At 34.9% G+C, this 63,607-nt stretch overlaps 1 long non-coding RNA gene and 1 other non-coding gene across 2 annotated transcripts; both read left to right on the forward strand.

The window, feature by feature from the left end:
* Positions 1–38,817: 38,817 nt before the first annotated feature.
* LOC146920915 (small nucleolar RNA R71) lies at positions 38,818–38,924 on the forward strand. Its single transcript, XR_015013023.1, has one exon. It is a non-coding gene; the product is annotated as a small nucleolar RNA R71 (small nucleolar RNA).
* A 5,068-nt stretch (positions 38,925–43,992) lies between these two features.
* Positions 43,993–45,950, forward strand: LOC146920916 (uncharacterized). Its single transcript, XR_015010743.1, has 2 exons — positions 43,993–44,024; positions 45,684–45,950. It is a non-coding gene; the product is annotated as an uncharacterized LOC146920916 (long non-coding RNA).
* Positions 45,951–63,607: the final 17,657 nt, after the last annotated feature.

The raw sequence follows: 63,607 nt of genomic DNA on the forward strand, positions 1-63,607 counted from the left end.
TTTTAAGTTTAGTCCCTATGAAATTTGAATGGTAATTTTAATCCTCCAAATATTTTTGTTTGGAAAAATGGTCCCTATTTTGTAAACTTTTAAAAAAAACTGGATACTTTTAGTCCTCCAAAATAGTCCCTATAAAATGTAAATAGGGACTAAAAGTGAATAAAAAATTACAGGGACTAAACTTGAAAGCTTGTAATTTTATAGGGACTAAAAACATATTTAACCCATAATTTAATCTCGACAAATTTCCACTGAATTTATTATTAATTTGAAAAGGAACAAATTGGAACGATAAAAATAAATGTTGAGGTCTTTTATAAAAAATTTCTCAAATATGTTTTGTTCTATGATCATATGTTTTGTTCTATGATCATATTTGAAAATGAGTGAAGACCTATTCTGGTCCATATGCCAAGTCATCGACAAAAAAGAAAGATCAATTTTTGTTTTATTTGTTTCTATTTTTGTTTCAAAATATGGGTCAAATTTGTCCCTTAAAATATACACACACGTTTGCGTAGTAAAAAGAATTGTCAGACGGGCATGGTAGTGCCCTTCCTTCCGCTAGTTGGTTATAAAGAATGTGCTCCCATTTTACTCGGTAAATCGGGATTTTTTTTCATTTTCCAGAAAATTTGGTTCATCAAAGATTATTGCTTACGTGACTCATGACGTTTGTCCAAATAAATCATGGGAATGCTTGAGCCATGATAAATAAATTCATATGATATATTAATAACAGTCATTCATCATTTTATTAATACAAAATAAATAAACATGTTAACATGTGATTGGAATAGGCATTTAGATTGAATATCATTGGTTGGCAGGAAGTTAATATATTGGTCACATTCTATTATATTTATGAAACCAACTTGTGTTACTGTTACTCAATCTTACACAAGTTAAAATGTTATTGAATCTACCATTGCTTTTAATCAATTTTGAGTTTAATCATATAACTTACAGTTTAAGATTTCTCTTCTTACATTCAGTAATTTTTCATATAAGTTTTTGTAAAAACAGCTTATCGAGTGACACGTTAGTTTTGTCAGTTGCCACAATCAATCTTTTAGGTAGAATTTATCTCCAAGAAATTATATACAATTGTAGAACTTGATATATACACAAAAGTGAAAAGGAGATACAAACATTTAATTAATTATATATACATAGCTCTTTAGAATCCCTCTACATCTTATTCTTCTTCTTAAAGTCTTCTTCGTAACTAAGAAACTCTACAAGAACAATCAAAACGATTAATTTGTCAATTAAAACACCTATAATGAAAAACACTAGGAAAAGAATAGAGTGAGAGAACCATTTCAACTCCAAGCCCAAAACTGACGAGGCTTTTAATTAGTTTTTTCCAAAACTTTTTTTTCGTAACTAATCAAAAGCTTCGCGAGTTTTGGTGTTGGAGCTGGAATGGTTCTCTCTCACTCTATTTTTTCCTCCTGTTTTTCATCATAGGAGTTTAAATTCACAAATTAAATGTTTATTTTTCTTGCACACATACTTGCTTAAGAAGAAGAAGAAGAAGAAGAAGAAGAAGAAGAAGAAGAAGAATATAGATAGGGATTCTGAGAACTATGTATATAATTAGTTATATGTTGGTATCTCCCTTTCTAACATCTAACATCCTCAAGAATTGAGGAAGAATATCTTTTTAAGATCATTCTTATTATATTGAAAAGGGACTATGGTCTTAAAATATTATTTATTCCGGAGGGACATAAATTATCGAAGGGACTAGGATCTTAAGACCATTCTTAATTCCTAAGGGACATTATATCTATAAAGGTATATGGTCTTAAGAACACTCATCTCCGAAGGGACACAAAAAACGAGATGAAGGGGAGAAAAATTCTTCAACACAAGTCAAAAAGGGAGAGAGAAGAAAATGGTTAATTTCAGGGACCAAAAAAAAAGAGATGAAGGGAAGAATGACTCGTCAACACAAGTCAAAGAGGGAGAGAGAAGAAAAGGATTCTAAGTTTCAGAATACTTTTCTGTGTGTAGAATGCAATATATGTGAGCTCTCTATTTATAGAAAAAATTCACAACTAATATATGAGAACCATTGGGAACAAGTAATTCACATATTAGATCTAGTACAAAAATATCCTAAATTCAGTACCAAATATATCATATTGAGTACAAAATATATATTTTTAGTACAAAAATATTTTTTTTTTGAAGGAGAGTACAAAAATATATTATAGAGTGCCAAAATATATGTCTAATCACGTACAAAAATATATTCGATTGCATACCAAAATATATTAGGCTGTGTTCCAAAATATTGTAACAAAATTTGGCGACTATGAAAAAACTTTCTAATAATGATTAAATTATTTATTTCGTTTAAAATGTCCAAATAATAAAATATATATCAATATATATTTTTCGAATAATTTAAGGGTTAAATATGTTTTTAGTCCCCTACAAAATCATGAGTTTTTAAGTTTAGTCCCTATGAAATTTGAATGGTAATTTTAATCCTCCAAATATTTTTGTTTGGAAAAATGGTCCCTATTTTGTAAACTTTTAAAAAAAACTGGATACTTTTAGTCCTCCAAAATAGTCCCTATAAAATGTAAATAGGGACTAAAAGTGAATAAAAAATTACAGGGACTAAACTTGAAAGCTTGTAATTTTATAGGGACTAAAAACATATTTAACCCATAATTTAATCTCGACAAATTTCCACTGAATTTATTATTAATTCGAAAAGGAACAAATTGGAACGATAAAAATAAATGTTGAGGTCTTTTATAAAAAAATTCTCAAATATGTTTTGTTCTATGATCATATGTTTTGTTCTATGATCATATTTGAAAATGAGTGAAGACCTATTCTGGTCCATATGCCAAGTCATCGACAAAAAAGAAAGATCAATTTTTGTTTTATTTGTTTCTATTTTTGTTTCAAAATATGGGTCAAATTTGTCCCTTAAAATATACACACACGTTTGCGTAGTAAAAAGAATGGTCAGACGGGCATGGTAGTGCCCTTCCTTCCGCTAGTTGGTTATAAAGAATGTGCTCCCATTTTACTCGGTAAATCAGGATTTTTTTTCATTTTCCAGAAAATTTGGTTCATCAAAGATTATTGCTTACGTGACTCATGACGTTTGTCCAAATAAATCATGGGAATGCTTGAGCCATGATAAATAAATTCATATGATATATTAATAACAGTCATTCATCATTTTATTAATACAAAATAAATAAACATGTTAACATGTGATTGGAATAGGCATTTAGATTGAATATCATTGGTTGGCAGGAAGTTAATATATTGGTCACATTCTATTATATTTATGAAACCAACTTGTGTTACTATTACTCAATATTACACAAGTTAAAATGTTATTGAATCTACCATTGCTTTTAATCAATTTTGAGTTTAATCATATAACTTACAGTTTAAGATTTCTCTTCTTACATTCAGTAATTTTTCATATAAGTTTTTGTAAAAACAGCTTATCGAGTCACACGTTAGTTTTGTCAGTTGCCACAATCAATCTTTTAGGTAGAATTTATCTCCAAGAAATTATATACAATTGTAGAACTTGATATATACACAAAAGTGAAAAGGAGATACAAACATTTAATTAATTATATATACATAGCTCTTTAGAATCCCTCTACATCTTATTCTTCTTCTTAAAGTCTTCTTCTTAACTAAGAAACTCTACAAGAACAATCAAAACGATTAATTTGTCAATTAAAACACCTATAATGAAAAACACTAGGAAAAGAATAGAGTGAGAGAACCATTTCAACTCCAAGCCCAAAACTGACGAGGCTTTTAATTAGTTTTTTCCAAAACTTTTTTTTCGTAACTAATCAAAAGCTTCGCGAGTTTTGGTGTTGGAGATGGAATGGTTCTCTCTCACTCTATTTTTTCCTCCTGTTTTTCATCATAGGAGTTTAAATTCACAAATTAAATGTTTATTTTTCTTGCACACATACTTGCTTAAGAAGAAGAAGAAGAAGAAGAAGAAGAAGAAGAAGAAGAAGAAGAAGAAGAAGAAGAAGAAGAAGAAGAAGAAGAAGAAGAAGAAGAAGAAGAAGAAGAAGAAGAAGAAGAAGAAGAAGAAGAATATAGATAGGGATTCTGAGAACTATATATATAATTAGTTATATGTTGGTATCTCCCTTTCTAACATCTAACATCCTCAAGAATTGAGGAAGAATATCTTTTTAAGATCATTCTTATTATATTGAAAAGGGACTATGGTCTTAAAATATTATTTATTCCGGAGGGACATAAATTATCGAAGGGACTAGGATCTTAAGACCATTCTTAATTCCTAAGGGACATTATATCTATAAAGGTATATGGTCTTAAGAACACTCATCTCCGAAGGGACACAAAAAACGAGATGAAGGGGAGAAAAATTCTTCAACACAAGTCAAAAAGGGAGAGAGAAGAAAATGGTTAATTTCAGGGACCAAAAAAAAAGAGATGAAGGGAAGAATGACTCGTCAACACAAGTCAAAGAGGGAGAGAGAAGAAAAGGATTCTAAGTTTCAGAGTACTTTTCTGTGTGTAGAATGCAATATATGTGAGCTCTCTATTTATAGAAAAAATTCACAACTAATATATGAGAACCTTTGGGAACAAGTAATTCACATATTAGATCTAGTACAAAAATATCCTAAATTCAGTACCAAATATATCATATTGAGTACAAAATATATATTTTTAGTACAAAAATATATTTTTTTTGAAGGAGAGTACAAAAATATATTATTGAGTGCCAAAATATATGTCTAATCACGTACAAAAATATATTCGATTGCATACCAAAATATATTAGGCTGTGTTCCAAAATATTGTAACAAAATTTGGCGACTATGAAAAAACTTTCTAATAATGATTAAATTATTTATTTCGTTTAAAATGTCCAAATAATAAAATATATATCAATATATATTTTTCGAATAATTTAAGGGTTAAATATGTTTTTAGTCCCCTACAAAATCATGAGTTTTTAAGTTTAGTCCCTATGAAATTTGAATGGTAATTTTAATCCTCCAAATATTTTTGTTTGGAAAAATGGTCCCTATTTTGTAAACTTTTAAAAAAAACTGGATACTTTTAGTCCTCCAAAATAGTCCCTATAAAATGTAAATAGGGACTAAAAGTGAATAAAAAATTACAGGGACTAAACTTGAAAGCTTGTAATTTTATAGGGACTAAAAACATATTTAACCCATAATTTAATCTCGACAAATTTCCACTGAATTTATTATTAATTTGAAAAGGAACAAATTGGAACGATAAAAATAAATGTTGAGGTCTTTTATAAAAAATTTCTCAAATATGTTTTGTTCTATGATCATATGTTTTGTTCTATGATCATATTTGAAAATGAGTGAAGACCTATTCTGGTCCATATGCCAAGTCATCGACAAAAAAGAAAGATCAATTTTTGTTTTATTTGTTTCTATTTTTGTTTCAAAATATGGGTCAAATTTGTCCCTTAAAATATACACACACGTTTGCGTAGTAAAAAGAATTGTCAGACGGGCATGGTAGTGCCCTTCCTTCCGCTAGTTGGTTATAAAGAATGTGCTCCCATTTTACTCGGTAAATCGGGATTTTTTTTCATTTTCCAGAAAATTTGGTTCATCAAAGATTATTGCTTACGTGACTCATGACGTTTGTCCAAATAAATCATGGGAATGCTTGAGCCATGATAAATAAATTCATATGATATATTAATAACAGTCATTCATCATTTTATTAATACAAAATAAATAAACATGTTAACATGTGATTGGAATAGGCATTTAGATTGAATATCATTGGTTGGCAGGAAGTTAATATATTGGTCACATTCTATTATATTTATGAAACCAACTTGTGTTACTGTTACTCAATCTTACACAAGTTAAAATGTTATTGAATCTACCATTGCTTTTAATCAATTTTGAGTTTAATCATATAACTTACAGTTTAAGATTTCTCTTCTTACATTCAGTAATTTTTCATATAAGTTTTTGTAAAAACAGCTTATCGAGTGACACGTTAGTTTTGTCAGTTGCCACAATCAATCTTTTAGGTAGAATTTATCTCCAAGAAATTATATACAATTGTAGAACTTGATATATACACAAAAGTGAAAAGGAGATACAAACATTTAATTAATTATATATACATAGCTCTTTAGAATCCCTCTACATCTTATTCTTCTTCTTAAAGTCTTCTTCTTAACTAAGAAACTCTACAAGAACAATCAAAACGATTAATTTGTCAATTAAAACACCTATAATGAAAAACACTAGGAAAAGAATAGAGTGAGAGAACCATTTCAACTCCAAGCCCAAAACTAACGAGGCTTTTAATTAGTTTTTTCCAAAACTTTTTTTTCGTAACTAATCAAAAGCTTCGCGAGTTTTGGTGTTGGAGCTGGAATGGTTCTCTCTCACTCTATTTTTTCCTCCTGTTTTTCATCATAGGAGTTTAAATTCACAAATTAAATGTTTATTTTTCTTGCACACATACTTGCTTAAGAAGAAGAAGAAGAAGAAGAAGAAGAAGAAGAAGAAGAAGAAGAAGAAGAAGAAGAAGAAGAAGAAGAAGAAGAAGAAGAAGAAGAAGAAGAAGAAGAAGAAGAAGAAGAAGAAGAAGAAGAAGAAGAAGAAGAAGAAGAATATAGATAGGGATTCTGAGAACTATATATATAATTAGTTATATGTTGGTATCTCCCTTTCTAACATCTAACATCCTCAAGAATTGAGGAAGAATATCTTTTTAAGATCATTCTTATTATATTGAAAAGGGACTATGGTCTTAAAATATTATTTATTCCGGAGGGACATAAATTATCGAAGGGACTAGGATCTTAAGACCATTCTTAATTCCTAAGGGACATTATATCTATAAAGGTATATGGTCTTAAGAACACTCATCTCCGAAGGGACACAAAAAACGAGATGAAGGGGAGAAAAATTCTTCAACACAAGTCAAAAAGGGAGAGAGAAGAAAATGGTTAATTTCAGGGACCAAAAAAAAAGAGATGAAGGGAAGAATGACTCGTCAACACAAGTCAAAGAGGGAGAGAGAAGAAAAGGATTCTAAGTTTCAGAATACTTTTCTGTGTGTAGAATGCAATATATGTGAGCTCTCTATTTATAGAAAAAATTCACAACTAATATATGAGAACCTTTGGGAACAAGTAATTCACATATTAGATCTAGTACAAAAATATCCTAAATTCAGTACCAAATATATCATATTGAGTACAAAATATATATTTTTAGCACAAAAATATTTTTTTTTTGAAGGAGAGTACAAAAATATATTATAGAGTGCCAAAATATATGTCTAATCACGTACAAAAATATATTCGATTGCATACCAAAATATATTAGGCTGTGTTCCAAAATATTGTAACAAAATTTGGCGACTATGAAAAAACTTTCTAATAATGATTAAATTATTTATTTCGTTTAAAATGTCCAAATAATAAAATATATATCAATATATATTTTTCGAATAATTTAAGGGTTAAATATGTTTTTAGTCCCCTACAAAATCATGAGTTTTTAAGTTTAGTCCCTATGAAATTTGAATGGTAATTTTAATCCTCCAAATATTTTTGTTTGGAAAAATGGTCCCTATTTTGTAAACTTTTAAAAAAAACTGGATACTTTTAGTCCTCCAAAATAGTCCCTATAAAATGTAAATAGGGACTAAAAGTGAATAAAAAATTACAGGGACTAAACTTGAAAGCTTGTAATTTTATAGGGACTAAAAACATATTTAACCCATAATTTAATCTCGACAAATTTCCACTGAATTTATTATTAATTTGAAATGGAACAAATTGGAACGATAAAAATAAATGTTGAGGTCTTTTATAAAAAATTTCTCAAATATGTTTTGTTCTATGATCATATGTTTTGTTCTATGATCATATTTGAAAATGAGTGAAGACCTATTCTGGTCCATATGCCAAGTCATCGACAAAAAAGAAAGATCAATTTTTGTTTTATTTGTTTCTATTTTTGTTTCAAAATATGGGTCAAATTTGTCCCTTAAAATATACACACACGTTTGCGTAGTAAAAAGAATTGTCAGACGGGCATGGTAGTGCCCTTCCTTCCGCTAGTTGGTTATAAAGAATGTGCTCCCATTTTACTCGGTAAATCGGGATTTTTTTTCATTTTCCAGAAAATTTGGTTCATCAAAGATTATTGCTTACGTGACTCATGACGTTTGTCCAAATAAATCATGGGAATGCTTGAGCCATGATAAATAAATTCATATGATATATTAATAACAGTCATTCATCATTTTATTAATACAAAATAAATAAACATGTTAACATGTGATTGGAATAGGCATTTAGATTGAATATCATTGGTTGGCAGGAAGTTAATATATTGGTCACATTCTATTATATTTATGAAACCAACTTGTGTTACTGTTACTCAATCTTACACAAGTTAAAATGTTATTGAATCTACCATTGCTTTTAATCAATTTTGAGTTTAATCATATAACTTACAGTTTAAGATTTCTCTTCTTACATTCTGTAATTTTTCATATAAGTTTTTGTAAAAACAGCTTATCGAGTCACACGTTAGTTTTGTCAGTTGCCACAATCAATCTTTTAGGTAGAATTTATCTCCAAGAAATTATATACAATTGTAGAACTTGATATATACACAAAAGTGAAAAGGAGATACAAACATTTAATTAATTATATATACATAGCTCTTTAGAATCCCTCTACATCTTATTCTTCTTCTTAAAGTCTTCTTCGTAACTAAGAAACTCTACAAGAACAATCAAAACGATTAATTTGTCAATTAAAACACCTATAATGAAAAACACTAGGAAAAGAATAGAGTGAGAGAACCATTTCAACTCCAAGCCCAAAACTGACGAGGCTTTTAATTAGTTTTTTCCAAAACTTTTTTTTCGTAACTAATCAAAAGCTTCGCGAGTTTTGGTGTTGGAGCTGGAATGGTTCTCTCTCACTCTATTTTTTCCTCCTGTTTTTCATCATAGGAGTTTAAATTCACAAATTAAATGTTTATTTTTCTTGCACACATACTTGCTTAAGAAGAAGAAGAAGAAGAAGAAGAAGAAGAAGAAGAAGAAGAAGAAGAAGAAGAAGAAGAAGAAGAAGAAGAAGAAGAAGAAGAAGAAGAAGAAGAAGAAGAAGAAGAAGAAGAAGAAGAAGAAGAAGAATATAGATAGGGATTCTGAGAACTATGTATATAATTAGTTATATGTTGGTATCTCCCTTTCTAACATCTAACATCCTCAAGAATTGAGGAAGAATATCTTTTTAAGATCATTCTTATTATATTGAAAAGGGACTATGGTCTTAAAATATTATTTATTCCGGAGGGACATAAATTATCGAAGGGACTAGGATCTTAAGACCATTCGTAATTCCTAAGGGACATTATATCTATAAAGGTATATGGTCTTAAGAACACTCATCTCCGAAGGGACACAAAAAACGAGATGAAGGGGAGAAAAATTCTTCAACACAAGTCAAAAAGGGAGAGAGAAGAAAATGGTTAATTTCAGGGACCAAAAAAAAAGAGATGAAGGGAAGAATGACTCGTCAACACAAGTCAAAGAGGGAGAGAGAAGAAAAGGATTCTAAGTTTCAGAATACTTTTCTGTGTGTAGAATGCAATATATGTGAGCTCTCTATTTATAGAAAAAATTCACAACTAATATATGAGAACCTTTGGGAACAAGTAATTCACATATTAGATCTAGTACAAAAATATCCTAAATTCAGTACCAAATATATCATATTGAGTACAAAATATATATTTTTAGCACAAAAATATTTTTTTTTTGAAGGAGAGTACAAAAATATATTATAGAGTGCCAAAATATATGTCTAATCACGTACAAAAATATATTCGATTGCATACCAAAATATATTAGGCTGTGTTCCAAAATATTGTAACAAAATTTGGCGACTATGAAAAAACTTTCTAATAATGATTAAATTATTTATTTCGTTTAAAATGTCCAAATAATAAAATATATATCAATATATATTTTTCGAATAATTTAAGGGTTAAATATGTTTTTAGTCCCCTACAAAATCATGAGTTTTTAAGTTTAGTCCCTATGAAATTTGAATGGTAATTTTAATCCTCCAAATATTTTTGTTTGGAAAAATGGTCCCTATTTTGTAAACTTTTAAAAAAAACTGGATACTTTTAGTCCTCCAAAATAGTCCCTATAAAATGTAAATAGGGACTAAAAGTGAATAAAAAATTACAGGGACTAAACTTGAAAGCTTGTAATTTTATAGGGACTAAAAACATATTTAACCCATAATTTAATCTCGACAAATTTCCACTGAATTTATTATTAATTTGAAAAGGAACAAATTGGAACGATAAAAATAAATGTTGAGGTCTTTTATAAAAAATTTCTCAAATATGTTTTGTTCTATGATCATATGTTTTGTTCTATGATCATATTTGAAAATGAGTGAAGACCTATTCTGGTCCATATGCCAAGTCATCGACAAAAAAGAAAGATCAATTTTTGTTTTATTTGTTTCTATTTTTGTTTCAAAATATGGGTCAAATTTGTCCCTTAAAATATACACACACGTTTGCGTAGTAAAAAGAATTGTCAGACGGGCATGGTAGTGCCCTTCCTTCCGCTAGTTGGTTATAAAGAATGTGCTCCCATTTTACTCGGTAAATCGGGATTTTTTTTCATTTTCCAGAAAATTTGGTTCATCAAAGATTATTGCTTACGTGACTCATGACGTTTGTCCAAATAAATCATGGGAATGCTTGAGCCATGATAAATAAATTCATATGATATATTAATAACAGTCATTCATCATTTTATTAATACAAAATAAATAAACATGTTAACATGTGATTGGAATAGGCATTTAGATTGAATATCATTGGTTGGCAGGAAGTTAATATATTGGTCACATTCTATTATATTTATGAAACCAACTTGTGTTACTGTTACTCAATCTTACACAAGTTAAAATGTTATTGAATCTACCATTGCTTTTAATCAATTTTGAGTTTAATCATATAACTTACAGTTTAAGATTTCTCTTCTTACATTCTGTAATTTTTCATATAAGTTTTTGTAAAAACAGCTTATCGAGTCACACGTTAGTTTTGTCAGTTGCCACAATCAATCTTTTAGGTAGAATTTATCTCCAAGAAATTATATACAATTGTAGAACTTGATATATACACAAAAGTGAAAAGGAGATACAAACATTTAATTAATTATATATACATAGCTCTTTAGAATCCCTCTACATCTTATTCTTCTTCTTAAAGTCTTCTTCTTAACTAAGAAACTCTACAAGAACAATCAAAACGATTAATTTGTCAATTAAAACACCTATAATGAAAAACACTAGGAAAAGAATAGAGTGAGAGAACCATTTCAACTCCAAGCCCAAAACTGACGAGGCTTTTAATTAGTTTTTTCCAAAACTTTTTTTTCGTAACTAATCAAAAGCTTCGCGAGTTTTGGTGTTGGAGCTGGAATGGTTCTCTCTCACTCTATTTTTTCCTCCTGTTTTTCATCATAGGAGTTTAAATTCACAAATTAAATGTTTATTTTTCTTGCACACATACTTGCTTAAGAAGAAGAAGAAGAAGAAGAAGAAGAAGAAGAAGAAGAAGAAGAAGAAGAAGAAGAAGAAGAAGAAGAAGAAGAAGAAGAAGAAGAAGAAGAAGAAGAAGAAGAAGAAGAAGAAGAAGAAGAAGAAGAATATAGATAGGGATTCTGAGAACTATGTATATAATTAGTTATATGTTGGTATCTCCCTTTCTAACATCTAACATCCTCAAGAATTGAGGAAGAATATCTTTTTAAGATCATTCTTATTATATTGAAAAGGGACTATGGTCTTAAAATATTATTTATTCCGGAGGGACATAAATTATCGAAGGGACTAGGATCTTAAGACCATTCGTAATTCCTAAGGGACATTATATCTATAAAGGTATATGGTCTTAAGAACACTCATCTCCGAAGGGACACAAAAAACGAGATGAAGGGGAGAAAAATTCTTCAACACAAGTCAAAAAGGGAGAGAGAAGAAAATGGTTAATTTCAGGGACCAAAAAAAAAGAGATGAAGGGAAGAATGACTCGTCAACACAAGTCAAAGAGGGAGAGAGAAGAAAAGGATTCTAAGTTTCAGAATACTTTTCTGTGTGTAGAATGCAATATATGTGAGCTCTCTATTTATAGAAAAAATTCACAACTAATATATGAGAACCTTTGGGAACAAGTAATTCACATATTAGATCTAGTACAAAAATATCCTAAATTCAGTACCAAATATATCATATTGAGTACAAAATATATATTTTTAGCACAAAAATATTTTTTTTTTGAAGGAGAGTACAAAAATATATTATAGAGTGCCAAAATATATGTCTAATCACGTACAAAAATATATTCGATTGCATACCAAAATATATTAGGCTGTGTTCCAAAATATTGTAACAAAATTTGGCGACTATGAAAAAACTTTCTAATAATGATTAAATTATTTATTTCGTTTAAAATGTCCAAATAATAAAATATATATCAATATATATTTTTCGAATAATTTAAGGGTTAAATATGTTTTTAGTCCCCTACAAAATCATGAGTTTTTAAGTTTAGTCCCTATGAAATTTGAATGGTAATTTTAATCCTCCAAATATTTTTGTTTGGAAAAATGGTCCCTATTTTGTAAACTTTTAAAAAAAACTGGATACTTTTAGTCCTCCAAAATAGTCCCTATAAAATGTAAATAGGGACTAAAAGTGAATAAAAAATTACAGGGACTAAACTTGAAAGCTTGTAATTTTATAGGGACTAAAAACATATTTAACCCATAATTTAATCTCGACAAATTTCCACTGAATTTATTATTAATTTGAAAAGGAACAAATTGGAACGATAAAAATAAATGTTGAGGTCTTTTATAAAAAATTTCTCAAATATGTTTTGTTCTATGATCATATGTTTTGTTCTATGATCATATTTGAAAATGAGTGAAGACCTATTCTGGTCCATATGCCAAGTCATCGACAAAAAAGAAAGATCAATTTTTGTTTTATTTGTTTCTATTTTTGTTTCAAAATATGGGTCAAATTTGTCCCTTAAAATATACACACACGTTTGCGTAGTAAAAAGAATTGTCAGACGGGCATGGTAGTGCCCTTCCTTCCGCTAGTTGGTTATAAAGAATGTGCTCCCATTTTACTCGGTAAATCGGGATTTTTTTTCATTTTCCAGAAAATTTGGTTCATCAAAGATTATTGCTTACGTGACTCATGACGTTTGTCCAAATAAATCATGGGAATGCTTGAGCCATGATAAATAAATTCATATGATATATTAATAACAGTCATTCATCATTTTATTAATACAAAATAAATAAACATGTTAACATGTGATTGGAATAGGCATTTAGATTGAATATCATTGGTTGGCAGGAAGTTAATATATTGGTCACATTCTATTATATTTATGAAACCAACTTGTGTTACTGTTACTCAATCTTACACAAGTTAAAATGTTATTGAATCTACCATTGCTTTTAATCAATTTTGAGTTTAATCATATAACTTACAGTTTAAGATTTCTCTTCTTACATTCTGTAATTTTTCATATAAGTTTTTGTAAAAACAGCTTATCGAGTCACACGTTAGTTTTGTCAGTTGCCACAATCAATCTTTTAGGTAGAATTTATCTCCAAGAAATTATATACAATTGTAGAACTTGATATATACACAAAAGTGAAAAGGAGATACAAACATTTAATTAATTATATATACATAGCTCTTTAGAATCCCTCTACATCTTATTCTTCTTCTTAAAGTCTTCTTCTTAACTAAGAAACTCTACAAGAACAATCAAAACGATTAATTTGTCAATTAAAACACCTATAATGAAAAACACTAGGAAAAGAATAGAGTGAGAGAACCATTTCAACTCCAAGCCCAAAACTGACGAGGCTTTTAATTAGTTTTTTCCAAAACTTTTTTTTCGTAACTAATCAAAAGCTTCGCGAGTTTTGGTGTTGGAGCTGGAATGGTTCTCTCTCACTCTATTTTTTCCTCCTGTTTTTCATCATAGGAGTTTAAATTCACAAATTAAATGTTTATTTTTCTTGCACACATACTTGCTTAAGAAGAAGAAGAAGAAGAAGAAGAAGAAGAAGAAGAAGAAGAAGAAGAAGAAGAATATAGATAGGGATTCTGAGAACTATATATATAATTAGTTATATGTTGGTATCTCCCTTTCTAACATCTAACATCCTCAAGAATTGAGGAAGAATATCTTTTTAAGATCATTCTTATTATATTGAAAAGGGACTATGGTCTTAAAATATTATTTATTCCGGAGGGACATAAATTATCGAAGGGACTAGGATCTTAAGACCATTCTTAATTCCTAAGGGACATTATATCTATAAAGGTATATGGTCTTAAGAACACTCATCTCCGAAGGGACACAAAAAACGAGATGAAGGGGAGAAAAATTCTTCAACACAAGTCAAAAAGGGAGAGAGAAGAAAATGGTTAATTTCAGGGACCAAAAAAAAAGAGATGAAGGGAAGAATGATTCGTCAACACAAGTCAAAGAGGGAGAGAGAAGAAAAGGATTCTAAGTTTCAAAATACTTTTCTGTGTGTAGAATGCAATATATGTGAGCTCTCTATTTATAGAAAAAATTCACAACTAATATATGAGAACCTTTGGGAACAAGTAATTCACATATTAGATCTAGTACAAAAATATCCTAAATTCAGTACCAAATATATCATATTGAGTACAAAATATATATTTTTAGTACAAAAATATATTTTTTTTGAAGGAGAGTACAAAAATATATTATTGAGTGCCAAAATATATGTCTAATCACGTACAAAAATATATTCGATTGCATACCAAAATATATTAGGCTGTGTTCCAAAATATTGTAACAAAATTTGGCGACTATGAAAAAACTTTCTAATAATGATTAAATTATTTATTTCGTTTAAAATGTCCAAATAATAAAATATATATCAATATATATTTTTCGAATAATTTAAGGGTTAAATATGTTTTTAGTCCCCTACAAAATCATGAGTTTTTAAGTTTAGTCCCTATGAAATTTGAATAGTAATTTTAATCCTCCAAATATTTTTGTTTGGAAAAATGGTCCCTATTTTGTAAACTTTTAAAAAAAACTGGATACTTTTAGTCCTCCAAAATAGTCCCTATAAAATGTAAATAGGGACTAAAAGTGAATAAAAAATTACAGGGACTAAACTTGAAAGCTTGTAATTTTATAGGGACTAAAAACATATTTAACCCATAATTTAATCTCGACAAATTTCCACTGAATTTATTATTAATTTGAAAAGGAACAAATTGGAACGATAAAAATAAATGTTGAGGTCTTTTATAAAAAATTTCTCAAATATGTTTTGTAACACCCATACCAGACGTATCTAGAAAGTCTGGCACGTGCGTTACTATTAGTACTGGATACATTAAAATATACAACATAAAAGATTTACGAATGAATAATAATTACATCAAGTCACGTTCGTATAAATCATAATACAATACAACTCATCCATACATAAAAATGCTTCCTTGTTGACCATGTCGCCCCGCAGCTTTACGAACGAACCCTTGCCGTAATATCCATCCGGCTCCGAACATGCATAACATCCTGCTTATCTGAAACAAATAAGGATTGGGATGAGACATAATGTCTCAGTGAGTTCCCCTAAATCCTAGGCTATAGGCAACCTCAAGGGGAAACCTACGGTCACCACGTGTCTACATTACAACCTGACGGTTGATTATACGTGTGTGGGGACTAGCATACTAGACGGTCGTGCATACTAGGGCCGTCATAGTCTTATCTTAACTTGTTATAGGCTTCACTTCCTATACGTGTCATGGCGGCCGAGGGGAACCTAGGACCGCGTTGCCAAGAATACGCTCTACGTATCATGGCCTAAACATAACATATCATGGCACGATTCTAACCGGACGATAAGGGGAAACCTAATATCGTCATCGGTTTCATAATCCTTACTTGCTCTATCCATGCCTTGTACTTATCTTGTAGCATCTAGTGCTCTTGTTCTATAACATAACGTGCATGGAATCATTCATACATAATCATACATGGACTCTTCACGAGCATAACATCATCATACATATGTACATACTCATAACATACATGTCGTACATAAGTTCATTATTAAGTTAGCGTTGAACAAACATTATCATCTTGGTTCATTTTACGGAAAGTCCCGGGTGGAGTAACCCCGAGTACAATCCCATCATGACCGATGTACGTACATCGGACTCCCTCAGTGACATGCGGGTCCCTTACGGCTTAAATCGTTCTCATAATGAGAACCCCTTGAATCCATACCTTCATGGATTGCAAGAGACATGCCACCTACATCTTAATTACTCAGTACCATGTGATCCCCTTACGGAGCCTTCCCCGTTCTCGTCATGAGAACCCCTTGAATCCATACCTTCATGGATTGCAAGAGACATGGCACCTACACATTCATTAATCATAGTCTTGACATTCATTTAGGTTAAACCTAATCATGCATACATATTTACCTCGGTACCTTGCTCGATCCGATTAATGGTAAAGTCTTACTTGTACATGCTTGTACTTCTTAAACATATGCGAAGAGCTTATACTTCGCGTCTTGTCATACTAAGAATTCATGCTAACTAGCTAGTTCTCGACAGCTATGTCGAGGCTCTAGTTTTCCCTTTACTTATGGATAATTTACTACCCGATTCATAACTTGTTTCTATCATATGCCATGCCTTACTAACATGATTAATACTTGCTCCATTTCATCATAATCTTGCTTTCATTGATCATCATTTAGGACCTTGGTTTGAGGGGTTTACGTTCGTTAAAAGACACCACGGAGAAAACTGCGTCGCGAATCCCCACGCCTGCCTGAAGCGAGCAAAACAATGGGATTTCTCCCTGTCTTACTCGCCTAGGCGAGTAGAATTGCTGGGGAGGCGAGTGGTAACTCGCCGTGGCGAGTTGGGGGCGAGTAAGACCCCCCTTTCGGAGTTCTAGCTCGCCGTGGCGAGTAATAGCTCGCCGTGGCGAGTTAGGACAGTCCAGAACACTTAAAAATGGTATTTTTGACCCAAAAACCTCAAACCAAGTGTCTCTAAGTGTTTTGAAACATAATTGATCATTGGAAACTTATAAAACATTCATTCGGCAAGTATAACGTATTTTGCATGCATGGCAAGAAAAGGGCAACTAAACCTTCACTTGAAAACCCTAGAATGTTCATGTTATTCATATTAATCTAACAAGTCATAAATATGATCCCAAAGGGTAGGAAAACTAACTATGGAACTCACCTAATTAAGCTCTTGCATCATCTCCAAGCTCCAAGCTCAATCATGCCAAAACCCTAGTTTTGTTCCTCTTGCTTCTTTGGCTCAAACTTTACCAATCTTGTTGTTCTTTCTTGCCTACAAAGACACCTTGATTCTTGATTGATCATGAAGAAACCATACTTGAATCATCTTCTAACCCACCATGAATTAAACCCTTAGTTGTTCTTGCTTGATTCATCAACCCCATGAAACATATTCATCAAAAGCTCCCAAAACCATAACCCAAAGCCCTAACTTCTTGCTCAACACCAACCCTAGATTCTTGAATCATTTCTTGAGAGGAGGAATAGAAGAAATTAAACATGATACAAACTTCCCTTAGCTTGGAAGATCATAAGAAACATATCTTGGAAGCTTGGCATGGGAGGAGAAAGATTTGGAAGGTTTGATGGAGAAGGAGAAGAGGGAGAGTGGCGTGAGAGATAGAGAGAAGGGAGAGGAAAATGTTTTCCAACAAGTGAAGAGAGAGAAATGGATAAGGGTAATAAGATATTTTGCCACCCAAAACATATAAATAATCATTTCCGTGAAATTACCATTATGCCCTTGCCTTGAACGTGTTTAAATCTGACACTGATACTTAATCCGTATTATGCCGACATGTCATAAAATATTTTCCATTAACTTACTTTTCCATAAATTTAATTCCTCTGGCACGATTGACTGGTAATATACCGATGCTGACATGCGGGATATTACATTCTACCCCCCTTAAAAAAATTTCGTCCTCGAAATTTAGAGACTGACTACCAATCATCATGACAAAACTTACCATCTAGGGTCTGGGCCATACATTTCTTATTCATACATATCCAAGAAGTTCATCATTGTTTGTTTTTCGTCCTGTTTCTCGATTCACATACATAAACATATAGTTTTCTTGATCTTAATATCACTCAAAATTTAGTGTTAACTTGCTACATCATGATTTGGAACTTTCTTTGCTACACATAAACTTATTGTCTCAGACTCGCACTTTACCCGCTTAGCATAAACCATTCATAAAGTTATCTTATCATAGACATGAACACTCAGGATTTTCCTTTTAACTGGAATCCTACCGAAAACCAGGTTTGCCCTGCAGTGCTTACTTGTAACTTTAAAACATTTTTTTCATGCACACATAATCTTTCTTACCGCATCCGAACTAATAGGTAACTCATATTGCCTGACCTGAAAAAAATGAAATCAACTAGCCACTTCATCTGACAATCTAATCACCAACGTTGCGGTTCACTTGCTTTTGAAACTTTCTAACATATCCACTTGCACATACATCAGACATTCTTAACACATTACCGTGTATCCTGTAGGATATTGGCTTCATACGAACATTATCATTTCCATAACATGTACATACTTTCAAGTGCCGCCTCTTGTTAAATGATAACGATACATGTTCTAAAATCTTTCTTAAGGAAACTTTTCTTAAACTTTGGTATTCAGGTTCTTGGAACGAATATACACATGACTAAAAAGATTTTATCATTCCCAAAACTGAATTTGTAATGGTACTACAGAACCACCGGACGAGTTTCTATATTTTGAAAAAGATTTAACAACTCGCCCCAAACTTGTCCATAACAAGTTGGTCCTGAAGTTTATACGTCTTAAGTGAATTTACTTACGACGTATTTTATCAGTTTTAAAAATGTATAATTCTATGAGTTTAAATAAAACATCATTCCTAAGTTCCTTGATACCAATCTTTCCTTTAAAAGTTATTAATCATGCTTTAACATATCTTAAAAAAAATATCGTTTTCACTCAACAAGTATTGCATACAAGAGTATGAATCTCATTGCATAAAACTCAAGAGTCGCATCTCCCTGCATGATATCATTCTTAAACTTCGAGGTGGATTCTTACCTTCTTAACATTAACTTATTCCTCTTATCTAGGGACATTAAACTTGGTTCTCCACATCATCTCGTCTGGTTATCGCTTGAGCGTTATTACCTTTTCCTGAAACCAGTCATCAATCTTGACGCTTCGATTATTACTTAAATCACAAAAGATAACCGTCTGAATCTTACATGTTTTCCATATTTCATGATTACCGATTAACTTTCATGGCGCTACTCTGATTCCCACCGGTTGGCTTAAACCATTACTCTAATCCGTTAGAGCAATTAAGACTTCACATTTCTGATCCTCACTTGAATACTCCTTTCCCGAACTGTTCTCAAAATTCCCCATATTGCAACCAATGTCACATCCTTACACTTGTCTTATAACTTCAAATCTCATGATAACTTATCTTATGTTCATAATACTTGACTTGGGGGTAAACCTTACGTTCTTGCTGGTTGCATTTACCATACATATCATACTTGAACTTGTTTTCGAGTAAACTCAAAATCCGTTAACAAACCCATCTAGCACTTGAACATGACTTTCTTGAATATCTAATCCTTGTACCTTCGCATTCTCGCAAACTATATTTCGCTTAATCATACCATTGTTGGCTCGTTAATTTTTCCTTAAAGAAAACTTCATAAAATAGCGCATGGGTCATTGACGTTGATGATTTTCTACTTTATAAATATATATCAAGTTTAGGCCCCGGCCATTGCTTCGGGAATCATAGAACGAGTTGATAACACATACGTGTCACCAAACCTAGACTCTAATGAGTCTAGCCCGCTCTACAAGTGTCGTAGCAACCCGGTTCCTAGAAAATTTCCTATGAATTTTTCAAATGTCAACTTCAATCACCCATAGGCACAAATCTTTCTAAAATTATTTAAACTTTATATTTCAACATCATATCGAGCCTTAGCAAGTCTATTAAGCAAAACATAGATTCGAGAGATACGTCATAATTCTGAGAACCTTGTGTTTTCCATAACTTGCACCGCTTAACTTCTAACTCCATACTCATACATAAACATATGTGACCTTCCTTCTAAATACCGGAACTTCTATACTCTTGATCTTGGCTCGTTCTTGACTCTTGACACATTAACTTCCAAAGTTACGTTAAACCGTATCGATTTCGTTGATGATTGCCCATGCCTTTTTCCTTGGAAATCTTAGAATGTGATATGCATTCATTACTTGATGTCATAAAAGATTTTCTTTACACAAAAGTCTATTGTGAAGACATCTCACCAATAGTCATTGCAAACCATAGGAGCGAAACAGAAGATTTCATAAAAACAGAAAGTTTCGTCCCAGGCTTGCTATTGGTGAGCTTCTCCAACTCTATTTTTCATAAAACATTTATTGCATAAAATCCTTATTCTCAAGTATACAATGCACATCATTCATTCCTATCATCGTAAAATATTCTATAACATATGCATGGCAATCTTCAACCTTTTCGATACAATTCTTGACACGTCAGAAATCAATGCCTTAATCCTGATAACATAAAACTTTCACTTAATCCTTAACTTCATTCATATAATACCATTCCTGAGAGCTTGCTGACTCCGTCAACATATGTCGACTTCTAACCATCCCGTAATCTTACTCTGACATTTCAGAATATCCTATACCCGTTCCAACGACAACTCTTACCGAATCTTTCGGTCATGATTAGATACATATATCCAACTTCTTCTCTTTCGGGTACATGGAGTATTACTCTCATCTTACCCGACATTGTCGGAACATTCCTTCTTAACATACCTTACATTCCTGGAGGATTCACACTTCTACTTGATTAGTTCACCGGCCACCTTTTGGCACGATCAACTACTTCATCACATACTTCATTCCTCCTGGGTCCTATTCAGCTCTCAGACATCCATTCTAATCGTTGAATGCTAAATTGAGTTGATCAGGCTCAACTAACAACAACAACTAGAACATTTACCTGGAACCCAATGGTCCCACTTCTTTTGTTGTAATTTAATGACCCAAGGCACGGTCTGAATCGACCTGCTCTGATACCAATTGTAACACCCATACCAGACGTATCTAGAAAGTCTGGCACGTGCGTTACTATTAGTACTGGATACATTAAAATATACAACATAAAAGATTTACGAATGAATAATAATTACATCAAGTCACGTTCGTATAAATCATAATACAATACAACTCATCCATACATAAAAATGCTTCCTTGTTGACCATGTCGCCCCGCAGCTTTACGAACGAACCCTTGCCGTAATATCCATCCGGCTCCGAACATGCATAACATCCTGCTTATCTGAAACAAATAAGGATTGGGATGAGACATAATGTCTCAGTGAGTTCCCCTAAATCCTAGGCTATAGGCAACCTCAAGGGGAAACCTACGGTCACCACGTGTCTACATTACAACCTGACGGTTGATTATACGTGTGTGGGGACTTGCATACTAGACGGTCGTGCATACTAGGGCCGTCATAGTCTTATCTTAACTTGTTATAGGCTTCACTTCCTATACGTGTCATGGCGGCCGAGGGGAACCTAGGACCGCGTTGCCAAGAATACGCTCTACGTATCATGGCCTAAACATAACATATCATGGCACGATTCTAACCGGACGATAAGGGGAAACCTAATATCGTCATCGGTTTCATAATCCTTACTTGCTCTATCCATGCCTTGTACTTATCTTGTAGCATCTAGTGCTCTTGTTCTATAACATAACGTGCATGGAATCATTCATACATAATCATACATGGACTCTTCACGAGCATAACATCATCATACATATGTACATACTCATAACATACATGTCGTACATAAGTTCATTATTAAGTTAGCGTTGAACAAACATTATCATCTTGGTTCATTTTACGGAAAGTCCCGGGTGGAGTAACCCCGAGTACAATCCCATCATGACCGATGTACGTACATCGGACTCCCTCAGTGACATGCGGGTCCCTTACGGCTTAAATCGTTCTCATAATGAGAACCCCTTGAATCCATACCTTCATGGATTGCAAGAGACATGCCACCTACATCTTAATTACTCAGTACCATGTGATCCCCTTACGGAGCCTTCCCCGTTCTCGTCATGAGAACCCCTTGAATCCATACCTTCATGGATTGCAAGAGACATGGCACCTACACATTCATTAATCATAGTCTTGACATTCATTTAGGTTAAACCTAATCATGCATACATATTTACCTCGGTACCTTGCTCGATCCGATTAATGGTAAAGTCTTACTTGTACATGCTTGTACTTCTTAAACATATGCGAAGAGCTTATACTTCGCGTCTTGTCATACTAAGAATTCATGCTAACTAGCTAGTTCTCGACAGCTATGTCGAGGCTCTAGTTTTCCCTTTACTTATGGATAATTTACTACCCGATTCATAACTTGTTTCTATCATATGCCATGCCTTACTAACATGATTAATACTTGCTCCATTTCATCATAATCTTGCTTTCATTGATCATCATTTAGGACCTTGGTTTGAGGGGTTTACGTTCGTTAAAAGACACCACGGAGAAAACTGCGTCGCGAATCCCCACGCCTGCCTGAAGCGAGCAAAACAATGGGATTTCTCCCTGTCTTACTCGCCTAGGCGAGTAGAATTGCTGGGGAGGCGAGTGGTAACTCGCCGTGGCGAGTTGGGGGCGAGTAAGACCCCCCTTTCGGAGTTCTAGCTCGCCGTGGCGAGTAATAGCTCGCCGTGGCGAGTTAGGACAGTCCAGAACACTTAAAAATGGTATTTTTGACCCAAAAACCTCAAACCAAGTGTCTCTAAGTGTTTTGAAACATAATTGATCATTGGAAACTTATAAAACATTCATTCGGCAAGTATAAACGTATTTTGCATGCATGGCAAGAAAAGGGCAACTAAACCTTCACTTGAAAACCCTAGAATGTTCATGTTATTCATATTAATCTAACAAGTCATAAATATGATCCCAAAGGGTAGGAAAACTAACTATGGAACTCACCTAATTAAGCTCTTGCATCATCTCCAAGCTCCAAGCTCAATCATGCCAAAACCCTAGTTTTGTTCCTCTTGCTTCTTTGGCTCAAACTTTACCAATCTTGTTGTTCTTTCTTGCCTACAAAGACACCTTGATTCTTGATTGATCATGAAGAAACCATACTTGAATCATCTTCTAACCCACCATGAATTAAACCCTTAGTTGTTCTTGCTTGATTCATCAACCCCATGAAACATATTCATCAAAAGCTCCCAAAACCATAACCCAAAGCCCTAACTTCTTGCTCAACACCAACCCTAGATTCTTGAATCATTTCTTGAGAGGAGGAATAGAAGAAATTAAACATGATACAAACTTCCCTTAGCTTGGAAGATCATAAGAAACATATCTTGGAAGCTTGGCATGGGAGGAGAAAGATTTGGAAGGTTTGATGGAGAAGGAGAAGAGGGAGAGTGGCGTGAGAGATAGAGAGAAGGGAGAGGAAAATGTTTTCCAACAAGTGAAGAGAGAGAAATGGATAAGGGTAATAAGATATTTTGCCACCCAAAACATATAAATAATCATTTCCGTGAAATTACCATTATGCCCTTGCCTTGAACGTGTTTAAATCTGACACTGATACTTAATCCGTATTATGCTGACATGTCATAAAATATTTTCCATTAACTTACTTTTCCATAAATTTAATTCCTCTGGCACGATTGACTGGTAATATACCGATGCTGACATGCGGGATATTACATGTTTTGTTCTATGATCATATGTTTTGTTCTATGATCATATTTGAAAATGAGTGAAGACCTATTCTGGTCCATATGCCAAGTCATCGACAAAAAAGAAAGATCAATTTTTGTTTTATTTGTTTCTATTTTTGTTTCAAAATATGGGTCAAATTTGTCCCTTAAAATATACACACACGTTTGCGTAGTAAAAAGAATTGTCAGACGGGCATGGTAGTGCCCTTCCTTCCGCTAGTTGGTTATAAAGAATGTGCTCCCATTTTACTCGGTAAATCGGGATTTTTTTTCATTTTCCAGAAAATTTGGTTCATCAAAGATTATTGCTTACGTGACTCATGACGTTTGTCCAAATAAATCATGGGAATGCTTGAGCCATGATAAATAAATTCATATGATATATTAATAACAGTCATTCATCATTTTATTAATACAAAATAAATAAACATGTTAACATGTGATTGGAATAGGCATTTAGATTGAATATCATTGGTTGGCAGGAAGTTAATATATTGGTCACATTCTATTATATTTATGAAACCAACTTGTGTTACTGTTACTCAATCTTACACAAGTTAAAATGTTATTGAATCTACCATTGCTTTTAATCAATTTTGAGTTTAATCATATAACTTACAGTTTAAGATTTCTCTTCTTACATTCAGTAATTTTTCATATAAGTTTTTGTAAAAACAGCTTATCGAGTCACACGTTAGTTTTGTCAGTTGCCACAATCAATCTTTTAGGTAGAATTTATCTCCAAGAAATTATATACAATTGTAGAACTTGATATATACACAAAAGTGAAAAGGAGATACAAACATTTAATTAATTATATATACATAGCTCTTTAGAATCCCTCTACATCTTATTCTTCTTCTTAAAGTCTTCTTCTTAACTAAGAAACTCTACAAGAACAATCAAAACGATTAATTTGTCAATTAAAACACCTATAATGAAAAACACTAGGAAAAGAATAGAGTGAGAGAACCATTTCAACTCCAAGCCCAAAACTGACGAGGCTTTTAATTAGTTTTTTCCAAAACTTTTTTTTCGTAACTAATCAAAAGCTTCGCGAGTTTTGGTGTTGGAGCAGGAATGGTTCTCTCTCACTCTATTTTTTCCTCCTGTTTTTCATCATAGGAGTTTAAATTCACAAATTAAATGTTTATTTTTCTTGCACACATACTTGCTTAAGAAGAAGAAGAAGAAGAAGAAGAAGAAGAAGAAGAAGAAGAAGAAGAAGAAGAAGAAGAAGAAGAAGAAGAAGAAGAAGAAGAAGAAGAAGAAGAAGAAGAAGAAGAAGAAGAAGAAGAAGAAGAAGAAGAAGAAGAAGAATATAGATAGGGATTCTGAGAACTATATATATAATTAGTTATATGTTGGTATCTCCCTTTCTAACATCTAACATCCTCAAGAATTGAGGAAGAATATCTTTTTAAGATCATTCTTATTATATTGAAAAGGGACTATGGTCTTAAAATATTATTTATTCCGGAGGGACATAAATTATCGAAGGGACTAGGATCTTAAGACCATTCTTAATTCCTAAGGGACATTATATCTATAAAGGTATATGGTCTTAAGAACACTCATCTCCGAAGGGACACAAAAAACGAGATGAAGGGGAGAAAAATTCTTCAACACAAGTCAAAAAGGGAGAGAGAAGAAAATGGTTAATTTCAGGGACCAAAAAAAAAGAGATGAAGGGAAGAATGACTCGTCAACACAAGTCAAAGAGGGAGAGAGAAGAAAAGGATTCTAAGTTTCAGAATACTTTTCTGTGTGTAGAATGCAATATATGTGAGCTCTCTATTTATAGAAAAAATTCACAACTAATATATGAGAACCTTTGGGAACAAGTAATTCACATATTAGATCTAGTACAAAAATATCCTAAATTCAGTACCAAATATATCATATTAAGTACAAAATATATATTTTTAGTACAAAAATATTTTTTTTTTTGAAGGAGAGTACAAAAATATATTATAGAGTGCCAAAATATATGTCTAATCACGTACAAAAATATATTCGATTGCATACCAAAATATATTAGGCTGTGTTCCAAAATATTGTAACAAAATTTGGCGACTATGAAAAAACTTTCTAATAATGATTAAATTATTTATTTCGTTTAAAATGTCCAAATAATAAAATATATATCAATATATATTTTTCGAATAATTTAAGGGTTAAATATGTTTTTAGTCCCCTACAAAATCATGAGTTTTTAAGTTTAGTCCCTATGAAATTTGAATGGTAATTTTAATCCTCCAAATATTTTTGTTTGGAAAAATGGTCCCTATTTTGTAAACTTTTAAAAAAAACTGGATACTTTTAGTCCTCCAAAATAGTCCCTATAAAATGTAAATAGGGACTAAAAGTGAATAAAAAATTACAGGGACTAAACTTGAAAGCTTGTAATTTTATAGGGACTAAAAACATATTTAACCCATAATTTAATCTCGACAAATTTCCACTGAATTTATTATTAATTCGAAAAGGAACAAATTGGAACGATAAAAATAAATGTTGAGGTCTTTTATAAAAAAATTCTCAAATATGTTTTGTTCTATGATCATATGTTTTGTTCTATGATCATATTTGAAAATGAGTGAAGACCTATTCTGGTCCATATGCCAAGTCATCGACAAAAAAGAAAGATCAATTTTTGTTTTATTTGTTTCTATTTTTGTTTCAAAATATGGGTCAAATTTGTCCCTTAAAATATACACACACGTTTGCGTAGTAAAAAGAATGGTCAGACGGGCATGGTAGTGCCCTTCCTTCCGCTAGTTGGTTATAAAGAATGTGCTCCTATTTTACTCGGTAAATCAGGATTTTTTTTCATTTTCCAGAAAATTTGGTTCATCAAAGATTATTGCTTACGTGACTCATGACGTTTGTCCAAATAAATCATGGGAATGCTTGAGCCATGATAAATAAATTCATATGATATATTAATAACAGTCATTCATCATTTTATTAATACAAAATAAATAAACATGTTAACATGTGATTGGAATAGGCATTTAGATTGAATATCATTGGTTGGCAGGAAGTTAATATATTGGTCACATTCTATTATATTTATGAAACCAACTTGTGTTACTGTTACTCAATCTTACACAAGTTAAAATGTTATTGAATCTACCATTGCTTTTAATCAATTTTGAGTTTAATCATATAACTTACAGTTTAAGATTTCTCTTCTTACATTCAGTAATTTTTCATATAAGTTTTTGTAAAAACAGCTTATCGAGTCACACGTTAGTTTTGTCAGTTGCCACAATCAATCTTTTAGGTAGAATTTATCTCCAAGAAATTATATACAATTGTAGAACTTGATATATACACAAAAGTGAAAAGGAGATACAAACATTTAGTTAATTATATATATATATATATATAGCTCTTTAGAATCCCTCTACATCTTATTCTTCTTCTTCTTAAAGTCTTCTTCTTAACTAAGAAACTCTACGAGAACAATCAAAACGATTAATTTGTTAATTAAAACACCTATAATGAAAAACACTAGGAAAAGAATAGAGTGAGAGAACCATTTCAACTCCAAGCCCAAAACTGACGAGGCTTTTAATTAGTTTTTTCCAAAACTTTTTTTTCGTAACTAATCAAAAGCTTCGCGAGTTTTGGTGTTGGAGCTGGAATGGTTCTCTCTCACTCTATTTTTTTCCTCCTGTTTTTCATCATAGGAGTTTAAATTCACAAATTAAATGTTTATTTTTCTTGCACACATACTTGCTTAAGAAGAAGAAGAAGAAGAAGAAGAAGAAGAAGAAGAAGAAGAAGAAGAAGAAGAAGAAGAAGAAGAAGAAGAAGAAGAAGAAGAAGAAGAAGAAGAAGAAGAATATAGATAGGGATTCTGAGAACTATATATATAATTAGTTATATGTTGGTATCTCCCTTTCTAACATCTAACATCCTCAAGAATTGAGGAAGAATATCTTTTTAAGATCATTCTTATTATATTGAAAAGGGACTATGGTCTTAAAATATTATTTATTCCGGAGGGACATAAATTATCGAAGGGACTAGGATCTTAAGACCATTCTTAATTCCTAAGGGACATTATATCTATAAAGGTATATGGTCTTAAGAACACTCATCTCCGAAGGGACACAAAAAACGAGATGAAGGGGAGAAAAATTCTTCAACACAAGTCAAAAAGGGAGAGAGAATAAAATGGTAAATTTCAGGGACCAAAAAAAAAAGAGATGAAGGGAAGAATGACTCGTCAACACAAGTCAAAGAGGGAGAGAGAAGAAAAGGATTCTAAGTTTCAGAATACTTTTCTGTGTGTAGAATGCAATATATGTGAGCTCTCTATTTATAGAAAAAATTCACAACTAATATATGAGAACCTTTGGGAACAAGTAATTCACATATTAGATCTAGTACAAAAATATCCTAAATTCAGTACCAAATATATCATATTGAGTACAAAATATATATTTTTAGTACAAAAATTTTTTTTTTTTGAAGGAGAGTACAAAAATATATTATTGAGTGCCAAAATATATGTCTAATCACGTACAAAAATATATTCGATTGCATACCAAAATATATTAGGCTGTGTTCCAAAATATTGTAACAAAATTTGGCGACTATGAAAAAACTTTCTAATAATGATTAAATTATTTATTTCGTTTAAAATGTCCAAATAATAAAATATATATCAATATATATTTTTCGAATAATTTAAGGGTTAAATATGTTTTTAGTCCCCTACAAAATCATGAGTTTTTAAGTTTAGTCCCTATGAAATTTGAATGGTAATTTTAATCCTCCAAATATTTTTGTTTGGAAAAATGGTCCCTATTTTGTAAACTTTTAAAAAAAACTGGATACTTTTAGTCCTCCAAAATAGTCCCTATAAAATGTAAATAGGGACTAAAAGTGAATAAAAAATTACAGGGGCTAAACTTGAAAGCTTGTAATTTTATAGGGACTAAAAACATATTCAACCCATAATTTAATCTCGACAAATTTCCACTGAATTTATTATTAATTCGAAATGGAACTGTAACATCCCGCTCATCAGCTAAAGGAAAATTTTATTAGACAAATGTATCAGAGGATTAAATTCAAGTATCAGCCTATTACGAGTTAAGTATCAGTGCTGGATTTAACACGCTTAAGTCAAGGGCATGTTGGTAATTTCACGCGAAAGAGATATTTAAGTGGGATTGGCCCAAAAATATCTCATTTCACATAATCTTTCTCTCTCTAGGGTTGAGAGAAAGAGTTCTATCCTTTCCCCCTCTTTGGATCGGCCCTTTCCCTCAATCTTCTACCATCAAAGCTTCCAATTTCATGGAATTGGAGATCAAGTAAGGGTCATGGCAACTTCTAGAGCAAGAAACAACAAAGGGAATGAGTAGAAGCTTGGAATCAAAGTTAGGGTTTGAACCTTGAGAAGCTTGAAGCTTGAAGCAAACACAAGAAACAAGCTAGGTGAGTTCCATAGATAGATTACCTACCTTTGGGTTTGATAATCTTGTGAAGAAAATCATGTTTTATGTTAGTTTTGTTTTTATGAAACTTAAGTAACCCCAAAGTAATTCTTGTTAGATATATGTTAAAATTGTCATGATATATGTTTAAATAAGTCTATACAAGTTGTTAGATGTGTTTGGTGCATTACAGGGTCAAATTGGACGAGTTTTGGGTCGAAAATGGCGAAAACCCGTAACCGAAAGCACCGAAAACGCAAAAGTTCGCAGCGCTGCGCCTGTACAAGGGCGCTAGGCGCCCACACACAGGGAGCCAGCGCTAGGCGCCCCACTCCTGGCGCCAGGCGCCCCAGACAGGACAACCTCCGCGTTGTTCTGTGTTCGGGTGCTTGGGGGCAGTCGTGTGGGGGTCCGTAGCGATCGTTTCGAAGTGTTCTTTCACTGTTTTCACTCATCTTTCCACTGGAACAAGTTTGGCTTTATCAAATCATAGAATTTATAAACGGCTTGAAACTTGGGTTTATGGCATTTTCGGTCCTTAGAAATTAATGAACATTTGCACACATCGTCAATTGATCCTTGCATCATTAATCGTGGCAATCTTAGCATGTATCACAAGGATAGATCAAGAGAGTTTAAGCATGATGGGGTAGCAATGAACTAAGAAAGGGAATGTATGTAGAGCCTCGGCTTAGCTAGTCGAGAACTAGAAAATAGCAAGAATCCCTAGAATGATAAGACGCGAAGTGTAATCTATTCGCACATGAGCTAGAATGGCTTAGCAAATATGTAAGTTGTGGATTGATAGGTTAGACCCCTCCACTATGTTAAGTATGAATAAGTATAAGTTACCGCCAATCGGATCGATTAAGGTTCCGAGGTAAATAGGCGAATATGTATATGTTTAACTAATATGCACGACAAGACCATGATTTAATATGTGTAGGTGATATGTCTCTTGATATCCACATCAGGGGGATACAAGGGGTTCTCGTAATGAGAACGATTTAAGCCGCAAGGGACCCGCATGTCACTGAGTAACAAGATGTAGGTGCTCGTGTCTCTTGTTATCCACGCCAGTGGGATACGGGAGGTTCTCGACCTAAGGGGAACGGTTTAAGCCGCAAGGGACCCGCACGACACCGAGGGAGTCCGATGTACGTACATCGGTCATGTATGGGATTGATCTCGGGGTTACTCCACCCGGGACTATCCGTAAAAATGAATCAAGATAATAACTGTTTGTTCAACGCTAACCAATTAATGAACTTAGACACAATTATGTTTATTATGATTATGTTATGTGTATGCTCATGATCGAGCCATGTATGATTATGTTTAAGAACAAGAACAAGAGCATGATATGCTAATAGACGAGAGCTAGATATGTATAGGACAAGTAAAGAAAGCTATGCCGTGACGACCTTAGGTTTCCCTAATCGTCCGGTTTAGAATCATGTCATGAATATGCTATGTTATTTATGTTTAGGCCATGTTACGTAAAGCGTATGCTTGGCAATGCAGTTTAGGTTCCCTCAACCGCCATGACATGTATAGATGAGAAACCTATATTAAGTTAAGATATGATTATGACGGCTCTAGTATGCACTACCGTCTAAGCATGCAAGTCCCCACACACGTATAATCAACCGTCAGGTTGTAATGTAGACACGTGGTGACCGTAGGTTTTCCCTTGAGGTTGCCTATAGCCTAGGATTTAGGGGAACTCACTGAGACATTATGTCTCATCCCAATCCTTATTTGTTTCAGATAAGCAGGATGTTTATGCATGTTCGGAGCCGGACGGATATTACTTCAAGGGTTCGTTCGTAAAGCTGCAGGACGTTATAGACATCAAGGATGTATTTTTATGTATGGATGAGTTGTGTTGTATTATTATTCATACGAACGTAACTTGATGTAAATATTATTCATTCGAAGTTTTTAATTGTTGTATATTTTAATGTATCCGGTACTAATATTAACGCACGTGCTAGACTTTCTAGATACGTCTGGTATGGGTGTTACAATTGGTATCAGAGCAGGTCGATTCAGACCGTGCCTTGGGTCATTAAATTACAACTAAGGTAGTGGGACCATTGGGTTCCGGGTAAAAGTTCTAATTGTTGTTGTTAGTTGAGCCTGATCAACTCAATTTAACATTCGATGATTAGAACGGATGCCTGAGAGCTGAATAGGACCCAGGAGGAACGAAGTATGTGATGAAGTAGTTTGATCGTGCCAAAAGATGGCCGCTGAACTAATCAAGTAGAAGTGTGAATCCTCCAGGAATGTAAGGTATGTTAAGAAGGAATGTTCCAACAGCGTTGGGTAAGATGTTAATGATAATTCGTCTACCCGTAAGTGAAGAATTTGGAACATATAAGTATGGTATGAAGATGCGGTAAGAGTTGTTGTTGGAACGGAATTATTGCATGCAAAGGAAATATATTCTGGAATGTAAGTACAAGATTAAAAGTTAAGGAGAAGTCGACACATATTGATGGAATTAGTAAGCTCTCAGGAATTGAGATATGAGAACGGAAGATCAAGATTTATATGTTCAGCGAGAATAAGGTTCTTGATAGATCTCTGGCAAGTGCACCAATAACTATCGAAGTAGTAAAAATATCGTTCCCACGAGGACTGTTTTTAACTTCAATTATTCAATTTCGTTATAAAAGTAGGATGTATAAAAGTTTATTTTGTTTTGCCACTAGGCAGTAGATTTGGTTTGATTTTAAGAAATCAAATAAAAAAGTAAAGATTTGATTAAGAAAATAGGAGAGAGATGAGATCAGGTCTTCGAATCCTCTATGTTTCCCCTAATTGGTTACTGCACCTATTATTACTAATGATTCTCTAGTTTCACGATAGTTAACAAATTAGCCCTAATCAATCCCTTGAGTTAGGACCCTCTTTTTAAACTACAGCCCCTAATTCCTTAGGTGGTCTAATAATCATCAAAGGTTTAAGCACGTTAACCTAATATCACTAACAAACGATTATCCATTCCTAGACTAACCATGTTTATTAGAACAATTCAATTTAGGTCTAAGTCGAAAGCTATGGTCAGTAGTCATTCGATCTCACAAAATCATGTTTATATTTGATCAGGATATAAAAAGCAGTAAGAACAATTGAATTGAATGAAAACTAGAATATCATTAATAAGTAATAGAGTTTCACAGCAACATATGATCAATTAGGGTTACATAGGTTCATCTCCGACCTAATCTCTAAGAGATTTAGCTACTCATAATTGAGTTTACAAATAGCATAATCAATGAAAGAATTAAAACATACATAAACTGGGTTAGAGATGATGAAATCCTCTCCGCTGCAGCCTTCTGGGTGTTAAAATCGCACTTTCGTTCTCCAAAATCGTAACCCTTGTTCTTCAGATTGAGTGCAGTATTTATAGAAGTCATGGGCCTGACCCATCAAAATCGCGTCGCGCCTTGTTAATTGGCGTGCCGCGATTTCCCTCAAACAGGGAGGATGTAATTTTTCTTCTAAAATCGCAGCACGGCTTGAAATTGGCGTGGCGCGATTTCCTTCGAACAGACTTCAACATTTAAGCTTTTTTGCACTCCAGAACAGTAGAAATTGCATAAGAACTCTATCAAAATGTCACAATAAGTCCCTAATATTACGTAATGACAGAATGTCATCACAACCCCAAACTTAAACCATTCCTTGTCCTCAAGGAATTTGCTTGCAACATTGACAAACGACAGTAAAATAACAGTTACCTGACAAAACGATAGTACCCAAAAGTTCATTCTCCTTCTAGCTAAAGATGAGCTAGTTTGACTTGTTCGCATCCACCAATTCACAACTCCTCGCATCAAATTGAAATAGGGTTCTACCAGTCGACATGCAGGTCTACATATTACCATATGCTTGAAAAGTTTCTAAACATCAATCAAAGTCAATATCATTACACACTTTTGAGGTCTTTAGGGTTATAACGGGGCTTAGGTGAAAGGTGGGATATATTTGGATAAGTAGGCTACACAAAATTTGAGTTAGGCATTCCTACGGAAGTTAAAGCACAAAATTCAATCCTTCATTCATTCACCTTGTGGAAATACAATCAATGCAAAGGTACTAGAGAATACTTTTAACATTTAGGGACAATCGAGTTTGAAGTTACTCGGATTTTAAATGTTTTGTCCCTTTTTCATCATTCAATTTCTTTTTTTTTTTGATACACCATTTTTGTGTATATATTGCATGACAATTTCATATTTCTTTCATTTTTTTGTTCTCTTATTCTCTAGTACCCCCACCCCAAACTTAGTTGGTTGCAAATTCCAATAGCAACCCCAAACTTAATCTTTAGCAACATTCTACAATGCCTTAACTCAGAAATTCATTAAGGGACAAGTCCTAAAAGTCTCTAGGCTTGTAATGTAGTTTGTCACCGAACAAAAAGTTCTAATCCTACCGGCTCACAATTGGTTAAGAAAGGATAAATTCAATTAATATCAGGGTAGGCTTCAAAAAGGCTCACAGGACCAAGCACTTTTGCCTCAGTGTGTAATTGACAAAGACCAATCAATAATAGAGAAACAATGCAAGTTCTAGAAATGTAGTTGCATGGAAAACTAATCTAAATATAAGTAAATTGAAAAACAAGATTTGGCAATGAACCTTATGGCTGAGATTTCTGGGAGTATGTGACTACCTAGCAACGCCGTACACTTCGCCTTTGAATCAAGTCACCCCTCCTTTAGAACTTTTTGGAATATCGTTTCATCAAACAACTGTTACTAAACTGGAATAGGTCACATGAAACAAAACAAATTCATTAATAATAAACAAGTGCAGGAGCAATTACAATAGGGAAATAAGTTCAATGGACTTCGACATTAAAAAGAAAATAAAAAGAAAATACATCAAAAGAAAAATGACTGAAAAATAAAATACAAAGCAGAAAATGCTAATCCATCAGTAGATCAGCCCATGTCTTGATCATCATCATCCGAGTGTCCAGCCCCCGGTGTCCTCAATCCTTCGAAGATGTCATCCCCTTGATCTTGCTCGGTGGTATTGAAATCATCAGTGATTTCCCTCCTCATGCGCAACCCATACTCTTCTTGATGTGTAAAATATTGCTCCATGCGCTCACGGGAGCCTCCAAACCTCTCATAAGACCCACGAATCGGACCCATATGCAATTGAGCCTCCGCAGCAAACGCAGCTGAGAACCTAGGACGGTTCACCCACAGCTGGTCCGAAGTCTCATTCATCCAATTAGCTTGCACATGCATGAATTCCTCAAGCTTTGGATGAAGAGGAGCATAACCCCCTTGGCTACTACTCCCTCCTTGCTCCATTTGTTGTTGCCTTGCTGCCTCCCTCTCTCTCTCCTTGATGTAGCCTTCATATTTCTTGACAAACCCATCCATGACCGAGTCGGTGATCGGCTTCATATTGCTTGTGTTGAGATCACTATCATAAGCCGGCACCAACTGTTGTTCACACAACCAATTAATTAAGCTTCCATGTCCCAATTGTGTGGTGTTCCCGGTTGCTAGATCATGAAGACTATTGGCCAAGAGGCGGCCAATATCTATAGGGTGCCCCTTGATGATGGCATAGGCGGCAAGCACCCTCTTGAGAGGAATTTCAGAAGTGCAAGATGCACTCTCAAGAGTCTGGACCACATATGATACCCACGCCTTGGGTACCGGCAGCATCTCCGCATAGGTAAGCATCCGGGACTTTTTCCAAGTCGACCCAGGCCTACACATGGTGGTGATGATCTCATCAAAAGTATCCTCTGTAATAGCAAATCTCTCCCTCCTCAGTTTTTCAACCCAACACTCTTCCGGTGCTTGAACATTCAGCCATGCGTTGAGAGCATCCGGGCTGAAGTCAATGTACTTTCCTCGAACAAAAGATTGAAAGGGTGTATCGGACACCCTTGCATTTGCAAAGAATTCGACGATCACCGTTTTGTTGTTTGCCTCGTCGATCATCTCATTCAATCTCGTCCACCCCCTCCTTCGTATTTCAGACTCAAAGAAAGGATATTTCACAAGTTTTGTGAAATCAAACTTCCTCTCCCCTATGACTTCAAAACTTTTCATAGATTGATGGAACTCCTGGGCTAGGTCATTGATGAAATGGATGGCGTTTTCGGGTGGTTCGGATGCGGCACGGGGGCGTTTGGATTTGCTTGTGGATGGCTTGGGGTTGGTGGCTTTCTTTGAGCGGGTGTTTCTTTGGTTGGAGGCCATTTGTGGTTTGGGAAGATGGTGAATGGAAAGTTTTGTGAAGTTTGGGAAAGTTTTGAATGATTGTGGTTTGATGGTGGTTTGGATTGATGAATTTGTGATTGGGATTTTGGTTTGATGATGGTTAGGAGGTGAATATTGAGATGAAGATGAAGAGAATTCGTGAATGGAAGTTTAGGGAAGTTTTGGTAGAGAAAGGTAGGAAGAATGGAATGAAAATGATGATGAACAGTGAAGAATTTATAGTGCTGTAGGGGCAAAATCGCGGCACGCCAATTTGCAAGGCGCGGCGCAATTTTGTGTGTAACGGCTAGTAACGGGCAAATTTCTAACGGTAGGGAAGTTTGGTGGGTTTGTAACGGCTAGTTTTTGCAACGGTTAGTCAACTTTCAAGCAAAATCGCGCTGCGGCCAATTACAAGGTGCGGCGCGATTTCTTTAAAACAGGGAGAGTGTTCTCCTGTTCTTCAAAATCGCGGCACGCCAATTTGCACAGAGCGGCGCGATTTTGAGCAACAGTGAGTGTGTTTTTGCTTTCTCAGGCCAAAAAAATTTTTTTTTGTTTTCTTGAAAAATGCCTGAGTTCCTTTATGTTCTGAAAATTTTTGAGGAGAGAATCATGCAAGACATCAGTACCTTGCATGATTTTCTTGGCAAGAGGTATATTTGAACAAATTTCTAAAACTTTCCTGCCTTGTATTAAAAGAAAAGAAAAATATTTTTGTGTTTTTGTTTTTGAAAGCAATAAAATCATACCTGAAAAATAAATAGTGGGTTGCCTCCCACTCAGCGCTTCTTTATCGTCACTAGCTTGACTGATGACCATCCCTAAGGATTAGTTGATGTGGCTCCCTCTTCATTGTTTGGGAGTCCTCCTTCACGGTACCGTTTCAGCTTTTGTTCCTTACCCTTGAAAGTTCCTTGTGCACCAGACTTCTTGATGTCTATAGCTTCATCAACAGGCTTGTTTCTTGCCATCCCTTCGTCACAGTACCTCCTAATTCTTTCCAAAGTATCAGAGAGAGTTGAATGCATACACCATCGAAAAGCAGCCGGCCCATTACGCATCCCACAGGGAATCCTTCTATAAGCCAATTTACCACCTGGACCAGTGGTAGTAGTCTTTATTTCATTTTTACCAGTTGCCAATCCCCCATACTTGTTGTCACGGATGTCTCCTGATGATTGTTGGTGCATCTGTTCTTTGCTTACTTCCAGTTGCTTAACACCCTCTATCTTTCCAACATCTTCAATCACTTCTTGTCTGTCTATAGATTCCACACTTTCCACCTCCTTAGATTGAATAGGTAGAGATTCAAGGGTTTTATCTTCGACTGTTTCTTCCACAACGTCAATCCGATAACACTTGGGATTCTCATCTTGGTGCTTCATTGCCTCAAAGATATTGAAGACTACCTGCTCCTTATGGAACCTCAACATTAGCTCTCCACGTTCAACATCAATCAAAGCACGACCAGTTGCAAGGAAAGGTCTTCCTAGAATGAGTGGCATGTCTTCATCTTCAGCCATGTCTAGGACCACAAAGTCTGCTGGGAACACCAAGTCATTAACCTTGACTAGCACATCTTCAAGTATACCGAAAGGGTAAGAGATTGACCGATCAGCTAAAGTAATGGTCATTCTTGTTGGTTTTGGTTCCCCACACTTAAGCTTCTTCATCATTGAAAGAGGCATCAGATTTATACTTGCTCCCAAGTCACATAAAGCTCTTCCAATGTCTACCGGTCCAATTGAACAAGGGATAGTAAAAGCACCAGGATCCTTCAGCTTAGGTGGCAGCTTCTTTTGAAGAATAGCACTACAATTCTCAGAAAGTGCTATGTTCTCATCATCCTTAGGCTTCCTTCGTTTAGTCAACAAGTCTTTCATGAACTTAGCATACAACGGCATTTGATCAAGAGCTTCACCGAAAGGAATATTCACCTGAAGTTGTGAGAAAAGTTGCATGAACTTCTTGAATTGGCCTTCATCCTTTTCTTTCTTCTTCGAAAGGTGAGGGTATGGAAGCTTCACATATGATGGAATAACCTGTGGTTTGTCTCCATCTTTCAAAATTTGACTCTTCGACTTCCTCAAGATTGAATCTTCATCAATTAATTTCTCACTTTTTTCTCCCTCTATTTTTTTCTTCCTTTCGTTTTCAACTACTCCATGATCATTTTCTTTTTCAACTACACCCTCATCATTCTTTTCAACTACATCATTCTCCTCCACCTCAACTACTTCATCAACCTTCTTTGGAGCTTTTGGAACTAAAGGTGTCAAAACCTTTTTGCTCCTCAGTTCAATAGCATTACAAGACTCATTCTTAGGGTTATCTTTAGTGTTACCTGAGAATCCGCCTTTGTTTTGTTCAGCCAACTGCTTAGCTAATTGCCCCAGTTGAGTTTCAAGCATCTTCCTAGAAGCTTCATTGTTCTTTCTTTCAGCTTCTTGACTCTTCTTCATCTCTTCAAAGTTGCCTTGAGTCATCTTCATGAAGTTCATCATAGTTTCCTCAAGAGCGGATGGCTTCCTTTGTTGTTGTTGAGGAGGAGTTAGCATCTGAGAGTTCAAAGCATTGTTGTTTGAGTAGCTTAGATTTGGATGCTTATTAATGCCTGAATTGTAGTATTGATTCTGCCTTTGATATCCTCCCATGAAGTTAGCTTCTTCACTTGATCCTTCCGGAACACATTCACCGTTTGGATGTTCTTCACCACATAAGTCACATTTGATTGCAGCCACTTGTTGTTGCTTATGAGCCAAAGTGAAGCCTTGAAACTCCTTAGTTAGAGCTTCGATTTGTTTGTTCATAGCTGCTTGGTTAGCAAGGATAGCAGTTTGTTCACTCACCCCAAACACTCCTCTTTCTTTCTTTTTAGCTTGATCACGATACTCATTGCCAGCCATGTTTTCAATTAGAGCTTGAACTTCATGATCAGTTTTACTTTTGAGACTACCTCCCGCGGAAGCATCTAAGAACATTCGAGTGTTTGGTGTTACCCCCTCAGTGAAGATTTGGAGGTATTGCTTCTCGGTGAACTCATGATTAGGGCATCTCTTGAGAAGCAAATTGAATCGCTCCCAAGCATCATACAATGATTCACCTTCTCCTTGCTTGAAGTTAGAGATCTCCATCTTCTTGTCCCAATACTTAGACATAGGGAAGTATTTCTCCAAGAACTTCAGCTCTAACTCTTCCCATGTTTGGACAGTCCCGTTTGGAATTGTTAGCAACCAATCTTTTGCTCTTCCCGTCAAGGTGAAAGGAAACAGCCTTAACTTCTTTTGTGCTTCAGTCACGGTGGCTGGTTGCACACAAAACTCACAGGTTTCAGCAAAACGGCTCAAGTGTTCATGAGGACTCATAGCTTCAGTCCCATCGAATTGCTTGTCCCTCAAACCATTGAGGACAGTTGTCTTGATGTCGAACGCTACAGGGTTAGCTGGTTGAAAAGTGTGGGTCAGTTGACCGCGATGAGTGGCTAACCCGTAGTCTCCAAGCTTAGGTCTTGGTGGTACAACTCCTTCTCCTTCCATCGTTGCAGATTTAGGAGAAGAGATTGTTTCAGATTCACTTGAGAGTTGCTCCGGTACTTGTTCTCGAACACCCGGTGGAACGGATTGAGCTAACCTTTGCGATCGGACAGCTTTCCGAAGTGCTCTAGCAGTCCTTTCAATTTCCGGATCGTATTCTAGGTCGTCTGAGCTCTGTTTACCTCGCATAAACAGCAAAATACCTTAGTAGCACTGCACAACGCAAAGTAATCAAGTGAATATGAAAACAGAAAAATAAAAATTAAAAACAGAAAAGTAAATTGCAAAAACCCTAAATTATAACGTAATTGCCTTGTTGAAATAATTCAACAGTCCCCGGCAACGGCGCCAAAAACTTGATAGATCTCTGGCAAGTGCACCAATAACTATCGAAGTAGTAAAAATATCGTTCCCACGAGGACTGTTTTTAACTTCAATTATTCAATTTCGTTATAAAAGTAGGATGTATAAAAGTTTATTTTGTTTTGCCACTAGGCAGTAGATTTGGTTTGATTTTAAGAAATCAAATAAAAAAGTAAAGATTTGATTAAGAAAATAGGAGAGAGATGAGATCAGGTCTTCGAATCCTCTATGTTTCCCCTAATTGGTTACTGCACCTATTATTACTAATGATTCTCTAGTTTCACGATAGTTAACAAATTAGCCCTAATCAATCCCTTGAGTTAGGACCCTCTTTTTAAACTACAGCCCCTAATTCCTTAGGTGGTCTAATAATCATCAAAGGTTTAAGCACGTTAACCTAATATCACTAACAAACGATTATCCATTCCTAGACTAACCATGTTTATTAGAACAATTCAATTTAGGTCTAAGTCGAAAGCTATGGTCAGTAGTCATTCGATCTCACAAAATCATGTTTATATTTGATCAGGATATAAAAAGCAGTAAGAACAATTGAATTGAATGAAAACTAGAATATCATTAATAAGTAATAGAGTTTCACAGCAACATATGATCAATTAGGGTTACATAGGTTCATCTCCGACCTAATCTCTAAGAGATTTAGCTACTCATAATTGAGTTTACAAATAGCATAATCAATGAAAGAATTAAAACATACATAAACTGGGTTAGAGATGATGAAATCCTCTCCGCTGCAGCCTTCTGGGTGTTAAAATCGCACTTTCGTTCTCCAAAATCGTAACCCTTGTTCTTCAGATTGAGTGCAGTATTTATAGAAGTCATGGGCCTGACCCATCAAAATCGCGCCGCGCCTTGTTAATTGGCGTGCCGCGATTTCCCTCAAACAGGGAGGATGTAATTTTTCTTCTAAAATCGCAGCACGGCTTGAAATTGGCGTGGCGCGATTTCCTTCGAACAGACTTCAACATTTAAGCTTTTTTGCACTCCAGAACAGTAGAAATTGCATAAGAACTCTATCAAAATGTCACAATAAGTCCCTAATATTACGTAATGACAGAATGTCATCAGTTCTAATAGTGAATGAAGTTGAGCACATGTATGTTGGATGAAGTTGAAGTCTTATGTGGAATTTTTATGTCAAGTGATATGATGAACAAGACAATGGTTTCTAATGTGCCGTGAATTGAATTGATTGGTGTTAATGCTTGTCATGCAACAGTTATGAAATTATTTTTTTATGATGACCAGAATGAATGATGTGCATCAGATTGCTTGAGAAAATGAGATTTTTATGTGAAGTATATTTTCTTGAAAACTAATTTTTAGAAAATACGCCAATAGCGAAAATTTCGCTAATAGCGAAATTACTCCAAAGGATTTCGCTAATAGCGAAACTGGGGCGAAAATTTTCAGTTTTTCCAAAGACTGTCATTTCGTCTCTAGGGCCTTAGTAGCTATTGGGGGTTGTTTTTACAATCTATAGGGTAACCAGCACTCTCTATAACATCAAGTATCGAATGCACATCACATCCTATTATTTCTAAGGAAGAAAATGCATGGACAACTATTAACGGAATCAATCCGGTTCAAGGTAACATTAGAAGTTAACGTGGCAAGAGCTGGCGAAGAACTTGGGTCAAGAGTTTTAAGGTTTGACTTATGGAATGGATTAAGTGGATGCAAAGGCATGAGATGGAAAGTAAAGTGGTAGAGAGTTATGCGAAGTCACAAGATTTTCAGGTTTTATAAAGTTATGAGTACCCCCGGATCTATGTTTTGCTTAATTAAATTGCTAAAGCCCGTTAAGATGTTGAATTCAAAAGTTTACAAGATTTTAGAAAGGTAGACGCATATGGGTGATTGGAGATGATGTTTATAAATTTTAAAAATGGAATTTTGTTGGTACCGGATGCTATTACTCACGTAGAGTGGGCTAAACTTACCGGAACTAAAGTTGGATGACGCAGTTGTGTTGTCAACTTATTCCGTGATTTTAGAGCAACGACTGAGGCCAAACTTATTATGTTTTTTTTAAAAGAGAAATCGTCAACGCCAATGACCCGTATGTTAAATTATAATGTTTTCTTAAAGAAAGGAATTAACGAGCAAGCATTCGTTTGATTACGCAAAACATAGTACGTGAGAATACAATGAAGTATGATCAAGAAAAGTTTATGTATGAATTTATGATGAGTCTCCTATGGGAAATTCGAGATTACTCGGAGACAAGATTAAAGTACGATAAGTATATGCCATAAGGTAAACTCAATTAGGGAGAAAGTAAGGTCTATCCTCAAGTAAAGTATTATGGTAATGTGACAAGTCTACCGTGAGATTCGACCTTATAAGGTAATGAAAGGTGTAAGATTTTGGCATTGGTTGCCACATGATAGGTCTTGATAAGAGTTCAAGAAGATGATGCTCATATGGGAAAAAGAATGTGAAGTTTCAGTCATCTTAATGGATTATAGTATTGGTTAAGGCCAACTGGTGGGAATCAGAGTGGCGCAATGAAAGTTAATTGGCTTAGTTGTTAACAGTAATCATGGAACATGGAATGAGATAGTAAGAGTCTTCGTTAGAAGCAGTATGGGACAAGCGAGAAGTTCTCGAAATGTAAGTAGAAAGGAGAATTATATAATCAGTCATGGAAAGGGTAGAGGTATGTGGATATGTCTCCATCTAAGTAAGATAGAAAAGGCTAGAGACGCAACGAATGAAGAATATGTACTATGATAAGGAATATGTATGTAAGAGTTGAAAGGTTCCTTTTGTGACTCAGAGTAATGATTGAATTAGTAAGTGTGGAACCGGATATGATGTTTTGAAGATTCAAGTTTATTGTTCTTAGAACGAGGAAATGGGGTAATGTTACGAGGGTCAAGGATCCTATATGAATTATGTTATGCAATTATGCGGGACTCCCAGATATGTATGTAAGTCAAGAAAGAATAAGAAAGAAGTTACTTTAAAGTTCAAGAGTTTCATTCTGGATGGAGATATAAATCATGAGTTATGCACGATTAAGTGCATACTCTCTTATGTCAAACTTGTTAAATGATCACGATACTTGCTAAGAAGATTCCGAACTATGATTTATAACTTTTAAAGTTAAAACGGGTAGTAAGGGACTTGGGAACGATGATTATTTTAAAAACATGGTTTCATAATGTTTTCTTTTAAGTTATACAATTATTCGTTCCAAGGACCCAAATACCAAAGTTTAAAAAAAAATTCTTAATCAAGATGTAATAACAAGTATCGTTATTATCTAACAAGATGCGACACTTGAGAGTATGTAGGACACCATGTAAGGTAGGATTTGATGAAGTAAACAACAGTTTTTCGAAAAGTTTTATGAGATGCATAAGTATATGTTAAGAGTACTCCAAATGCAAGAGGTTTAAGTCGGAAGTTTTCAGAGCATGTAAATTACAAGATGGGTTGATGAATATTATATGTATAGGCGGAACTAATTTCACCTCTCTACGACAAGTTATATGAGTCATCCATGAATTTGGGTGCAATAAGAATGGTAATGGGAGCGAAAGATTTCTTAAGACTCTGAAAAGAGACAATAGATTCGTAGAATCGTCAAGATAAGTAATGTCGGAGTGAGGCAAATGTCTCAAGGTACAATAAGTTTATGTGTAGCAAGGTAAGTGCTGAATCATAATATGCTAAGAAAACTCTAAGTTTAAGTGATATTAAGACCAAGAAGGCTAAGTTCAGTAACATGTGGATTAAGAAACAAGATGAGGACATGATATGACGAAACCTTTGGATATGTGTGAATGGAAAATGTTTGGCTCAGACCATAGATGGTAAGTTTTTGTCGTGATGAATGGTAGTCGATCTCTAAATTTCGAGGACGAATTTTTTTTTTTAAGGGGGTAGAATGTAACATCCCGCTCATCAGCTAAAGGAAAATTTTATTAGACAAATGTATCAGAGGATTAAATTCAAGTATCAGCCTATTACGAGTTAAGTATCAGTGCTGGATTTAACACGCTTAAGTCAAAGGGCATGTTGGTAATTTCACGCGAAAGAGCTATTTAAGTGGGATTGGCCCAAAAATATCTCATTTCACATAATCTTTCTCTCTCTAGGGTTGAGAGAAAGAGTTCTATCCTTTCCCCCTCTTTGGATCGGCCCTTTCCCTCAATCTTCTACCATCAAAGCTTCCAATTTCATGGAATTGGAGATCAAGCAAGGGTCATGGCAACTTCTAGAGAAAGAAACAACAAAGGGAATGAGTAGAAGCTTGGAATCAAAGTTAGGGTTTGAACCTTGAGAAGCTTGAAGCAAACACAAGAAACAAGCTAGGTGAGTTCCATAGATAGATTACCTACCTTTGGGTTTGATAATCTTGTGAAGAAAATCATGTTTTATGTTAGTTTTGTTTTTATGAAACTTAAGTAACCCCAAAGTAATTCTTGTTAGATATATGTTAAAATTGTCATGATATATGTTTAAATAAGTCTATACAAGTTGTTGGATGTGTTTGGTGCATTACAGGGTCAAATTGGACGAGTTTTGGGTCAAAAATGGCGAAAACCCGTAACCGAAAGCACCGAAAACGCAAAAGTTCGCAGCGCTGCGCCTGTACAAGGGCGCTAGGCGCCCACACACAGGGAGCCAGTGCTAGGTGCCCCACTCCTGGCGCCAGGCGCCCCAGACAAGACAACCTTCGCGTTGTTCTGCGTTCGGGTGCTTGGGGGCAGTCGTCTGGGGGTCCGTAGCGATCGTTTCGAAGTGTTCTTTCACTGTTTTCACTCATCTTTCCACTGGAACAAGTTTGGCTAGCAATCTTAGCATGTATCACAAGGATAGCTCAAGAGAGTTTAAGCATGATGGGGTAGCAATGAACTAAGAAAGGGAATGTATGTAGAGCCTCGGCTTAGCTAGTCGAGAACTAGAAAATAGCAAGAATCCCTAGAATGATAAGACGCGAAGTGTAATCTCTTCGCACATGAGCTAGAATGGCTTAGCAAATATGTAAGTTGTGGATTGATAGGTTAGACCCCTCCACTATGTTAAGTATGAATAAGTATAAGTTACCGCCAATCGGATCGATTAAGGTTCCGAGGTAAATAGGCGAATATGTATATGTTTAACTTATATGCACGACAAGACCATGATTTAATATGTGTAGGTGACATGTCTCTTGATATCCACATCAGGGGGATACAAGGGGTTCTCGTAATGAGAACGATTTAAGCCGCAAGGGACCCGCATGTCACTGAGTAACAAGACGTAGGTGCTCGTGTCTCTTGTTATCCACGCCAGTGGGATACGGGAGGTTCTCGACCTAAGGGGAACGGTTTAAGCCGCAAGGGACCCGCACGACACCAAGGGAGTCCGATGTACGTACATCGGTCATGTATGGGATTGATCTCGGGGTTACTCCACCCGGGACTATCCGTAAAAATGAATCAAGATAATAACTGTTTGTTCAACGCTAACCAATTAATGAACTTAGACACGATTATGTTTATTATGATTATGATTATGTTATGTTTATGCTCATGATCGAGCCATGTATGATTATGTTTAAGAACAAGAACAAGAGCATGATATGCTAATAGACGAGAGCTAGATATGTATAGGACAAGTAAAGAAAGCTATGTCGTGACGACCTTAGGTTTCCCTAATCGTCCGGTTTAGAATCATGTCATGAATATGCTATGTTATTTATGTTTAGGCCATGTTACGTAAAGCGTATGCTTGGCAATGCGGTTTAGGTTCCCTCAACCGCCATGACATGTATAGATGAGAAACCTATAATAAGTTAAGATATGATTATGATGGCTCTAGTATGCACTACCGTCTAAGCATGCAAGTCCCCACACACGTATAATCAACCGTCAGGTTGTAATGTAGACACGTGGTGACCGTAGGTTTTCCCTTGAGGTTGCCTATAGCCTATTATTTAGGGGAACTCACTGAGACATTATGTCTCATCCCAATCCTTATTTGTTTCAGATAAGCAGGATGTTTATGCACGTTCGGAGCCGGACGGATATTACTTCAAGGGTTCGTTCGTAAAGCTGCAGGACGTTATGGACATCAAGGATGTATTTTTATGTATGGATGAGTTGTGTTGTATTATTATTCATACGAACGTAACTTGATGTAAATATTATTCATTCGAAGTTTTTAATTGTTGTATATTTTAATGTATCCAGTACTAATATTAACGCACGTGCTAGACTTTCTAGATACGTCTGGTATGGGTGTTACAGGAACAAATTGGAACGATAAAAATAAATGTTGAGGTCTTTTATAAAAAAATTCTCAAATATGTTTTGTTCTATGATCATATTTGAAAATGAGTGAAGACCTATTCTGGTCCATGTGCCAAGTCATCGACAAAAAAGAAAGATCAATTTTCGTTTTATTTGTTTCTATTTTTGTTTCAAAATATGGGTCAAATTTGTCCCTTAAAATATACACACACGTTAGCGTAGTAAAAAGAATGGTCAGACGGGCATGGTAGTGCCCTTCCTTCCGCTAGTTGGTTATAAAGAATTTGCTCCCATTTTACTCGGTAAGTCGGGATTTTTTTTCATTTTCCAGAAAATTTGGTTCATCAAAGAGTATTGCTTACGTGACTCATGACGTTTGTCCAAATAAATCATGGGAATGCTTGAGCCATGATAAATAAATTCATATGATATATTAATAACAGTCATTCATCATTTTATTAATACAAAATAAATAAACATGTTAACATGTGATTGGAATAGGCATTTAGATTGATTATCATTGGTTGGCAGGAAGTTAATATATTGGCCACATTCTATTATATTTATGAAACCAACTTGTGTTACTGTTACTCAATCTTACACAAGTTAAAATGTTATTGAATCTACCATTGCTTTTAATCAATTTTGAGTTTAATCATATAACTTACAGTTTAAGATTTCTCTTCTTTCATTCAGTAATTTTTCATATAAGTTTTTGTAAAAACAGCTTATCGAGTCACACGTTAGTTTTGTCAGTTGCCACAATCAATCTTTTAGGTAGAATTTATCTCCAAGAAATTATATACAATTGTAGAACTTGATATATACACAAAAGTGAAAAGGAGATACAAACATTTAGTTAATTATATATATATATAGCTCTTTAGAATCCCTCTACATCTTATTCTTCTTCTTCTTCTTAAAGTCTTCTTCTTAACTAAGAAACTCTACAAGAGCAATCAAAACGATTAATTTGTCAATTAAAACACCTATAATGAAAAACACTAGGAAAAGAATAGAGTGAGAGAACCATTTCAACTCCAAGCCCAAAACTGACGAGGCTTTTAATTAGTTTTTTCCAAAACTTTTTTTTCGTAACTAATCAAAAGCTTCGCGAGTTTTGGTGTTGGAGCTGGAATGATTCTCTCTCACTCTATTTTTTCCTCCTGTTTTTCATCATAGGAGTTTAAATTCACAAATTAAATGTTTATTTTTCTTGCACACATACTTGCTTAAGAAGAAGAAGAAGAAGAAGAAGAAGAAGAAGAAGAAGAAGAAGAAGAAGAAGAAGAAGAAGGAGAAGAAGGAGGAGGAGGAGGAGGAGGAGGAGGAGGAGGAGGAGGAGGAGGAGGAGGAGGAGGAGGAGGAGGAGAAGAAGAAGAAGAAGAAGAAGAAGAAGAAGAAGAAGATAGGGATTCTTAGAACTATATATATAATTAGTTATATGTTGGTATCTCCCTTTCTAACATCTAACATCCTCAAGAATTGAGGAAGAAGTAATTCACATATTATGAGTACCAAATATTTGAGAACCTTTGGGAACAAGTAATTCACATATTAGATCTAGTACAAAAATATCTCAAATTCAGTACCAAATATATCATATTGAGTACAAAATATATATTTTGAGTACAAAAATATTTTTTTTTTGAAGGAGAGTACAAAAATATATTATTGAGTGCCAAAATATATGTCTAATCACGTACAAAAATATATTTGATTGCATACCAAAATATATTAGGCTGTGTTCCAAAATATTGTAACAAAATTTGGCGAATATGAAAAAACTTTCTAATAATGATTAAATTATTTATTTCATTTAAAATGTCCAAATAATAAAATATATATCAATATATATGTAACACCCATACTAAACGTATCTAGAAAGTTTAGCACGTGCGTTATTTTTAGTATTGGATACATTAAAATTACAACAATAAAATTACGAATGAATATTATTACAACAACATGCGTTCGTACAAAGATATAGTACTCATCTTTCCTGAAGTATAATAAAATGCATCCTTGAAATCCATCACATCCTGCTGCAGGTACGAACGAACACGTGTTGAAACGTCCATTTGGCTACTAGCTTGTCATCTAACCTGTTTATCTGAAACAAAATAGGATTGGGATGAGACATAATGTCTCAATGAGTTCCACCTAATCCTAGGCTATAGGCAACCACGGGGGAAAACCTACGGTCACCACGTGTCTATTTTACAACCTGACGGTTGATTATACGTGTGTGGGGACTTGCATGCTTAGACGGTGGTGCATACTAGGACCTTCATAATTCATCTTACTTGTTATAGGCTTACTATAATTATATGTGTCATGGCGGTCAAGGGAACCTAAGACCACTATGCCAAGATACGGTAAACGCATCGAGGTCTTCATGCAACATGTTCATGACATAATCCTAAGCCGGACGATTAGGGAAACCTAAGAACGTCATCGGCATCACATTCTTTACTTAACTTGTACTTGTACCTAACATAATCATACATGAGTTCATACGTGGTCATAAACATAATCATGTCATACATATATTCGCATCTAAGTTCATTATTCATTATGTTAGCGTTGAACAAACATTCTTATCTTGGTTCATTTTACGGAGAGCCCCGGGTGGAGTAACCCCGAGAACAATCCCATACATGATCGATGTACGTACATCGGACTCCCTCGGTGTCGTGCGGGTCCCTTGCGGCTTGAACTGTTCCCCTTAGGTCGAGAACCTCCCGTATCCCCCTGGCGTGGATAACAAGAGACACGAGCACCTACGTCTTGTTACTCAGTGACATGCGGGTCCCTTACGGCTTAAATCGTTCTGATATTGAGAACCCCTTGTATCCCCCTGATGTGGATAGCAAGAGACATGCCACCTACACTTATTAAGTCATAGACTTGTCGTGCATACAAGTTAAACATATACATACTTATTCATGGTGGATGGATCTAACTTATCAATCCACAACTTACTTATTAGCTAATCATCTAACTCATGTGCGAATATATTATCATTCGCGTCTTACTTACATATATATTCATATCCTATACTTGACATACTTAGTGATTCATGCTATCTTGCTAGTTCTCAACAACTATGTCGAGGCTCTACACTCATTCCCTTACTTAAGGATTATCTTGCTACCCGAATTAAACATCATACTCTCGCTTACCAAGCTTTACCATACTTGCCAAATACTTGTTTCATTTATAAGAAAGACTCCTTTTAAAACTATAACAATTAGGATCTTGGTTTGAGGGGTTTATTTCTCTTAAAAAGACTGCATAAGAAAAAAACCGCTCGCGAAACGCCGAAACGACCTGAGGCGAACAAAACAATGGGTTTCCCCACTGTGTTGCTCGCCTAGGCGAGTAGAATCACTGGGGAGGCAAGCTCTTACTCGCCATGGCGAGTTGGGGGCGAGCAGGACCCCCTGTTCGACCTTCTAGCTCGCCTCGCGAGGCATTTACTCGCCGTGGCGAGCTGTGACAGTCCAGCAACCTCAAATTTGATATTTTTGACTTAAAAACCTCAAACCAAGCATCTCCAAGTGCTATATGACCCTTAGGATCATTAGAAACCTATAACAACAGTCATGGAACAAGTACATACAAGTATAGCAAGCATGGCAAGAAAAGGGGCAATTAACTTACACTTTAAACCCTAGAATTCATATAGTTTCCTTACATGAATAAAACACATAAACCAAAGGTGGTAAGCTACTTAAGGAACTCACCTAATTATTTGAATTTGATTTCCAAAAGCTCCCAAGCATCAACAAGCCAAACCTTAGCTTCTAGTTCCCTTTTGCATTCTTTAATCATACCATTCCATTCTTGTTGTTTTCTTGCTATCCATAGCTTCTTCATCCTTGCTAACTCTTCTCAAATTCAACCCAAAGCTTCTTTCAACAAACCCTAATTCTTGATTGTCCAACATCTAAGGCCTTATCTTACCAATCAATCTTCAATCATCTTCCTCTTTGTTTATTTGACCATGAAGAACCCATTCCTTACACCAAAACATGCTTCAACTTCCAACTTGATCAAAACCCTAACTTTGAATCCATTCTTTAAAGGAAGAAAAGAGGAAACAAACAAAACCCCAAGCTTAAGAGATGATGAGAAACACAATCTAGAAGCATGCCATGTGAGAAAGTAGTTTTAATGAAGGGGTGAGGTGAGGAGAAGGAGGGAGATCGATGGAGAAGAGAAAAGAGAGAGAGCACAAGTTTTCTCCAACTTGGAGAGAGAAAGGAAAGAAGAAAAATGAGATATTTTTGGCCCCAAAACAATTAAATACTCCCTTGACGTGAAATTACCAAAATACCTTTTGCCTTAAGCGTGTTAAATACGACTTTGAGACTTAACTCGTATTTTACTGTCATCACTTAACAATATTCTCCATAACTTACTTTCCTTTATATTAATCTTATGGTCCGACTGACGGTAATATTCCGACACTGATAGGCGGAGTATTACATTCTACCCCCCTTAAAAAAAATTCGTCCTTGAAATTGAGAGGTCACTTAACATGTAACGAGTTCAAACATAACATCTTGAAACAATCCTTGCATCGTCGGAATCATTCTTCTCATAGTCTTAACTTAACCTAAAACACCATGTTTAAACTTATACTTATGGCGTTTTGGTCCAGATATTTCGGATACATATCTTACCGGCTTAGAGTAAATCATTCATATAGGTAACTTATCAACATCTAGAACACTCAGGCTTTGCCTTTTAACTGAGTCTCACTAGAACCCAGGTTTGCCCTGCAGTGCCCAATTGCATCATAAATATCTTATTGTGTAAACACTTAGCTCATACATAATCTTTCTTATTTAACTTGAGACACATATGTCTCTGACTTACATTACTTATCTAGTCGATTCAACGAATCTCTTATCTCTTTCAGAGTCTTAGGAAAATATTCCGATCTCATTTCATCTGAACTCATAGGTATCTCATATAGCTGGACATAGAGAAGCAAAGTTAAATTTAATATCCATTAACCAATTCTTTAGTTCACATGCTCTTAAGCTTTCCGACTTAGTCTGCTTGCACTTGAACATTATTAGCATATACTTATACGTCTCATAAGACCTTTTGGAGATCACTGATTTTCACTTCGTCAATCTTTACTTTTCATTACATCTTGAACATCCTACTTGCATCTTCGTTTCCCGCATGCTATGCTTTGCTTAATCTTACCAATGCTAGCTCGTTAATTTTCTTCCTGAAGAAAACTTCATAAATTTGCAATCGGATCATTGGTGTTGTTATTTATGTATTATATGTACAAAATATTGAATTTTGGGTTCCGGTTGTTACCATAAAATTCATGGAACGAGTTGATAACACAAAATGCCATCAAATCTTGTTCCAAATATTTTAAATTATTTTACATAAATCGTAACCAACCGGTACTTACAGAATTCCATTTTAAAAAAATTATAAACACCAATTCCAATCATCCATATGCGTATATCTTTTCTCAAATCTTATAAATTTCACAAATATTGAAATTTGTCATGATAACGAGCCTTAGTAAATTAATTAAGCAAATCATAGATTCGAGGGGTAATTAATACTCCACAAAACCTGAGAATCTTGTGATCTGATGACATGCTGTCATTACGTAATTTTTAGGACTTATTGTGACATTTTGATAGAGTTCTCATGCAATTTATACTGTTCTGAAGTGCAAAAAGCTGAAATATTGAAGTCTGTTTGAAGCAAATCGCGCCACACCAATTTCAAGCCGTGCTGCGATTTTTGAAGCGAAATTACAACCTCCTTGTTTGAGGGAAATCGCGGCACGCCTATATACATGGCGCGGCGCGATTTTGATGGGTCAAGCCCATGACTTCTATAAATACTGCACTAATCCTGAAGAACAAGGGTTACGATTTTGGAGAGCAAAGTGCGATTTTGAGACATCGGAGACGGCTAGAAGGGCGATTTCTTCAACCTTTTACCAATTCATGTATGTTTTAATTATTTCATTGATTATGCTATTTGTAAACTCGATTATGAGTAGTTAAATCTCTTAGAGATTAGATCTGAGATGAATCTTTGTAACCCTAATTGACACATGTTGCTGTGAAACTCTATTTTGTTTATGAATTCAATTCTAGTTTATTCAATTCAATTGTTCTTAATGCTTTTTATATCTTGATCACATATAACTTGATTTCGTGAGAACGAACGACCACTGACCATGGCTTTCGACTTTGACCTAATTGAATTGTTCTAATAAACAGGGTTAGTCTAGGAATAGATAATCGTTTGTTAGTGATAATAGGTTAACGTTCGGTAAAACCTTCAAGAATTATTAGACCACCTAAGGAATTAGGGGCTGTAGTTTAAGAAGAGGGTCCTAACTCAAGGGATTGATTAGGGCTATTTTGTTAATCATCGTAAATTAGAAGAGGATTCATAACAAATAGGTGTAGTAGACCAATTAGGGGAACTTAGAGGATTCGAAGGATCTGATCTCATCTTTCTCTCATATTTTCTTAATCAAATCTTTATTTTCTGTTACTTGATTTAATTAAAATCAAACCAAATCTTCTGCCTAGTGGCAAAACAAAATAAACTTTTATACATCCTATTTTTATAACGCGATTGAATTATTGAAGTTAAAAACAGTCCTCGTGGGATCGATATTTTTACTACTTCGATAGTATTTGGTGCACTTGCCAAACGTCTATCAAGTTTTTGGCGCCGTTGCCGGGGACTGTTGAATTATTTCAACAAGGCAATTACGTTGTTATATAGGATTTCTGTCTTTTATATTTTTGTATATATATATATTAAAAAAAATATATTATGCTCTTTGTTTTCTTCTCATTGTACTGTGCTACTGAAAAGTTTATCCAAGTTTTGTAGCTATGATAGACAGGGTACTCCTCTATGACACAGAAGAGATTGCTAAGTCGCAGTATGAAAAATATATGCTATCTTTTAAGATCAAAATTTTGGACAACAAAATCTCGAGTTATGGTCATTATGAGGCGAATCAACCAGGTAGTGATGGTGAAATCAAGTTTAGATGATTTCTTGGTGTCAAATCAAGTTTTATTTGAAAAGTTTGATGTTCAGTGTGGTGATCTTGATGAGAAAGCACATGAGTCTCAGAGGAAGCTGGTTCAGATGGAGATTGAGTGTCACAAGGTTGTGGTGGAAGAAAATCCAAAAGTGAGGAGTGCTGACATTTTCCCAAAGTCTGAACAAACAGGGGTTAAGGAAATCACTCGTGTGCAAATGGATGCATGTCCTTCTCTAAGGTGGGAGAGCTTAAAATCCAAAGGTTTAACTGTGAGCACATGGGAGCATCTACTTCTTTATGCCAAGTTCATGGATTTCCTGCCTAACAAGAGGAAGAAGAAGGGTGATGTGTTCTTTCTGACATATTTGCCACCCTAACAGTGGTTGAAGCGTCAAGCTCAATGACGTAAAAGAAAGCGCTTGGTGGGAGGCAACCCACTAGATTTAATTTCAGGTAGTATTTATTTTTATTGTTTTCAATATAAAAAAAAATATTTTCAACAACGAAACACAAAACAGGCAGGAATTTTTCTTTCAAAGTTTTAGTGTGCAAGCCCTGCCAAGAAGATTGTGATACAATACTGATGTTGTGTCACAATCTCCTCTTCAAAAACTCTTGTTTCTTAAAAGTGGAAGTCCAGGAAAAAATTGCAAACTTTAAATTTTTTTTATTATGTCTTCAAAATCGCGTTACGATTGTCAAATCATAATACGATTTTGAAGTAGAACTGCTGGACTTGACCGCTTAAATTGTATTACGATTGGGGGATCGTGGTACGATTTCAGAAAAATTTTGCACCCCTTTCTGCCTCAGCCAAATTGCGTCACGGTGGTGACAATCATGATACGATCCTTGTGATAATTTGAAAAAAGGTAACCGTTACAAACTGCCATCGCACCACGATTTCTCAATCGTAACGCGATTTTGCCAGAGCCTATTAAAGAACCAACAGTTTCAGCATAAACCTCTTTCCATTTTCCTAGTTACTCTGCCCAATTTTCTCCAGGAACCCTAACCCACGAAAATCAACCCTTTTTCATCAATTTTTCATCTCCTTAGCATATCCCAACACCAATTCATCTAACATTCTTCATCTTCATGGATTTCAATTAACCAAAACAACCTACCCTTTTTCACACACTCTCAAACTTTCACACAAATGGCACCCAAACCACAAAATGTTTCAAAACCACAAACTAGACAACAAACCAAGCCTAAGACAACTACCACCCAACCTTCATCTAGCCAAAACAAACGCAAAAGAAACGTTGTCCCACCATCAAATGTTAACCGGTTTATTTCTGATGACGCAAGAGAATGGTTCGATTATTGCAAGAGTTTGAGGGTGATTTGCATACTCCTACTGTTCAGCCTATCACCGACAAGACCATGGATGTCTTTATGAAGAAGTATGAGGAGTTTATGAGGAAGAAAGGTGGTGCACCTGAAGCACCCCCACAGCCGCAGCCACCTCAAATGGAGAGAGAAGAAGGTAGTCAACATGGTTCTTATCCGCCGGTTCATCCTATGGTTCTGGAATACATGTTTACTTCTGCTAATTGGATGAATGAGACCTCTGATCTTATGTGGGTAAACCGTCATAGGTTTTCCACTGAGTTTGCTGCAGAGGCACAGATGCATAAGAGGCCGATCACTGGCTCTTTCGAGAGATTTGACAAATCCCGCCAGCCTTCTTTGATGGGTTACCTGAGACTGGTGGTGATGAGGATGTGGACATGGGACTGGACCACTGAGGGTTCAGCTTTGCTTGTTTTAGTGTTTTCGTTGTACTTTTCTTTTTAGTACATTGTTTCTGTTTCGTACTATTTTTATATTCTTGTATTGTCAAAGTCCGTTTAACTTGTTATTCCCCGTATTGTAATTGCTCCTGCACTTGTTTAAATAATGAATTTGTTTTGTTTCATGTGACCTATTCCAATTTAGTAACAGTTGTTTGATGAAACGGTATTCCAAAAGTTCTAAAGGAGGGGTGACTTGATTCAAAGGCGAAGTCTACGGCGTTGCTAGGTAGTCACATGCTCCCAGAAATCTCAGCCATAAGGTTCATTGCCAAATTTTGTTTTTCAATTTACTTATATTTAGATTAGTTTTCCATGCAACTACATTTCTAGAACTTGCATTGTTTCTCTATTATTGATTGGTCTTTGTTAATTACACACTGAGGCAAAAGTGCTTGGTCCTGTGAGCCTTTTTGAAGCCTACCCTGTTTTAATTTGTTGAATTTATCCTTTCTTAACCAATTGTGAGCCGGTAGGATTAGAACTTTTTGTTCGGTGACAAACTACAAATGAAGCCTAGAGCCTTTTTAGGATGAATACCTTGAAATTTTGATTTGAGTTAGGCTATGTAGGATGTTGCTTGATAATAAGTTTGGGGTTGCCTTTGGAATTTGCAACCTACTAAGTTTGGGGTGGGGGTACTAGAGAATAAGAGAACAAAAATGAAAGAAATATGAAATTGTCATGCAAAATATACACAAAAATGGTGTATGAAAAAAAAAGAAATTGAATGATGAAAAAGGGACAAAACATTGAAAATCCGAGTAACTTCAAACTCGATTGTCCCTAAATGTTAAAAATATTCTCTAGTACCTTTGCATTGATTGTTATTCCACAAGGTGAATGATTGAAAGATTGAAATTTGTGCTTTAACTTCCGTAGGAATGCCTAACTCAAATTTTGTGTAGCCTACTTATCCAAATATATCCCACCTTTCACCTAAGCCCCGTTATAACCCTAAAGACCTCAAAAGTGTGTAATGATATTGACTTTGATTGATGTTTAGAAACTTTTCAAGCGTATGGTAATATGTAGACTTGTATGTCGACTGGTAGAACCCTATTTCAATTTGATGCGAGGAGTTGTGAATTGGTGGATGTGAACAAGTCAAACTAGCTCATCTTTAGCTAGAAGGAGAATGAACTTTTGGGTACTATCGTTTTGTCAGGTAACTGTTATTTTACTGTCGTTTGTCACTGTTGCAAGCAAATTCCTTGACGACAAGGAATGGTTTAAGTTTGAGGTTGTGATGACATGCTGTCATTACGTAATTTTTAGGACTTATTGTGACATTTTGATAGAGTTCTCATGCAATTTATACTGTTCTGGAGTGCAAAAAGCTGAAATATTGAAGTCTGTTTGAAGCAAATCGCGCCACGCCAATTTCAAGCCGTGCTGCGATTTTTGAAGCGAAATTACAACCTCCCTGTTTAAGGGAAATTGCGGCACGCCTATATACATGGCGCAGCGCGATTTTGATGGGTCAGGCCTATGACTTCTATAAATACTGCACTAATCCTGAAGAACAAGGGTTACGATTTTGGAGAGCAAAGTGCGATTTTGAGACATCGGAGACGGCTAGAAGGGCGATTTCTTCAAGGGGAAACCTATGGTCACCACGTGTCTACAATACAACCTGCTGGTTGATTATACGTGTGTGGCGACTTGCTTTCCTAGACGGTCGTGCATACTATACCCGTCATAGGTACTTCTTAACTTGTTATAGGCTTCACTTCTTATACGTGTCATGGCGGTCGAGGGGAATCTAAAACTGCATTGCCAATAATACACTCTACGAATCGAGGCCTAAGCATAACATATTCATGACATAATTCTAAACCGGACAATTAGGGAAACCTAAGATCTTCACCGGCATAACTTTCTTTACTTGCTTCTAATACCATGAATACGTTGTATCTAACAGCATATCATTTCTTATCACAAAAGTGATTCTCGCTATCTTACTAGTTCTTGACGATCTACGTCAAGGTTCTATGAAATAACATATCCATGTCTAATAAATATGCACAGTCAGATTCATTGATTATGTTACCGTTTAACAAAAAAACATATCTGAGTTCATTTTACGGATTAGTCCCGGGTGGAGTAACCCCGAAAGTTAATCCCTTACTACCGGTGAAAATCCCAGCTAAGGCACACCGGACTCCCTCAGTGGTGTGCGGGTCCCTTACGGCTTATCTCGTTCCCCTTGGAGAACCTCTTGTATCCAACCTAGTGTGGAATACAAAAGACATGACACCTACTCTTGCTTACTTAGTGACATGCGGCTTCCTTACGGCTTAATTGTTCCCATCATGAGAACCCCTTGTATCCAACCTAATGTGGATAGAAAGAGACATGATACTTGCTTCTTTAAAGTCTTAGTCTTATGCATGCATGAAAGTTAAACTTAAACATGCTATCTCTTTTACTTCGGATCCCTAACGGTCCTACTAGAGGTAAACTTAATGCTTGCTTAACTTACTATGTGAAGAGATATCTAATCAATTCACGTCTTGCCATACTCGTATGGTCACTTTACCTCTTATGCGAAGATAATACTCTATATCACTCCGCGTCTTATCAAGCATCTCACTAATGCATAACATACTATTTCTTTACAAGCTATTCTAGTTCTTGACACGCTATGTCAAGGCTGTACATTTATTCCCCTTTTTAGTTCATCACTACCCAAACATATTGCTTAACATATCACTCTAGCGTATCATTCATCAACAATCATTGTTAATGATTTACCATGTCTTTCCCTTGATTAAAATCTTTTTTGAAAATGTACTTTAGGCACTTGGAATTGAGGGGTTCTTATTTCATTAAAAGGTTGCAAGAAACAGGCCTTGAACGACATTTTTGGACCACCGAAACATTTAGGAACATTTTCAAAAGGTGTTGTCTAAAGCTGGGAACATTTCAGAACATTTTCAAAAAAGTGTTGTCTAAAGCTGTTCTGAGGCTGTTCGCTTAAGCGAATGCTAAGCAAACATGTAAGCGAACCCTAAGCGAACCTGTAAGCGAACAGCTCTGGTGGTTCTGCCACCGTTCGCTTAAGCGAACATTCATCAGTCCAGACCTGCAGAATTCGTATTTTTGACCCAAAATCCTCAATTCAAGTGTTCTAATGCATTCTAATCATCCAAAACATCATAAAAACAACTTATATCATGTGCATGGCATCAATTAACAATATTTGATCATAAATGGTACAAAGGGGGTACTAAAACCCTACTTTTCATAAACTAACATAACTTAGAAAAATTCATGTTTTCTCACAAAAATTGCACAACCCATAGGTAGGATAAACTATCTAAGAACTCACCTAAACAAGTTTCTTGCAATTCTTCAAGCTTCAAGCTCAAACCCTAGCTTGTGATTCATTCTTGATCTCTAACCAATCCAAGCTTCAATCCATTTTCTTTGTTGTTTCTTGCTCTAGAAGTTGCCATGATCCATGCTTGATCACTAATTCCATGTATTTAGAAGCTTTGATGGAAGAAGATTGAGGAAGAGGGGGCGGTCCTTATAGAGAGAGGGAGGAGAAAACTCTTTTCTCTAACCTAGTGAGAGAAAGAAGATGGGAAAATTGAGATATTTTGGGACAACAGCAAATAAATATCGGTCTTTTGATAAGTGCCAAGAAGTGTTATTTTCATGTTATATTTCATACACTTTTTGTTACTTGTTTTACAAGTTATCGAAGGAAAAGCCGAGAAATAAGTGTTAAATGCCTTATTTCGCTTTATATATCTTACTCTATCCTTTTGTGCAGAAATTAGCTTCAAGACACTGATTAAAGACCAAAACCATGGAAAAACACTATTTGGGCAGAAGCTGATCCAGGAGAGAAGCAGCTCGCACTCAAACTCGCAACTGCGAGTAGCAGATGCGAGCAACTCGCAACTGCGAGCTCCCTTACTCGCAACTGCGAGTTAGGGCGGTTTGACCTCCTCATTTATGACGTGGCAGCTTTGCATTGGTCCAGAGAAGCAACTCGCATCTGCGAGTGATGTAGCTCGCATCTGCGAGTTCAGGCAGGGCAGAGGCTATAAAACACCCACTTGCTATTCCTTGAAGGATATATGTTGGGATTTTCTTAGATATTTTTAGGATCCTTTTCTCTTAGTTTTTCATAGCTTTTAACTTGTAATTTTATAGAGAGAAATAGGGTAGATCATATAGAGTGAGAGTGGTTTTGGAAGTTGGATCTTTATTCCTTTGTTGAGACATCACAAGTGTAATGGTTCCTTCCTTTTCAATCCATCCTTGCAAGGCTTCCATGATGATGTGTAGCTAAACACTCTTTGTTAGGATGAGAGGTACTTGATCTTGCTAAACATGTAATCTTTTTGATCTTGCAATATATGATTCTAGCAATTTATATTCAATATTGTTGTTATTCTTGTGTTAATGCTTTCAATAAGATTCAAGATGATTTGGACACAAACTCTTGAATCTAGAGCTAGAATAGCAATATATCTTAGGTTAACTTCTTTGACAACTTTGTTAATCTTGTGATAATCACCATAATCAAGAGTTTAATGCTTTCGGATGCTTAATCAGGCTGGACACGGTCGATTAAGTTATCCGATCGACTTTGTTATCGTTTAAGGGATTTGGACACGAATGTTTAAACGATAACTTAGAAATAATTATATCACTTTGGACACGAAGGGTAGTTTAGAATTGATTGTGATAATGTTGTTTATAAAGCTAGAATTCGTATGGATCATTAGGTTACGTGTGACGCTTGGTTAAGGAACGCTACTCCTAACAAGTTTCAATCCTTATTTATCTCAACTTTTACTTTTTGCAATTAGTTTAGCTAGATACATTTCAATTCAAACAAACAAGTACTCTTAATACTTTGAATGATAATTGATGTTAAACTGTCATTGATAACGCACTATTCCCTGTGGAGACGATACACAAATACTTATCTTGTTTGATGCTAAGAACGACTATCATCATCTTTCAGGCAATTATCAAAATACCCTTGTCTTAAGCGTGTTAAATCCGACACTGATTCTTAACCCGTAATTAGCTGGCATCACATAATAATTATTTCCGCCAAACTTTCTTTCCGTAATAATAACCCTCTCGCACGATCCACTGGTAATAATCTGATACTGACAGGCGGGATATTACAATATTGGTCACATTCTATTATATTTATGAAACCAACTTGTGTTACTGTTATTCAATCTTACACCAAGTTAAAATATTATTGAATCTAGCATTGCATTTAATCAATTATAACTTACAGTTTAAGATTTCTCTTCTTACATTCAATAATTTTTCATATAAGTTTTTGTAAAAACAGCTTATCGAGTCACAAGTTAGTTTTGTCAGTTGCCACAATCAATCTTTTAGGTAGAATTTATCTCCAAGAAATTATATACAATTGTAGAACTTTATATATACACAAAAATGAAAAGGAGAGACAAACATTAAGTTAATTATATATATATATATATATAGCTCTTTAGAATCCCTCTACATCTTATTCTTCTTCTTCTTAAAGTCTTCTTCTTAACTAAGAAACTCTACAAGAACAATCAAAACGATTAATTTGTCAAATAAAACACCTGATGACAGTCTGTCATTCCATATTTTCAGAGTCTTTTTAGTTAAGTTTTTAGTCTATTTTATTAGTTTAGTATTTAATTTAGAATCATTTTGAATAAATTATTATAGTTTATGATTTATTGAGTCAAATAGTGTTTTATTGTTATAATTCTGTTTTTAAGCTTAAAGAGAATGAGAAACAAATCAATGTGTCACTTGTCTATGGTGTGTTGCAAAAAGGCACAATTTAGCATGTGTTAGTAGAAGAAATTAAAACCAATTGGGCTTTGACTAAAATTGATTATGTTGACCAAGAGAAAAGAAAACGCATCATGCTGTCAGGATATGAATGGGAAAGGCAACTAGGTTATATGAACCTATATAAAGAAGCGCACAACACATAAGGAAGGGAGCTAGCTGCCCACAGCCGGAAGCCGATTCACGCTTTGGTACAGGAACCTAAAAGGAGCAGAATCACGTTTTGGGATGAGGACTAATTGGGAACGGAAGCTACATCATGCAAGCATCTATGATTAAAGAAAACTTCATGAGTACCGTAACGTCTCTGTTGTAATTTCTTTTTTTTATTCATGTTGTTTAATTCTTTTATCATGAGTGGCTAATTTCCATTGATTAGGTCATAGATGATTTTGTTCTAGCTAATGACTATGTAATCTGCAACTCTGAATTATCATGAATGTTATTTTAGTTTATTCAGTATAAATTGTGCGTAATGCTTTTATGATTCTGACCCAATATAATTGATCTTAGAGATTATAGGACTGCTGATACCAGCTTATAACTCAGACATATTTATATTGTTCAACTTAACGGATGATCTAGGGATAGAAAATTGTTAGGTTGTGATTCTAAAATTAACGGACTTAAAACCTTTGATGATTATAGGTTCACCTAAGGAATTAGGGAATTATAATCAGAGAAGAGGGCTCTGAGTCAAGGGATTGACCTGAGTTATTTTGTTAATTGTCGTAAACTGAATAGCATTTGTATGATTTAGGTGCAGATTACTAATTAGTAATGGACAGATGATTCGAAAGATCTAATCCTTTCCCTTAACGTATTTCAAAAACCAAGTTTTTTTTTTTTTTAGTTATTTATTTATCATTGCAACCAAAACCAATTTGCCTAAGGCAACCTCCACCCTATTTACATACATCTTGAATATTAATGGAATTGCCAAGTAGAGATTAGAACAGTCCCTGTGGATACGAATTAAATTATTACTTCGATATAAATTAGTACACTTGCTAATTTTCTATCAAGTTTTTGGCGCCGTTGCCGGGGACTGTTGAATTATTTCAGCTTGGAAATTTCATTATTGTTTAGGATTTCTGTCATTTACATTTTTTGTCTATATATTAAAAAAATTGAAAAAAATATATGTTATGATTTATGCTCTTCATATCTCATTGTACTTTGCTGCTAAAAAGTTTATCTAAGTTTTGCAGCTATGATAGACAAGTTAGTAGACAGGTTACGCTTTTATGACACAGAGGAGATTGTTACGTTGGAGTATGAAAAACATTTGCTTTCTTGGAAGATAGAACAACGGGACAATCAAATCTCAAGATTAAATGCGAGATGTGATCATGAGGTGAATGATCAGGGTACAGATTGCGAAGGGCTGAAAGAGCTTATCAACATCGATTACAATACTCAGCTTCAAAATATTTTAGATGATTTCTTGATATTAAATCAAGTTTCATTTGAGAAATTTGAAGTTCAGTGTGGTGATCTTGTTGGGAAAGCGAATGAATGTGAGAAGCAGCTGGTTGAGATGGAGACTGAGTATCATGTTGTGGTGGAAGAAAATGCACAAGTGAGGAGTGTTGGTCTCTACCTGAAGTCTCAACCAACGGGGTTGAAAGAAACCATTCCTTTGCAAGAGTATATCTATTCTTCTTTAAGGTGGGATAGCTCCAATGCCAAAAGTCTAACAGTTGGATCATGGGAGCATCTGCTACTTTATATGAAGTTCATGGAATTCCTACCAAAGAAGAGGAAGAAGAAAGATGACATATTCTTTCTTTCATATTTGCCACCCTAACAGTGGCTGAGGCGTCAAGCTTAATGACGCAAAAGAAAGCGCTTGATGGGAGGCAACCCATCCTCTTTTTTTTTAATGTTTTTTATTTTGCAGGTATTTTTATTCAGTAAAAAAAATAAAAAAAAAACAAAAAAAAGTGAAAAGATGAACAAAAAAAAAATCAAAGTCCACATCAATTCTTATTTTTTTTTTTAATAACTTGTCAGATGTCAGTTGTGTCAGTTTAATTCCCTTTTTCAGTAACTTTAATTGTTTGCTTGTTTATTATTAATGAATTTTCTTGTTTCTTGACTTTTTCCAGTTTAGTAACAATTGCTTATTCAAGTGGTATTCCAAAAAGTTCATAAGGAGGTAGTGACTTGAAATTCAAAGGCGAAGTGTACGGCAGTTAAAGATAGGTAGTCACAACTCCCAGAAATCTAAACTGTAAGGTTGATGGCCAAATTTTATTTTTTCAATTTACTTATATAGAGTGTTCCATGCTTTTACATTTCTAGAACTTGCATTGTTTCTCTACTGTCGATTGATCTTTGTCATTAGCACACTGAGGCAAAAGTGCTTGGTCCTGTGAGCCTTTTTGAAGCCTACCCTGATTTTAATTGTTATATTTTATCCTTTTCTTAGCCAAATTGAGCCGGTAGGTTTAGAACTTTTTGTTCGGTGACAAACTGCATTACAAACTTAGAGACTTTTAGGACTTGTCCCATATTTTTTTTTCTGAGTTAGGCATTGTAGAATGTTGCTAAATAATAAGTTTGGGGTTGCTATTGGAATTTGCAACCAACTAAGTTTGGGGTGGGGTACTAGAGAACAAAGAAAGAACATTATCACGAAAAATACACAAAAAAATGGTGTATCAAAAAAAAAGAAAAAAAGAATGAAAAAGGGACAAAACATTGAAAATCCGAGTAACTTTAAACTCGATTGTCCCAATAGTTACAAGTGTTCTCTAGTACCTTTACAAGAATTGTTGTTCCAAAGGTGAATGATGGATTGAATTTGTGCTTTAATTTCCGTAGGAGTGCCTAACTCAAATTTTGTGTAGCCAACTTATCCAAATATTATCCCACCTTCACCTAAGCCCCGTTATAACCCTTTAAGACCTCAAAGTGTGCATTGACATTGATTTTGATTGACGTTTAGAAACT

The sequence above is a fragment of the Medicago sativa genome, chromosome 5 (genome assembly GCF_051527215.1).
Source record: "Medicago sativa cultivar Bolivia chromosome 5, Bolivia_mono, whole genome shotgun sequence".
Classification (NCBI taxonomy): domain Eukaryota; kingdom Viridiplantae; phylum Streptophyta; class Magnoliopsida; order Fabales; family Fabaceae; genus Medicago; species Medicago sativa.